Source organism: Helicoverpa armigera, chromosome 10 (genome assembly GCF_030705265.1).
Source record: "Helicoverpa armigera isolate CAAS_96S chromosome 10, ASM3070526v1, whole genome shotgun sequence".
In the NCBI taxonomy this organism is placed as follows: Eukaryota; Metazoa; Arthropoda; class Insecta; order Lepidoptera; family Noctuidae; genus Helicoverpa; species Helicoverpa armigera.
This window is the reverse complement of record NC_087129.1, coordinates 5,703,904-5,775,992: the sequence shown is the minus strand read 5'-3', so window position 1 is coordinate 5,775,992 and position 72,089 is coordinate 5,703,904. Positions and strand designations below refer to the sequence as shown.

The 72,089-nt window shown below is 34.9% G+C and overlaps 1 protein-coding gene and 2 long non-coding RNA genes across 8 annotated transcripts; 2 read left to right on the top strand and 1 right to left on the bottom strand.

Moving 5' to 3' along the window:
* The first annotated feature begins 34,804 nt into the window (after positions 1 to 34,804).
* On the top strand, positions 34,805 to 35,591 carry LOC135117362 (uncharacterized). The gene is made up of 3 exons (XR_010276847.1): positions 34,805 to 34,990; positions 35,339 to 35,404; positions 35,515 to 35,591. It is a non-coding gene; the product is annotated as an uncharacterized LOC135117362 (long non-coding RNA).
* Positions 35,592 to 36,023: 432 nt separating this feature from the next.
* LOC135117363 (uncharacterized) lies at positions 36,024 to 37,326 on the top strand. Its single transcript, XR_010276848.1, has 3 exons — positions 36,024 to 36,190; positions 36,971 to 37,036; positions 37,235 to 37,326. It is a non-coding gene; the product is annotated as an uncharacterized LOC135117363 (long non-coding RNA).
* Positions 37,327 to 40,566: 3,240 nt separating this feature from the next.
* On the bottom strand, positions 40,567 to 70,190 carry LOC110383235 (vascular endothelial growth factor receptor 1). Of its 6 annotated transcripts, XM_049841214.2 has the most exons (25): positions 69,547 to 70,190; positions 56,637 to 56,987; positions 56,446 to 56,558; positions 55,861 to 56,023; positions 54,505 to 54,650; positions 53,835 to 53,997; positions 53,229 to 53,343; positions 52,821 to 53,002; positions 52,323 to 52,462; positions 51,946 to 52,231; positions 51,719 to 51,868; positions 51,502 to 51,626; positions 51,236 to 51,425; positions 50,874 to 51,122; positions 50,523 to 50,747; positions 49,939 to 50,095; positions 49,677 to 49,765; positions 49,119 to 49,151; positions 47,346 to 47,497; positions 46,833 to 46,955; positions 44,757 to 44,926; positions 44,307 to 44,451; positions 43,421 to 43,589; positions 42,570 to 42,616; positions 42,102 to 42,238 (listed from the first exon to the last, which is right to left on the bottom strand). In XM_049841214.2, the coding sequence occupies exons 1-24, from the start codon at positions 69,635 to 69,637 to the stop codon at positions 42,591 to 42,593; spliced, it is 3,753 nt and encodes a 1,250-aa protein (XP_049697171.2). In that variant the 5' UTR covers positions 69,638 to 70,190; the 3' UTR covers positions 42,102 to 42,238; positions 42,570 to 42,590. The 6 variants fall into 6 exon arrangements, with proteins under 6 accessions (XP_049697169.2, XP_049697170.2, XP_021199676.3 ...); XM_049841212.2 differs by lacking the exon at positions 42,570 to 42,616 and having other exon boundaries at positions 40,567 to 42,238; positions 69,547 to 70,189; XM_049841213.2 differs by lacking the exons at positions 42,570 to 42,616; positions 55,861 to 56,023 and adding an exon at positions 55,434 to 55,572 and having other exon boundaries at positions 40,567 to 42,238; positions 69,547 to 70,189.
* Between the last annotated feature and the right edge of the window lie 1,899 nt (positions 70,191 to 72,089).

Below are 72,089 nucleotides of genomic sequence, written 5' to 3'. Positions count from 1 at the left end.
TAATTTCAATGTTTTTCCAATTAGAAAAACGTAAACATTCAATTTATTTGTATCTATACTATTTACTTAAATATAGTTTCTATGTAGCGAAAACATGTTAAATTAAAAAATTAATTAGCCGTTTAAGCATCTCTTCGAACGAGATAAACGTACTTACGTCCCAGTTTATGTGCTGAATGGGTATTAAACACAGTCTTTAATTTTAGTAACTCGTATTTTATGAAAGCGTATAAACGTTTTACGAGAAGCACTAGACGTGAGTTGCTTAAATATCAATACGGTCCGTTCATTAACTATTTCTTGCGAAAACTGCGATTCTCGTCTGCCATGAACACGAATTGCTTGATAAAATACACATAAAAATAGTTTACGAGCAACTAACAATTATCTAAGACACATTCTATATTAGTGTTTCAGAATGTATCCGTTAGAATTAGAAAACGGATCACTCGGCTTATAAGTTCGTGTTCCTAAAGTTTCTTACCAATTATTGTTTTCAACGTTTCATCAGTTAAGTTCGAACAAAGTTGAATTCGATAATAATGGGCGTTTATTTTTGTTTGAAAGTTTCAAATTCAATAACAAAAGAATACTTGGATTGTTTCCACAATGAAACACGCTAAGTTTCACTTTTTGCCCCATTTACTTTGGCCTGTAATAAAAACGTAATATATACCTGGGCTGTGATGGCGTGTGTGTGTGGCATCTCCGTGACAGTTAACATCTCTGGTATGCGTGATAATACTTTGATAATCTACCTCGGGAGGCACATTAACATGATGCGGCGGCTGCGAGTAGCGATCTGTGAACGAGCCGCCGCGCCGTGACCGGACTGAATACAATTACTGGAATAGTGTAATTAAATTGCAAAGTTAGAGCTTCATAGCTGCATATTAAGAGGTATAAAAAGCATCCCGCTATGAAGTTTTAATGATATTACTTTTGCATACATGGTTTGAGTGTTTATTTTAATTCTAAATCTAAATTGCAAAAGCCCGTCGCCTCTAATTATCAAAAGTTGTTCTCAACTTCCAATTATTATGAACAAAAACTTTTAAAAGCCGTTTATCATTGTCAATCATGCACCTGTCTTTCGCTCAGATGTTGGTTCTCATAAATTATTGGCGGAGTCTGTGAAGAGCTTTTACATTTATTAGATCATGAAATAATTTATCCGTGACAACTGTACAGAACTTGTACACTCAGAAAGCTGCCGACTGCCATAAATAACCCACAACTGCGAGTAGTCAGAGCCGAAGTTTGTTTAACACATGTGTATGTAATATCGGTTTAGTTGGAACATCAACAAATAGGATAAACAAAGCCCAAGTAAGTACCTATCGTTGTTTTATGTATGTGCAAAAGACGGTAACGTGAAATAGGGATATTGAATTCTAAGCGCGTCTCCGACGAGCGAGCGTACGTGCCGCGCGACCAACTGTTCCACAGCCTCGGCAAAAAGTCCAAATAGATGTGTCCCCGCAAACAGGATAAGAAAGGAACCATTGTGCCCGATGCACTACAGACCTGCTGCAAATCTCAAAACATCTCCAAAGGACATAACGAGAAAAGTTGTGTGCGTTCGCACCGTCGTCGCGTTGGTCGCCACCACCGCCAGTGCCGTGCCCGGTCCCGCTCAGATTCTATTATTATTTATTGCTCAATAACCATCCAACAATTTTTATTGCTTGTAAACATCTGTCTCTCAGCAGGAATATCCTTTTCTACAGTTTCTTTGCATTTTATTATGAAGTGGTTCAGGTCGGAGCAATATATCTGATTGTTAGCATAGTCAAGTTTACATAGGAGCAAGAGATACCTTTCATGCTAACATGATATCAAACACAGTTATGAAACCGTGTTCTTTTTGCAGTAGTTATAGAAAGTGTTGAAGCTGATATGATTGGTGTAATATATGGTATTTCAGTCTATAATCATTGTTATACATTTCAAAAGAAGGTAAACAAGATACCTGTAGAGAGAAAGGTAAATAGTAGAGTAGGGAAAGCTAGAGGGTTCTCGGGCTGTTTGCTTGCACGCGGTCGGCGGCCTCGCTCGGCGAGCTGCCCTCACGGAATCCACATTGTGTACTGCACTCCCTCCTACCAACGAATGTATGGCATGTGGATACACTGCCACAAATTAAATTCTAAAACACAACATTATGACACAGACAGATATTCTCACCACAAGGTCAACTAGATGAGTTTACACTGCGAATTTGGGAGATGAATAGATTCATAATTGTTAGTAGGGGTGCAATTGTAACCTGAATGTACGCTATCATTACAATCTTACAGATCTCAACGATTGATTGTTTTCTACACTATAGTTAAAAAGTCTAAATAAGAAAGGGTCGATATTTTAGTATATTAAAATATGAGACTACAGTATATACTCTACAAAGCGAAATACTAAGGTGGAAATCACGCAGAAACTGTCACAACAGTTCATACGAATACATGGAAGCAACATTGCGAAGATATATCATAATGGTATGGCACTTAAGCTAATCAAATCTATTAGATACTCGGTAATATTCTCGCAGTGCCGCCGCTTCGTAATTAAGATAGTTCGGTACGTATTAAATATAGTTTTTATCAGTTGTTAATATTCTATCGCCGTGGTACGACTGCAATGACTGTACTTTATGAAACAGTGCCAGTTACTTCCTACACTTGTGAGCAATGAATACTGGTCTGCAGAAAATGTTTAATAATATCTTCGCATCTTTTAATGCTGGTTTGTTAGAATAACTGATAAAAGCAATCATTTGTTTAGAGTTTCGCATGGGATCACTAGATCAATTAAATTATAAATAAATAGCCGCGCTATAAAGTGTTTATGACTTAGACATTATAATGCTAAAGTGCTAATAAAATATTTATTGTACATAATTTTAATTTCTACCAAAACAATAGTAACAGCTTCTTTGTTCTAGAAATCTTCTTTAACTGCACTAGCACGAACTGCTGACCCGAATTTAATTCTTGCAAGTGTAGTTGAATTAACAAATTGTAAAGCACTTTTACAGTTTTTCCGATTCAAAATGTACGAGAATTCGAAATTCCTCGGGGTTAGCCAGGAACAAAAGCGGAGGCCATCAATTCCACTTATCTATACAATTATTCAACTACCATCATAATGTGGGTTTCCTTCGAACCTTTGTCTGTAATCGAAACACTAAGCCGAAGTGATTTAAGATTATGGTGTGGGATAATGGCGTTCATTTTCGTTTCTACGAAGCACAGGTGCGATACCAAATTTTTCTTAAAATCGTGAAATTTATGTCCGCTGTAATTTCGTTTTGGGGAATTACTCTATTAAAGTAGCGACGGGGTACTTGGTTTAGCTAGTTCTCTTCACGTCAAAGTGGCCACTGTTCAACTGAAGTGTTTATTCACCCCACAAAATAGCAGGGCTGTTCGAGGGATAATGATAAAGCCACACGCAAAAGTTTCTCATTTACATAGAGGTAATTTCCTGTTGTGTACATCTCAAAATTATTCCATACATACGCAGGAGGTATATTCGTGTTGCCGAGCTCTCAAGAAGCCCCCTGACCCAGTAAAGCAAAACTTTGCGCATTATTGTGGGTATATTCAACAACACAAGTGAGCTCTGTAAAATTTCACACTTTCACATATAATAAAGTTTGCAGGAAATATTGCATGTGACGTTTCTATATTTATGCTGCATGAGAATATGCGTTTGATTTTCTGCAAACAAACCTGGTGGCTGTATTTTATTTTCGTTTTGCCGTAGACTGTACTTAATCAAATCAAAAATATTTATTTGTCAGAATATGGTACAATAGATGGTACAAATTTCTGGTTCCAACATATCCTGCCATACTATGGCGTACAAAATATTTATAATGAAATTGAAATTACATTATATTATTATTGTAATTATATTATTATTGTAATTATGTCATTTTTGAATATTATATAGTATGTACAGTCAAATATATTTATTTATTATGTCACTAGCGATTCATCCTCCAAGTATTCTTTGATACTGTAGTAATTTTTTTCTAATAACAGTCTAAATAGCACTCTTTTAAATAATAACAATGGTAAATCTTGGATATTATTTGGTAAGTGGTTATATATAGTTATTGCCATGCAGTAAATATTTCTTTTATATAATATTAATTTTACTTGGGGTAATTTCAATTTGTCTTTGTGTCGTACTCTACTATTTGTTTTGGAGTGTTTTTTTTCAAATAGATCATAATTGTTTTTAACAAACATGCATGTTTCAAATATATAAAGACATGGTAAAGACAATATTTTAAGTTTTTGGAATAGAGGTTTACAGCTATCCAAGAAGTGAGCTCCACACAATGCCCGAATACATTTTTTTTGTCCTTTGAAAGCTCTTTCCACGTCTACTGAGTTACCCCAAATTATGAGACCGTATCTCAGTAAAGATGCTACATAAGCATGATAAGCAATCAATGCGGTATTTAAGTTAACCGTTTGTCTTAATCTTTTCAGGACATCTTATCTATAAGGTTCTCAACAAACATAAGGTTGTCACCCAACCCGGACCGTTATTAAGTTCTGGGTCTCACTATCCTGTATCCCAATGAAATCATCAGAAGGAAAATTTACATCCTTATGGGCAAACCGTGGTTGTATGTCATTCATAACTGTTGTTCAAACTAACATTAATAGGAGTGTAAATATTCTATCAAAGTTTGATAATATGTTTCTCTACGATATTTATCAAGGAACCCATATTCAGAATTCAGATTTTCTTGAAGATTGATTATGTGGCTTTAATAGAATACTTGAATCATCTGGAAACCCTACATCGGATTACGTCACTCATGTAAAAGATAAACAACATTTCGATTTAGCGTGCTCATGAGGAAAAGTATACTTTGAAATACGGGTTGAGAAAAAAGCGTCGAGGAAAATTTATTCGATAAAGATAAAATAGAGGAGTCCAGCACCTGCCCCGCACATTTCTCATCGGGAGATTGGGATTGCTATATCCAGCGATTCGAATAAGCCGTGAATGACAAGTGAGTGATCATCGAGGCAGTCCCGCGGGCACAGATTATCGTCATCGCTCGTCCGGCGCCGGACGCCGGACGTCGGACGTCGACCGTGAGGGTTCGGCACGCATCATTGCCGTATCATTGCTCCATCAATGCATTCTCGCGTTTCTCATTTTTTGTAATGTATATTTTTTGTTACTGATGATCACACAATTGTGACAAGCATAATATGCTTATACACAGTGGGTATCATGCGGTGATAGCAATAGAATCTGCTCTATACATACCATATCCATAAATTACCTTGCAACAACGACACAGATACTAATTATCCAAATAAGTTTAAACGTCAACTTTGGATAATTCATAATTATGCTTTTAAAACTATTTGAATCAGTCATTACTTAGCGGACCATTGAATAAATTACCTACTAGAGTGCTTTGCAGCAACGACTGTAGGATGTAGCAAATTAATTTCGTGGCCCACTGCATGCCATACGACCTTTTAAACTGATTGTTATTCATTTGCAAGTTGAAAAAATAAATCCAATTATATTGGAGTGTTGTGCCAAAAATAAAACGAGACAGCCTTTTACACTGAATCTTTTTTGTTTTGTATAAAACGATGTTTTAAAACTAAATTTCGGGTAGTAAGGACATTGTCAGCGTGGATTCTAGGAACATGCTTCCCACGGGAATGTTAGGCTTTTACTAAATATTACACAAAAACTTGTGGAGAAGTTTGCGCCTTTCAAGTTGTTAGTCGCTGTACGGCCTCTCCTATAAACTAAAGCAGTATGCGCCCTTGCCCACTACGATCTTAATTTGGAAACTTTAGAAGCGCTTAACTATGAGACCTTATGTATGTACGTGATACAGATCTTCGTTAACTAGTCTCGTATACCTGATTATCAAAATAGAAGCAACGGAGCATAAATTATCCTTGAGATGTTCCTTGGAAAAACCTTAGTTTTTCTGTTGAAAAGTAAATCTTTTGAAATGCGAAACTAATGAGAAGAAGGTACTTAATTAGTGTAAAGAACAGTATGACGAAAACTTGAGATTTTAACATAATTTTGTATTTAATATATAAAGTTTTACGGTTTAATGTGTTTATTTGCTGAAATATAATGTGATAATTACTACATACAAAGACGAAAGTTCAATACATAATTATGTATGCTAAACCTCTGACTGACGCAAACACAGGCTACGGATACAAACTCTTAAAACCGCTTCAAACTTGTCAAATTGTAAGAGATTTAAACCACACGAAGTCAGCGTATAGAACGTGGATACGTAGGTAACATGGTGTATAGGTGCATGTAAGTGTTGTCGTCGCCAGGCGCTATCGGATCGCCACTGAATTGCATGTGCAATATGTTCCTTTGGTGACCTATCTCTGCGGCCCACTGTACCTTATCGCTTCCTCATTGACGCATGACCAGACGGCCGATGAAACATGAATGATTATTGGTGAACAGATGAACTCAATCACTGTGTCGCTTCGACGATCTCACACCCTGCCACTATTTATGACTGTGGAGCTGGATTTAAATGCATGCTGCTTATTCCAGCGTAAAAGTCAAATGAGTGAGATTGATGGCCTCGTATTGATGGATTGCCTACGCAATAGTTTTAGGATTACATGCTATTGTTAGCGCATCAGTTGCAATATTTATTTAGTTGTTCAGCAGTTGTTTTAATTGTGCAATTTGGAGCCCCATCATAAATAAAAGCTTGAATGATTTTGAATGCCACCCACTTTCTCAAGACGCGGACTCGGAAAGGTTGCGAAGTAATTCGAAGAGTTGAGAATAAAATATTAAAATATATGAGTATGACATTTTTATCGTGTAATTGAGACGTTGACGTAAGCTGCAAACTGTGAGCGAGTTTGTTCCGTGGGTGAAACTGAAAAGTACTTGACCTTCCTCTATGGATCCTACTCAGCCTTCCTTTTAATTTATGCGATTATGAAATTTTATTAATTAATTTAAATAGATCTTCGTGTCACAAACAATAAAAATAAAACTAAACCAAAGATAAGTTATGAAATGTGACGTAACTCTTAATTTTAACTAAACTTAATTAAAATCCTACCGAAGTTTGCGCTAATCTCTGTTCTTCCTAAATAAAGCACCGTAGTTGGACTTTCGTGGAAAGTTTTAAAGATCGGTTTTGGACTCTGCCTACGTCTAAAATTCATGAAGTGGTCTATTTAGTGAAAATATTATGAAAGGGAGTAATAATGACATAAAAGATATTGTGGCATAATTTTTACAGCCTCCAAAATTGGCGAGGTGTAGTCGGGTTCAGTGCGTTTATGTGGCCATGAATAATACAGCCAAATACATAAAGAGGCGTAATATAAAGCTTATTATATGATGGCACTTCGGGTGCAGCAGTCAACAGCTGTAAAGAATACATCTCTATATTAATACCGCGTTTATGAAACAGGCAAAGAGAATCACTTTTATAAAGCTCATGGGAAAATATAAATTGAATTAAGTGTACTGCAATACATATTAACACAGTTATAATAGCTTTGGCTTTTATAATCAGTTTGAGCAAATTGTTTCAACAAAGATGACATTCACTAGCTGTTGTTTACTAGGTATAATTCAATTTTCGTAGAAATTATATTAATTACAATACGTTTCTCGTACCATGTAGGTAAATAATAATTTTGTTTACATCACGAATATTTTAAACAGAATCAATTTGATACTTAATTTTCTAGAATGAAAAGAATTGAATGAATTTTCAGATATGTAAATATCTACCTATTCTAACAAGCTTGACATACTCTGTTTTGTGTGGCCATTTACCTTTGGTTATTTTACTTTCTCCTGTAATTATACAAATATATTAGGTAATTAATTATTGTTAATTGCTTTGAATTAGTAGTTACCTGCCTGTATTGAAAACAGATCGGGACATTCTGTGCCCTATGTCGGTGGCCACCAATTTTTTATATTTTTAAACGTATTTTTTTATGTTTATATTGAATATTTAAAAATGTAATCAATATGTATCAATATAAGTGAATAAATGATAAAAAAAACATATGCAGAAAAATATACTTGAGCAATATTTATAGAGGTACAGATTTGAATTATTTGCACGTATTCGTATGAAAATGCATCGTAACTATAAACCGTCGTAGAACTGCAGTTGAGCAGTAAACTAATAACAATATGACTACATTCGTACTAATTGGAGCTGCATTTGACTAGATACATCCCACCCGTTAGTGGTGACGGGTTATTATGAAGGTACGTATGAGTACCTACGTGTGTTTATGGAGGTAGTCTAAATGTCTAATTAAATCTGGGGCCTCGTCTACCTTTCATTATAAGTAGACTACATTTATTGTGAAAAGAATGGTAAGTTGCTTATGTGCCTTTTTACAGGGCTGCCAAGAAAGGTTATGATTTTTCCTGTATATTTACTTGAGACAAAGAGGTAAGGTTGTCAATTTTAAAGTGATAGGTAAATGTACACCCAAAAAAGTCGTGGTGGCCTAGTGGGTAAAGAACCAACCTCTCGAGTATGGGGGTGTGGGTTCGATTCCAGTTCAGGCAAATACCAATGCAGCTTTTCTAAGTTTGTATGTACTTTCTAAGTATATCTTGGACACCAAAGGCTGATAAAAAGGTGAAGGAAAACATCTTGAGGAAACCTGGACTATTTAGTCTAAAATCACCAACCCGCATTGAGCAAGCGTGGTGATTAATGCTCAATCCTTCTCCGTGTGAGAGGAGGCCTATGTCCAGCAGTAGGAATATAAAAAGACAGTAAATGAACACCTAGAAATAGTGAATACATTACATATGATAAAGAAAACTAAAAGATGAGAGGGTCTCCTAGTTATTTAAGCAAGTGTGCCATAGATCAGTCGACAGTTCGACTCTTTTTAGCTTCAGCTACGATTTTTCAGGCAGGCAGTTGTTTTGTAATATATTTTAGATAAATATTTACAATAATGTCGACTATACAAATGTGTTATCATAACACGTTCATAACTCAAGTTACTCGGGTTACATTTTAATGAGTTATAATGAAAATGTTTTCATTACTTAACAAGGCACACCAAGTTTCCGGAACATCGCAATCATTTGTCGATAAAGTTATCTCCCATAATGAAGTACTTACTAACAAGCATTGGCCTTAACTTACTTTTTCATAACTTCCATATATTCATACTTACGTAGCGATACACACATGTGTCAGATAAAATAAGCTTAGAGAAAAATGAAAATAAAGTAAATAGATCTGGATAAAATAATTGTTTTTTTTTTTTATCTGGATCTGTTATTATCGACTAATATGCGGAACGAAACCAAATTACCGAATGCTCAGAGATCTGCTTATCTTCTTGGTTTCATAGTTTTCCACGATCAATTTTCATTAAGTTTATTTTTAAGTATTTCCCAGTAGTTCTTTTTAGCTTGCATGTTTGAAAGGTTCATTAAAGAGCTTCTTTAAATGAGTCCTTCATTAATTAATTTTATGACTTCATAGTTAATTATTTGACCAATATAAGTATTCTATTTACGACAGATAATTTTTTAGTTAGCAGCACAACTAAATTCAATATACGTATACTAAGTATTCTAACTATATAAGTTGAGCTATGTTAGTACAGATCTCAGCCACATTCGGCTCAGGAATTACATCGGTCAACATTTAGAATCATATTGCGGTGTTGAATTGTAGTGGTCGGTGTTGGTATGCAACGGGCTAACAATACAAATGACGGCTGCTATTCGCCTATAAATACATTTATGATATTTCCACATTTACCCTTTCCATTGTAGTTCTGAATAGAGATGACAGTTATCTTCTCCTACGGTTATTCTAACGAAAATATGTTATGAGAGTAGTTTGCTTATTTCTAAGTTACCAGAATGTTATTTTTAGGAAAATAATGTTTATTTAAGTAATCTAACTGTTTTATCATTCGACGTAGGGATAACGGATCGATCGGTTTGGGTCTACATTGTGACCGAACCTGTTTCTAGTTTTGACGTAACGCGCCTATGTAAACTAATATAAAACAAGACGTAGGTATCGCACGGTTGAAAAGTCAACGCAATCTTGGCAAAGGGTCCCGTGTGACTCTCACCAAAGAAATTACCCGAGATTTGCATAAAGGAGACTCAAGGGATCGTCTTTGAAACTCGCCCTAAGTTTGTGGACATCCCAACATGCTTTATATTAAGTTACGCTTTGCTTTGTTCTAAGTAGTGTACTTCGGCACTAAATAACGGGGATACGTGTGAAGATAACAGGTTGTATCTATATTTCGTGCCCTTTGTCGGGTGATAACCGCCTTAGTCGCAAACCATAAGCAATACGAGGGCAACCGGAGACTCCTGTAACTTAACAATTATATGCCGCTAGTGTTCCCGCCTCACCACATTTAATTACGGTCGCGTTAGTTCGTTATCATTCAAAATTGACACGCCGGTAATTGTAATAAGTTACATTATGCTTTAATTAATGATGTACACCTATTCGTAAATGTCAATTAGCGTTCCACGCACAATATCGGCATACTGTTATTTAACGCAAATATTTCAGTACAGTGCACATTTAGCGTGACGCAACAATTGAGTGTGCGGATAGTAATTTAAGATTATCTCTCGGGCTAATGGCGGCAGTTAGACTGACTATCTGGCACACGTTGGACAGCACATTTGTCCACACGACAGGTACAATTACCGGGAACCGGTCTCATTCGTTCAAATACCTAACCGATTTACCTTTATCTGGCTCTCGCACATGATTATTGTATTGTGTTGCAGCACTCAGTGGTACATTTTCACAATATGGTTTAACAAATCGCACGAATACTTTTGCAGATAGTTGACTGGATTAATGAAATTCTTGATCATCAAAACTCTAAACAAAGACGTCCTAAAAGTTAGAGAGTACATACGCACAAAGCTCGTAATTTCCCCGGAGATGTCTAAGGCCCCTAGTTAAATTAGCTTGGCTAAACATTCCTTAATGAGCTATATTTTTCAACTGTAGACGCTTCTTGAATGTTTTCTCGTCTTCATATTTTTTTCCTCTATAGACTTCATTTCGCGGGATGTTTATTTATTCAGTTATTAAAATTTAAATATGGGCTATTTGACGCAGTAACTTTTTAAAGTAGCTTTAGTGTAGTATACAGAGTTAAGTCGAATAAATCAACGACACAAAAGAGCAAAGCTGCCACCGTTACACGGATTTAGGCATAGCATATATTTTTTAGGTTTCCTTTGTATTTTTTCGTAAATAAGTTTCCAAGTACCTTAGTACTGTGTAAATCTCGCTTTATAGAAGCTTTATTGTGTCGATACCTTAGTACTCAGATAAATGTGGTGTTAAATCGTATCTTAGATTACAACAGGATAGTTTGCAGATCATGGTAAGCTCTTATTGTTGTTGATAGGTTTACCTCTATGAGATAAAATAAATCTTTCGTACACACAAATGTGCTAATTGTAAGCGGTAAGTGCTTTACATGCTGACGTCAGTACTCGTAATTATATGAACAATACAATGTTCACGTACTCCAATATATTTCTTACAAGAATATGTACCTTTACTACCTCTAGTAATATTTTTTTATATATTGCCTTTAGAATTATTTCAGAAACTTATTAAAAGTTAAATGCGGAGTATTCGATAACTATCTTCATAATATTTTCTCAGAAGCCTGTACATGGTCGTGTCATATAATGGCGCGAAAGCAAACGGCTTCAACTATCTGCTCGTGAATCCAAGCACTGGGTCAAGGATCTGATCTCGCATCGTGAGGATGGTTAAACAACACAAGTAAAATTATATTGCATGATTTTCAACAAGAGTATATGGAACTCGGGAAACGCCTATATAACTTTAGGTTCTGCGATATTACGGGAAATGGGTTTAATTATTAATACTGTTATATTAGGCGGAAATAATACCAGTAGGTACAGAGGTGTAACACGAGAGAGTAATGTGCAAATGGCGTATGTGTGCCACGTTAACCGAGGGCGATGTGATGTGGGCACATTAACGTGCCGGCGATCGAACACGCGGGCGTGTCACCGCTGCCTCCGACATGGATGCACGAACGTAATTTCTTCAAAGATGAGGGTCGCGATAACAAGAAACCTGACAGATGTCCAACGTACCATCGACGAATCAGATTGACATCTGTCGCAGACCAGCTATTACTCACGTAGCTTTTAGCTGATTGTAAAGCCATTTTTGTAACCTGATCCCTAACGCGACATCTGATTTTTTTCGTGTCCTATAAATATTGAATCCATTCACTGCTATCCAGCACTCGTAAATAAATGTTATTTGAACATTTTAGTCCACGTATTGCCAATTAAAGTAGTTAATTAGCTAATCGTTTAGACTTATTTCATGTAAATGAGGTTAATGCAACCATGTTAAAATATCGATAGTGCGTAATCGTATTAGCTAAATTAGGTGCTTAGTTGATCAGTCTATAATCATTATATTGTATCCGTATTACGTACCTACTCGTATGTATTTCACTAGGTATATATTCACTAAATCCTATATAATGTAACATTTATTCTAAAAGCCCAAAGCGTCTATAAGAACTGCTCACTCCGTCAAAGAAACTCTATGTATGAGTGCATGAAATCTCACAAAAGAAGTGCTAGCAGTTTTTTCATATCAACAAATATGATTTTCTTTATGTATTACCATAGAAATGTGTAATAAGATCACACATAAGTAAAAAATATTCCAAATAATAAGAAAAATAACCTGGTGCTGGAGTTGTGTCACATCACATCGGTGCTAAAGGAAAATAAAGAGCGTTTGTATATTTCTTTGTGAGTACTTTTCCTCTAAAACTTTTTACTATTCCCACTTTTTTATTCAACAACTGTCAAAATGTCTATGGAGTGCGCGCACTATTTTGTGTCACAATAGGGTATTCCCGGGGCGTGGGCCGCACTTGTGGAATTTAGTTAAGAACTTAAGGAATTTACTTGTTCGATCTCTCCAAGGTAAAAAATATGTATATTATCGGCTTTATATTTACTGAAGTGAATAGAGAGGTTCTGATTTCTATCGGCAAATATTTTTAATATTGAACAATTTTATGAAACTTCTAAAAGCTACAGTTTTTAGAAGGTTCTTATTCGTACAATGTTATTATCTAACAATGTGATGTATTACAACATTGTAAGCGGCTTGAACGAGAATGTTTCGCCTGTGTCACAGCTCCAGACATAGCCCATCTATTGATTGAAGTGAAATCTTTATCAGAATAATTTATCATTTTCAGGCTGAAATACCTCCAGCTTTTACTCGATCTCCGAGCAATTCTTTGTGCAAAGAAAATCTAATTTTATATCCAGAACTTACCTATCTGTTCCATTTTAGATTTTTACCGCTTACATAAATCATTCGTCATTGACATTTAAATATTATTTTCTAATGAATCATAATCCTGAATATTATCGGACAGCCCCGGGTAATAATTTAAGCCGATCATTTATTCCCCACAGTATATAATTACAAAGTAAATGTACAAAATACTTGGAGCTTATCAGAAAGGCCTCATCTACATTTCATCGTTGGTTGGTCGCGAGATAAATGAATGAAGGATGGAGGTTTGATTACTATTCATAAAGTGGCGAGTTGTGCGCAAACAAAATTGTTAGGTGGAGTAAGAGCGCACAGCGGAGCTCGGCGGGTGCTCCGGTCCCCGAGCCTGCCTCCACGCTGGCCGACTGTTGCTGCAAATCAAAAGGGCACAACACCAAACTTATTTTCCGGTTCCACGGTCTCATATTTACATAACAGATTTCGACGCCTCGCTAAAATGAAGCGCGGCATTTTAAGTACAAATTTCAAAAATGTTCCAATCTGCCACGTTCTTTGTACGTTATTACAGATTTTTGTGAACGCCGCGGCACATTTTAATAATCTAAATTAAATGGCTTGATTAGGCAGATGTCGTCAGTTGGTGGTATTCAGTTATCCAAAGATTTCGAAGGAAATCATATCAATGTATTAACTCTAAGAAAGTATTAGGTATTTCAGATTAAAGTTTTAATAACAACCTTTTCATTCCATTGCACATCATTAGATTAAGTGGAAGCTTGATTTGATATTGTGTTCCATGCCGTCAATGGCTTGTTATTTGAGTCAATAGACAAGTTGTCTTTGCCTTGCGCAGCTAATTTAATGAAGGATAGCATTGCTCATTTGCAGTTGCGTTGAATTAGCGCTTCAAAGAGCCCAGAGCACCTGTATGCACCTCGTTATGCAAATTGCTGTGTGATTTCTCCGAGTTACTTGGGTGTCAGTAGCTCTACACAAATTTTCGAGTGTGACACGGCTTAGTGGAAAGTTCAGTCAAGTCAGCGCATACTGCTCGTTACACTACACATTTTAAGCAATTAACTTGACATATAACGTCCAACTACATATTTTTGTGTACAAAGTTATACTATGCGCAATTGTTTTTTTTTAAGTTACTGTTTTGTATAAACTGTTGATTGACTGAATGTAGTAAATAATGGTAATTATTATCCCTGTTAACTCGGATATATCGTACATGTTTAATCTGATTGGTTGTAATAAGCTTAAAGACTAGTCATTAGTAGATAGTAAGTACCTAATTATTATTATTATCGACATATTTGGATCTAACAGTTGGAATACTAATGGAATATAACAGGGTTGCGAGGTCAGATAGGCAGTCGCCACTTGGAAAACACTAGTACTCAGCTGGACCCAGTTAGAATGGAAGCCGACCCCAAGGCTAGGCTTGTGGAATTCCTACAACATGAGAGGATTTATTCCTCTTATAAAATTGATAAAAAGTAAATATGTAAGTATGAAACAGCATTCATTACATAATTATAAACATGGTACAATTTCATCTCAAGTTAATGCAAGCAATATCTACGCTTGTCGCCTTACCACGTGTACTTAAACAAGTCTCGTGAACTAAATTAATAAGTACGACTTCGTTATTTCCTATAATAAGTCCTGTTAATATATTCAGAACACGTATTTAATAATTTAACAAGGACTCGAGAAAAGATTTATAAGTATATTCCAGAATTACTTTAACCTAATTGTAGGAGAGAGTTTTAAATGTTAAAATTCTTCGTATCTACTTAAAATTCGATATAAGTATAAGTTGTGAAATTACTTGAGTTTATAAATATTTTATTAACTTATTATACTTAATCAGGGTCTAAAGGAATAATTTATTTTACTTACTAAATCCTCTGAAGATTTTTCGAATCATAATGTGTGATTTATATTCATGCTTAGTATGTGAGAAAATGGTTCTTTGTTTTGCACTACTGCACTACGCATCTCTATTTGTCTAGCTCCTGAAGATGTTAATGATAGCAAGCAATGATGGCAAACAACTAGGGCCTTACTACAAAAACTTTAAACCCTGTTTTACACTTGTCTAATAAAATTTTGGCTGCAAAATGAACCATATGTCAACGTCATAATTTGTCATTTTTTTAGACAAGGCATAAACTGACGTTTAAAAGTTTTTGTGGTAAGACGGTAGGTGTTTATTTTTCAGTCGTGTTGTTCATATTACCGTGTTTTGAAAGTTATAACTATCCAAAGGATGGACTATGGAATGGATAGTTTAATACTTAAAACTTTGCTGCAGTAGATTTTACGACAATCACTTGATTAAATACAATTTGTTTAACAATGAACCGACAAAACATTTACACGCCGAAGATTGTTCCAAGTTACAGAAATAAATAAAGAAACTGGCAATCTGGCAATGAAAGAAAAACAAAGTTTATCAGGTGCCCCTGATCCCACGCAAATTATAAGTCAACGAGGGGAACGGGTGCAATGGCCCCGCGGCCAAAAAGCTGGAGCAGTCGTAATAGATTGTGTACATTCTCCGTATAATTGAGCGATGAATGTCAAGGATCACCTTGAGTATAATTATGTGTGCACAGGAGCCATGTTTGCTAACAAAACATTCATTTCCAGCCACGAGAATGTCGGCTCTCAGTCTAACCAGGAATGTGGGTATTTTATGCTGAGCCACTGCCGTTTGAATTCCTCCATCCCTGGAGATTATCGATACGGTGGCGTTTTTCCTTAGAGCGTAATATTCGCTTAACCCTTTTCTATGTTAAAATGCCTAGAACGAGAGCACGCCGTCGGGTATCGCACGTAATCTGTTTGTTGTCACCTCCTGCTAAAGCTTGCATATTTACGAAGGTTTTTAAATTATTACAGTGCTCTTTTTTCTTTTGTATTGAAAAATATGAAAGAAATCTTCTGGATTTGAGAAATAATATAAATAGTAATGCTGTTTTTAGGCAGTTTCAATAAAAAATAGCTATTAATATAATTAGTAGCAAAATTTGCTTTTTGTATACTTACACTTTTTTCGTTTATCTGTTGTGGCAGTTATGACCTACCTCCGTTCGTAACCATGCATAGATAATAATTTTAAACTGGGTTAGTTTACCTCCTAGTAGCAGCTTATATTAAATCGAGCAAATCATTTACTTTCATCGTTTCAGAAAGGTAAGCCGATCTTTTAGAGTGCATCTCAGTTCCTGAGCAAACATTTATGAATATCAAAGGTTAGCTGAATATAAAGGCTGCAGAAAATTAGATACCTCCAAGCTATAAAACATTCTCATAACATAAACTTCGAATAACGTATCCATGTATGATAATGCTATTTAATTAACATACATATATGAATGCTAATATTATAAAGATATTTTTTTTTGTATGTTTGTACCCCTAACAGCTCCGAAATTACTAAACGTGGGTGAAACATTAGTAAATATAAACTATTTGGGCCTTACTACAAAAACTTTAAACCCTGTTTTACACTTGTCTAATAAAATTTTGGCTGCAAAATGAACCATATGTCAACGTCATAATTTGACATTTTTTTAGACAAGGCATAAACTGACGTTTAAAAGTTTTTGTGGTAAGACGGTTTATATTTAACACATACGTTCTATCCTTCCTTTAAATTTTATAGTTCTCGTTCTTCTCCATTGAGACTTTATACACTGATTATACGAGTACATACCTAATACTGAAACACCAAAGCTCAAAATAGTAGAGGCTGCTTCAATATTCCGAACGACTCGACTGCTAGGAGGAAAATGATGTCACCTACGAGGCGCTGGCTACGTAGTCCACATGACACGACCGATGATTAATTACTTGCATCTGCTACAAATAGCGGCAAATACCCAACACTTTGTTTGCTTTGTACACAAACTACAAAATCCAATAGCATACACTATTTGTAACCAGGTATGAAACTGTGATCAAATCAGCTTAACTAGTGTTTGCGCTAAAGTTAGCCTAGCCAACGGACAAGATACTAACTTAGTTCTTCATACTGGGTTTGTGGAAGGACAACTTAGACAATAGTCGACAAAGGACTTGATTTGTTGCAAAGTTTAAAGTAAAAATATTTATTTTAAAGTGGACTTGGCATCCTGTTTCAATTGTTCAAAGTTGAAAACAACACAAAATTATGAAAGAAATTTCAAAATCCATGTTCATATCCTTCTGCATTTACGCTGTCAAAACGTATCCCACAAATACCCGTACAATGGGTGTATTCATCAGGCGTGTGAACACGCGCGAAAATTGATAGGTTTTCTTTCTTTTCATAGTGAAAGAATTGTGTGAGTGGCGCATCGGGTGCGATAACGAGGTTTCCGCACAAATAGCAACACGTGTGTAGTGGCTAATGGAGCGGCCGGCGCGCTGTCGGCCGCAGCCGTCCGACGGCGCCGACGCCGCCCTGCCCACCGCATGTCGGCTCATAACAAATATTACCAACAATTCACCTGATATTTGATTTATAATTTGCTAAATTGTTGCAGCATTGGATGAAATGGTCAGTTTTGGCAAATGGTTTTGCAGTAAAGCGAATTAAAAGCGCTATTACAAAACCATGGACTCGGCCCGATTTGATATTCGTCTGTTAGTCTCTAATACGGATGCGACTATTCTATCTATGACAAAAGCGGTTTTGTTTGATCCTATTGTAAGTTCAGTGCCCCTATTCCTATGTAAGAGAGTGGGGTGTAAGCTTTAGAAAATAAACAGAGGCCAAAAAAATATATTGTTTGGTGTTTTACTAGCGTACGAAATCCGTAATATCTAATGTAGATTGATCCAGTAACTAGAGAAATCGGAAAACTCAATAAAAACCAATGGCTACTTATCATCGTTCACGAGTTGTAAAAACCAAACGTAAACGAGTCATTGGCATGATTGCTTGCGCTCGTTCAAATATTAGAGGTATATTTCATTAACCTTTAAATATTTTATCGTTATTTTATGTTAGTTATAACCGATAGACGGGCGATTGATCGAAACAGCATAGAACCTGTTCAATATGTTCTAGAGACAAGTTAATGCGATGCGGGGATCATGGCTCGTTGTCTGCCAAACGGGAAGATGTTCCCCCACGCCATCCGTTTTGAGAAAAGCCTAATTTCCTGTGGGTGCTCATTATACTTAATAGCTATTTTAGTAGATATTTTATGAATAGTCTCGTGGTTTCTTTAAAATACGTAAGTTTAATTTAAAACATGTCTACCTAGTTACACAGTAAAACCCCAGTTATTAAATTGATTAGGTCATATACATAAAAAGCCATGTGTAAAAGAAAGTGGAAATAGAATCTAGCTGAAACGTGCCTTATACACTTTATGTGGGCGATGGCGATGGAATAAACCTGTCATAAACTTTTTTTTATTTTTGACACTTATTACGAATTACGAGCCTCTAAAGTGGTTCGTAATGTTTCCCCTTCCTTAACGTAATTTTCCATCCCAAAAACTGAAAATAAAAGTATAGAAATAAAATTTAGTTGGACGTAAATTACGAGCACTTAAAGTTGTTCAACTTTGGATGATAATGCGCAGTTCCAGTTTCTGAGTGAAAAATATTGTATTTACATACAAGAGATTTGTTACGGTCAACTAAGCAGCTCGGAGATACGTAATTTGTCACGAGATATGCAATAACAGTAACAGTCGTCCAGCATCCGTTCATGTTCGCGGTCAATTATAAAGGCGGACAATAACAATTTGGCACTGAGCGTACTGTTGAAATACGTAGCAAGTACGTGGCGCATAGATGTTTGCGTGTGTTGTATGGTGTAGTGTGCGGGAACAGGGCGCGTGCGACCGCACGACAGCCGCAAACATGTCGCATGTCGCGTGTCGCGGTCCTGTCCTGCCCTGTCGACCACTTAGCATACCCGACCCCTTTTACGTAAAATATCGTATATCGAAAACGGTTACAGAACCGGCTTAACCTTCGAGAGTTGAACTGTTTAGCACTCTGCTCATTTACGTGTTAAAACTCCATTTATATTTCATGAGAAACTACACAAGTTTGTTTGTTAACCCTTTCGTAGTGTCCTTCACAGTAATTAAGATTTAGGTATCTACTTAATTAATTTTGTCTGGAATACGTAATGTGGATTGCTGATGTTGTTGTGAAGTGCGGTTATATTTTGTCTGGAAATATAAAATATGTTTTTTGGGCATTTGGTAACATATCAAAACCCATGACAAAAGGATGTCACCCGTATAATAGCAGGTTTGATGTTAAACATAACTTGACAAAGGCGTTGGAACCCGATATTTTTACCATGACCACTCTCGTCGCGAATACACAAACAGTATTTGTATTGTTATACAAATTTAATCTATAGCTTTATCTCGTGTTTTTCAGAATAAAAGCCGGTGAATATGCATACGAACGTTTTAAGCTGGTCATGAACTATGTCTATTGTCTGTATCAGATTCCAAAAGTTATGGAGCCATTTGGATGCAGCAAACAATCCAGCTTTATTTTAATATCGTGCGAGGTGAACCAATACGAAAACCGTGCACCAATTTATAGATTCACATTAGAAAATGACTATATTGATCTTTAGGGTGTAGTTGTGTGAGATTGTCCATATGCAATGTATCCACAGAGATATCTTTATGTCATCATCTTGTAATTACATATCGTGTTCGATAACATTTACGTTAACGATATTGGAAGCAAACATTCACAGTTCGGCTAGAATGTCGGTAATTGTGCTAGGATTTATGTAGGTTTGACGACGCGTGGCGCCCGCGGCGAGCTGCCGTCCACCGCAGCATCGCCTGCGCCGCCACGACGCCTTTGATTAACGGAGCCATTGGACGTACTCCGCCGCCAATAAACATTACTATAATACGTCTGTACCATCGCTAGTAGCGTTTGTATAGCCATTGGGAGCCAAGTAACAGCTACACCGCCACTACCGCCAACCGAGCGGCAAAGGACAATAAATTTATCTTAATAGCTAGGGTGTGGCTTTTAGCGTCCGACAGCCCGGAACGATCACTACACGTTAGACTCGTACCGGTGCAATTTAGCAGATCATCAAAACTTTATTTATGATACAGGCGAATGATCTTTATTTGAGATATCAGGTAACATATCGGTTCTACTCCTCCAACTTTTAATCCGCGAGAGATTTCCGAGAAAACAAGTATATTAGTTGGAGAATATGAGACACGCTTAGGAAAAATGTTTGCTTGAAAAACTTCAAAGTGAAGATGTGATAGTAAATTAAAGGTATTTATGCGTAATTCTTTTCCGATTTCCATAGGTTTAGAGAGTGGAAGGCTAATTAAATTGGAAGCTAGTTGAGAACAAAGTGACTCGTTAATGTGATAGTGTCGTTGCTGCCGTACCTGACCCAAAACTTTGTCTTACACCTCAAAGGAAACACTCACCGAACCCACATTATGAGAATTGTTTGACAAGTTTTTTACATTTTCTAAAATTGTTTCGCTAAACACAAAGCTTACTTACTTTTACATAAGTCAAACAGACGTGAAAATTTTAAGTTTTTTTTTTATTTTTTTATCACTGGCATTTATATTTACGGCAATGCACAACCTTAAATAAATCCTACTATAGTCCGAGTAAATAAAAAAAATAAGCATAAAAAATCATCCAATAGCTGTCAGGGAGGATCATGCCGACTGGTTGCATATTTATCCTTTTCCAAAGCTTTTGGTAGATTTTGTCAATATGACTTTAGTAAAAGTCCAAACAGGAGTTTTGTAAAGTACCTACGATGAGTTAATTTTTTTGTAGCCGGTTACCGATTCATCATCATGATCATCATCAGCCTATCGCAGTCCACTGCAGGACATAGGCCTCTCCAAGTGCACGCCACTGGCTACCGATTATGACTTCTATAATGAAACTCGTATGTAAAATAATGTGTCCATTTAAACTTTTATGTTTCAATATGTAAATATTTTCTATTTGTTTCAGTAGGCACTGAAGCTTTAGACATGTAGTCACAGTTAGTCGCAGTTAGGGCTGCCATCTCGAATTTCGCCAAACCCGGACAAACATTAAAAAAACCCGGACATTTAGCGTAAATCGCATTTTTTCCCCGAACGAGTACGGTTTTTTTAAACAAAATAATAAGACCTAATTTGTAATCTAAATGGATTAACTATTAACATGTACCTAAATTCAATGAGGTGCTTCCTTACATGAAAAGAGTCCGGGTTTTCCCCTGACACTTCTTGAAACCCCGTCCGGACGGCCCGCGGACGGCCTCCAAACGAGGACAAATCCGGGGAAACCCGGACGGATGGCAGCCCTAGTCGCAGTTAGTCTTTCACACTTTCAATTGTTTTTTTTAGAAATCATTGTAGTTTCCTTTGCCATAGAAATAATTGGTTGGCGTTGGCGAAAAGTTCAACAACAACAGGGCTAGGTAGGTATTCAATCAACACTACCGTTCCAGATACCTAAATCTGTATATGGTATAACTACACATAACAACACGTAATTACCTATATGTTATAGAAATTTTACAAAAAAATCTTCTCCATTTGTTGGAATAATAAGTCTATAATATTTAATAGGGATGTGCAACTGAAACCTGTTTTTTTTTTCATAACCAATTTAAAGAAATCATTTTATATTTTTAAAGTTTATTAACATTAAAACTTTTTTGTGGGCAAACGAAGCCATTGTTGTAGGTTCCGATAAAGGTTTTTTCCCTTTTTTTCGATTGGTTCCCATTTTGTACCGATGAGGGTGTATATACGGATTTTACTGTACGCCTTTGAAACTAACTGAAAATGAATAGATGTCAGATACTGTGTTCAAAATAGGACGAATATACATAAATATGTTGAATATAATATATACGTAATCATCGCTTTTCAATGATCATAGAATATAAGCGTATTGAAAATGCATGTAGTAAATTTACAGAACAGTGAGTGGGTACAGACTATTCATGGTACATTTTGAATATTTGCCAATGTACTTTGAGGGACTGCTATTAATTATTATAAACTGTATCAAATACAATATCTCGAAATAAGAAATATTAAACTATCGTAATAAGAAGTAGGTGTGTCGCATTTCTCCTTTAAACATTGTAATTAACAAAGTGCTCCTGAATACCCAGTTCCCACAAAACTAACTGAACATATAAGGCCAAAACAAAAGTAAATACTTACTTAAAGGAGTCGTAATAAATAGTTCAGAGTAACATGTTTTGTCCTTTGAAGTAAATCCAAGACGAGACAAAATAAAATACAATAAGGTTTGTGATTGAACACCGGGCGTCGGTTACCTTCGCAAGAAAGTGGCTTTTATACTTTACGATTTTCAAGGCTTTTCCTTTCTAGAAATGTATGATATCGAAAAGGAAACCTCACCGCGATTTCAGTATCTTCTAACAGCCTGATTAAAACAGGTGGCGATGCTAAGGTCAATGACACACGTCCTTCCATTAATTAGGACTATTCAGTTTGGTTCATTAATACATATACATAATTAAGTTAAAACTGCAAATTTTAACGCAATTCGCTTTTTGCTTTCGCTTTTGTAAATTATTTTTGCTAGCGACAATATTCTCTATATATCTTAATATTTTAGTTATATGATAAAGTTGTTTATTGTTTATTCCACTACATTAAGTTTTATTGTTTTTCCTTAGAAGTAAATTATTTTTGTATCCGGAGGTCAGTTAATGAGGTTAAGGATAATTAAATGTTTATCGTGCCACATCCTCATTGAAGTACGATATTCTTGTACAATCTTGATATTTTTGATATCTGAAAGGACTAAAGTAAAACATGCATTTTAAAACGATAGATAGTAAGTGTATAGGAAATGTTGTTAGATATCATAAAATTACGAAAACTATTGTGTACACAGAAATAGAAAAACAACTCGTATGTAAATACACATGACCCAATTAAGTAAAAATTTCCCTTTGTTCGCTTGAGCTCGAACAAAAAATAACAATATTAAATTAGTTCAAAAACCTGTGCGAGTATTGTTGCAGTGACCATTCCATTGCGTCCCATGGGAGGGGATGTCTGCTCGTTTTTTGTTTTTATACTTGCAATCCGATGCAGCCTGTATGAGTCAACTGGGGGAAAATGCTCGTTTCGGTATTCGCGAGAACTAATCAGATACTATTACGAACTTACGTACTGGTCATATGTTTTAGGTTTTTTAGTACGGTGTGCATTGTACTTCGTATAAGATGTTCTGGACTCTGCAAAATTTAGCAATTGTGGGTAACTATTATGATGATACTGTGATTATGATGAAAATATACTTATACTTTTAGGGAAACAGAATATTCCTAAGATTAGTAATTGTTTTACCGATAGGTACTCATATAATATTTACATGATCTCACATGCATTTCTTTTTTTATATTCGTTTAATGACTTATTCAACAATAGCCGACCATTCAAGTACTTACACTTCTCTTACATAAAAATGGCATGAACGTCGTAACTTTATAACAAAGTGACTTTCGTAACAAACTTGTAAATAAAGTAGTGTAGTGTAAAAGTCTTGCTTGGCACCTGGAGTCAGGCGCGCTCGGCACTGCCTCAGCGGTTGCGGACCCAGTCCCGCACCCAACTCTTAATTCTTATTGCCCACAACCTGATCCGTGCTCTTCATTTTTATTGTTTCTATCATTAACTTCCTTTGTCATCGAAACTTTATATTTATTTTATGAGGATACAACTACAACTTTTTCTCGATACGAACTGAAATATTGTTTGAAAACTAGAGGCTTATTGTTGTCTATTTTATAGATGTTGGTTATTGGACGTTTTTGCATTCGGTTACAGCGAGCAACGGCTGTACCTACACAAACGTCAAATAAAGACTACAGTTAACAGCCCCATCTAATTGGAGCTGCGCCCATGGTGGTCTAAACCTTCTTTATTGTAAAAGCATTCTGGAATAAATTGAAAATTAACGTTAATCCCCTTAACAAATTCTCCTCTCCTCGGCTGGTATTCTCTCGAAAGCATAAACGAAGAACTACACTTTCTTTCACATTTTGTTTTTAAACTGTCTAAGCAAGCCATTCTTCCTGTCTATTAACATTACTCTTTCCAAACTCAATATTAAAACAAATAACAACCCTTTCAAAGTCAATAATCACGTTAAACAAAGTCAATAAATTAAATAATCAATATCCGCATTGAAAGAACTGTAAAACATTTACTAAAACAATATGAGCGTTAACGAAAGAAAAAAGGTTGGATTGAAATTAAGTTAATAGTCAGCAGCAGCGGGTTGGACCGCAGTAGTGTGGGGATCGGCTATGAAATGAGCGAGTAGGCCGACACCTGGATGAAGGAGGTTTTAAGCAGGATTACACTGCCGTGCATGTGTATGGAACATATGAGACTGCTAACTACTGCCCCGTTTTCTGTGCTGTTCGGTGTTTGTTGCATTACGCATGTTTTATTGTGCTGGAAAAGCTGTCATTATATTCGTGCTGTATGTAGTTTACCGTGAGTTTGAAAACTAGTTCTGAAGTAGGAAAAGCTTTGATTCATAAACGTTTTATTTTCAAATAGCAAAAAAAGAATTGGTAGGCACCTTCAATACCAACTTTTAAAGCAAAGATGTGGTCGGAAAACTACTTTCAGGCCTAATTATTTCAAAGGATTTCGACGTTCACTACTTTACGAACTGCTTTAATTTTTATCGCTTAGTTAAACCCTATTAAACTAAGTACCTACTTTTTCAATTCAGCCTTTCCAGAATTCCTTCAAAGAGATCATAATAAAGTCTGACCGATTCTGAGAAAATTAATATTGTTTGTTTTGCTTCTATGACTGGACCATTTTAATTATTTCGGATTCCTGGTATAGGTATTTGGGTTCAAACATTTTTTGTACTAAATTCAGTAGAAGTTTTCACAAATGGATTTGTAATTATTACAGAATAGTGTACCTTTATTTGTTTAATGGTTTCATTAATATCTTTCTTCTTGTCATTTATCTATAAATAAAACCACCTCTTATTCTATTCAAAGGAAAACTGACATAACCTTGCCTACCATTTCTGAAATTGATTCAGCCACTCACAGAAAAATCGTGACCAATAAACCTAAACAGCTTCATCTCGCGACACATCCCTTGAATCGTGAATAAAACCAAAGAACCCAATTCATTCTGACAATTCCTCGGTCCCGTCCCGCCTATTTCATGGCTCATAACAAAGAATTAAATGTAGCGTCGGTTGGATCCGGGATCGCTGAGTTAGTGCCCCGGCGGTGGCCGGAAGCAGGTGCTGCCGCCCCACCCGCTCTTACAACTCACTAATTTTATATAAATGTACGAACATTACATACGGACGCTCGACGCGTGTGCTCCAGTGATTTGTCATGGAAAATTTAAGCACCTGAAATGAGTCATTTTCGAACCGATATGCTGTTCATTTGCAGCTCCAATTTGAGGTTTACTAGGCATTGTTTATTACAGTCAACGAACCATTTTGCTTTACTCGCTTTATTAACTTTGCTCTGCTTATGTGAACTACAGTCGAATATCATTAGTCACAAGCAAGTATAATTGTTTAGGTAAATATTCTGAATGTCATTCTTATTATTAGTCTAGTAATATTATGGTCTTAATGAAATTACTTGCCGTTTTTATGAACAAAAGCATGCAAGACGCTCTTTGGCCTTGCGTTATATGCAAGTGCGGTACATACATAAATTATCACCTGTCACCGCTCAAGGCATTATTCGCAAGTGCTGACGCGACAGCCACAGCGACCTCGTTTGATTTGTGTCCTGTCGGTTGACCCGTTTGATGAATACAAGACACACAGTACTAGCCTGCACAGAAGTCACACCCACAGACAATTAAAACAAATTAACCCTTAAAGGAAAACAATTAATCACGATAAAGTAGAGAGGAGTGGCTCTCTATTTTATCGTTCACCTCGCTCAGTCGAAAACGCAGTAAAACCAACGAGTATTGCAGCTGAAACACATTTCCAAATTGAATTTGACTTGTTACGTGCTCGTTCGGCTACACCTACACCTGTAATCGCGCCAATCGAATTGTAAATTGAAAAGATGCAAATGTTTATAACCTGTTCGGAGCATTAACTCAAACACCAAACAATCTGTGCAGCCATCAACAGACGGTGCAATGTATTTCAGAGCTGCGCTGTGTATATTTGCAGCGTGACACATTTTATATTTATAACGCATTTTAGACCATATGAACAAACACATTAATAACGATTATTTTCGCTTTTCGTAAAATAAAGTAACATTTTTGATATCATGAATTGAAAACGCGTTATATTTACTGTGGTGTATACAAACGCGTGCACTGGCGGATATTGATTTTTTATTTGTTTGAAGCTGTGGATAATGGACGCTTTTATGCAAATGCAGCATCCGCACTGCATCATATACCGAACGAGGTGAGCAAGAAAAACAAACAGGATGAGCCCGTTGTCCATTATAACCTCATAGCTAGGTACAGTGACGTGGCATAGCGGCGATCGCTAACTTTATTACGTGGAAAGCGGATGAGGTAACGTTTAACATAAACAAGATACCAGTAATTTATTAGTACATACGTTACAGCAGGTTCCTTAATAATGAAACGAAAAAAAAGAACTTTTCTGTAGAGTGGTAGTGTATGTGTAGTGTTTGATTCTCGCTTTACACAAATATTTTATGAGCTACAGATATTTGTTCGGAGTGTGTTTGTGCGTGTGATTTGTGAATCTAATAAAACCATGATATAGGGAACACATTCTACAGTGTGGCCAGGATGTACATCGTTTGTCTATTCAATAAAAAAAGATATTCAGTTTTATGACTTTTAGTTTTTAATTTTAATTCTCATCATAAATAATACTAAGTAACTGCTTATTATAAACGGTTTATATTAATAGATGTATAAAATATGTTTTTATTGAATTTGATTTATTTTTATGTCTTTACTTATAAAATATTTAAAAAGGATGTATTCCTACTTTATACCGATATTATTAACATCATACATATCTCGAATCAGTACTTTTTAATTAAATGGAAGTTGAGCCAGTCTCCGAAACAAAAAAAAAACCCGCAAGATACGACAAAATCTTTTGAGACGTTTGACAATGAGGAATTAAAAGAGAAATGTACAAGTTTGACGAAGATGGTAAGCACTCCTATTATTAAAAACATTCGGAACAATATCGCGAGGACAAGAGGGGAGGGAGAATATTACTTACTGCACTATAGAACACTACTAGTTCGACAATAAGTAAAAAAAAAGACTAGATATTATAACACAGATGACTTCTTTTCCCATGTTTCGCGTTTAAATGAAAAACAATGAAAACAAGTTTTGAGGCGACGAGTTTTCCGGAGCTACATGTACCTATATTGAATATTTTACTTTATACCCCGAAAAGGATTTTTTCAATATTGCAAAAACGGTTCGGATTTACAGTGAAATGCAATATACATTTTATTAATTTTTAACAAGAGATTTAATTATATTCGGGTTTTGTAGATTTATGTATAACGTTCGTAGCTTATCTACTCTGACTTGAGAGGTTTACTCATACCAAGAAATGTCGCAATAGGTACAGTAAATGTCCACTGTAGGTACATAGTAATCTCTCTCAACGCAAAACAGCTGACATTTCCTAAGATAGTCGCATGAGCTGCCTAGAAAGGTATTCCAATCTCTATCCCTGCAAGCGCACTAGCTAAGACGTCATACTGGTATTAGAACACAGCTAATAGATTTTCCTAATCCATTTGCCTCCAGTTCCTGCAATGCTCCTGGAGAGACGGTGAACTACATTTCTAAGCAACGTCAAACAACAACCCAGGTTAATCAATAATAATTCCGTAATAATCACATGCCAACGACGTAACAATATAACACTTACCGCGAACTCTGAAGTGAAATTACAGTCTTTGAACAATACTCCTAATGAAGTTTAACCGCCGCCCAAACCTCAGCGGTTCAAAATTTATTTAAAGGTAAGTTACTGAACAATTTAAAAGCTACAGATAACATTTGGTTTCGAAGAAAAGATGTTTGTAAGGAATTGGCTCGACAATAAGTTGTTTGATCTCAGAGACTTTGATATGACTTCAAATGAGTAGCGGCTCATGCTGATCATTAGATAAATACGTCACATCAATATTAAATAATGGAAAAATATTATGTAATATCGTGTGTGAGACATTTTTCTTTTTCCGTCTTCTTTACATTATGGGTGGGACAAAGGAGACAGCGACAAACCTAAATTAGATTACATTTTCCTACATTCATTTTTTCTGACTAAATAGCTTTTGGAAATAAATGTTTAAGACATTATCTTATATGAAAACGGAATACCCGATATTTGTGACTTTGTAAATTACTGAAAGAACATGTTGTCTAATGCAAATACACAGGTACGTGTTTGACTCGATGTATGAAAATACGGAACTGAGTTAGTTTTTTACTCATAAAGCTTAAATAGGTTGCTATCAGTTCGATTTAATATAATATAACATCGAAAAGGAGCATTAGTTGCCTAGCAACAAACGTGGACAGTGAACTATTTTACCTTAGGTGTGTTCATTGTCCACAGGCCACCCAGAACGAACGATATAATTATTTTGAGTGGCCACGCGCACTATGATTTGAATTGGTGATTGCAGTAATTTCTACAGTACGCTTGGGCGAATTGGGATCTAAAGAGATCACGAATTAAACCATCAGACCTCGAGTAATTAAATTAGACTCATTTTAAACAGAATTTACGAGTTCAGCGACTGAGCAGTAAACGCAGTCGTCGTCTAGAATGATAAGCTTCGTTTGTTTACTATTTTTAACTTTGCTCAAGTATTCCGATGTAACCCTTTTTGTATTTGTTTCTTTTATCTGTTTTCCTTTCCTGTTTTGAAGCTTTGGGCTTTTTAGTTACTGAAATAAATTATTGCATTTTCTCATAGTAAAATAAGACGTTTTATGGTAAGTAAATAATTATAGGTTTTATCGGTACATCGATAATGTAAACTGGTAATTTTCGTGTAAAAGAGATAACACATATAAGCAGTGCCACCTGTTACTCGTGTAAAGACAAAAGACTACGCAGAATTAGCTCACAAGCAATCACCACACATTGTTGAAAGCCTCTTACTACCTTGTACAAAGAAAACGAAAAGGTTTCTTATTTAGAAGATGTTTTATTTCATTATACGTGTCTGAGGTCGACTTATTGTCAGCATCAGACGCATTAAATACTACAGTTCTAAGTAAACGTCCTTTGATATAAATTAGGTTGGAACGGGACTGGATGTCATTGTTTAAACGAACAAAGAGTAAAAATGTTTACCTACTTTTATTGTAACTCATGTACGAGTATGTACCTATTTGCTGTTCCATAAAAAACGTGTAAATGTTTCGACAAACGGGATACAAGTTCAATTTGCAGTATAATATAATAAAATATGCTTTATTTTTAATAAGGGTTTTGTAATCTTTATCAAAGTAGGGGGGAATTAACAATACTCCCAATGATCATGCATCACCCAAATATCATGCATAGATTGTTGACTTTGCGGTCTTTATTGCGGGGCCATTTTTGTATGTTATCAAATTAAAATAATGCTTCTGCTAATGCTCTAATGGTATTTCTCATATTTTTACTTCTGGGTAATTTTTTGTACTGACCATTTACGCTACACAACTTATTTCAAGCCTATTAAAAAATTCTCAGAGGAAAAAGCCGGCAATACATTCTCAATATTTCACAACGTTATTGCCTATAGAAAGCCTTTGTGTGAGCCACTAGCGGCTAATAGCTTTTTCCGTAGAACTTATCTATCAAATATAATCACTATTCTGCGCTAAGGCAACTGTATTCTCACACGATAGCACTCCCCGCCGAGCGAATTTTCAGCTCACTTTAAAATCGAACCCGAAACTCTTTCGTATTCTAAAGAAAGGACGTACAAGAAAAATACTATTGATTTCTGGAATGTCGTTTCTAGAACTGGATAAGAACAATTTATTTATATAGCATTAAGTCGGCCGCAAGCAGGTACGACGCCCAAGTAGATCAACTGCCAAAACCAGAGGCAGGGCCGCGGATATTACCGCGAGACATTTAATTTTCTACGTGAAAGGATAAGGCAAGGAGAATTTCCTGGAGCATCCTGGGCTGCTCAAACTGTGTTACGAGTTTACGTCCCGCCTTAAATAGGCGCGGGTTACAGGGTAAGCATGACTAGCGCTTGTTGTACTCGCCTGTATTCGATTCAATTTATACCGTTCCGTCAATAGAACATCTATAAAAAGTACGACTATCGATTTCGAGTTCCGATTGTTGTTCCATTAACAAAGAAGGTCTTCTCGATAGGTAGTCACTTTCAAGATAAACAAATTGGGAAACTTAACAGACAACAGTAACCCATCATGTTCAAAACTCCTTTTATTGTATAATCAGGTGTTGCTGTCTTTTATCATAAGCGTCGATTTAGTAATAAGGTAATTCCCGTGTAAATATGAGTAAGCATAGCTCGCGCTCCGGTTGTGAATCCGGATGCGAGTTGAGCAAGGCGCGTCGGGATACACCCACCACATTTCCGTATTTAAATTGCGTGGATCTTGCTAAGCATATTTAAGTCAAGTGAGCTAGCCCCTGACTTGTGATTAAGCTACAACGCTACAAACAATACATAATACTAGTATGCTCTAAAACATTTCAGAGGAACTCCAGCACTATTTTCTGAATAGTTCACTGAGTAATGACTGGTATTTTAATCTTAAGCACGTTTCATAAAATAAAACTGAAAAAGCAGTTCGACTCGCTATTTTTCTTTAAGAGTTCGTACCGGTAACCTTTCTATTAATGGACTCTTATCGTCTTAATGTTGGAAGTATAACCAACCACTTATCAGGTTTTCAGTGAGCGCTGAAGGGGTACCTACAATAAAATTCAATATCGCGGTTTAACTTTTGACTCGGCGGAACGAAAAAAACGTTAAAAGCCATTTCGCTGCAGTTTTTCGCCGAAACGGTTGATAATTCTATTTTGCTGCCATCCGAGAGAGAGTGCTGTGAGGTAAAATTATAAAGTACTATCTCTTGATAAAAAGTGAGGTTTTCATGTTGTTTATTGGTGCTGTACCTACTGGATTTTCGGAAGTTTTTCATGACATTTTTATTGTAGCTGCTGTGGATTTAGAATTGATTGTTAGTCAAAAAAGACGCAATACAAGCTGATTTAAACTCTCATAATGAAGTTCTCTTCATAGTAGTGCACTATGACAGAGTGGTCGATCGAATCTTGCGCTACTGTTAGCCGTTGCAATGCTATGTACTTAGTTGTCAAAATTAAATTATATTATTTTAAACGTAACACTAAATAGATACAGTTACATTAGGCAAATACAGAGAAATACTGTCATGAATATACGCTAAAACATACATTGCTCAACGTCAAAGCTTATAATATATACCTAGAATTTATTTATCATATAAAATATGGTTCCAGCTAAACTTTAATTTCCTGCACGCTTGCATTACTTAGCTTTATTAACAAATATCGGTGTGCTTACTTGCTTGCATCAAAGAGCTTGGCCAAATTACCGACGGAATGCATACTGGAGAATGTTTGCTCGACACACATGTGAAAAGCTTCTATAAACCCTTTGGCGAAATATTTTGTTTTGCTTCTATTAATACTTTTATGGTTTAAATAATTGGACTAGATAGAAACTATGAAATAGTCAGGCGTGTCAATGGACCCAGATGTCATCTAAAACAAGTTTTCCGAAATGGTGAGTCATAACCCAAATTTCACAATATTTTTTTGTACCAAGGATACTCAAAAGATATACTCTACCCCTCATGAAGAAAAAACTATTTTTGTGTTTCTAAGTAGAAATAAATCGAATACACCCCACACCTAGGCCACAACACTAGTGAAGCAAGGGATTAAGATCGAGACAAATGACTAAGTCGCTTTAGTTCGCGTCTCCACGGACTACCTGAGCCACCTTCAAACTCTGTTAGTTACACAGCACTAGTTTGGGCATTCTTTATTCTGTGTGTATCCACGTCCTAGTGATTGCCTTTGTCCAACATGTCAGAACCACTCCGTACCTGCGACATTCGTTACGCTTTATTATTCAATGAAATGGAGTTTTCTTATGTCAACCTTCGGTTGGAGTGTTGTATTCTGATGTTAATTTGGCTTTCCATGTAATTCGCAATGAAAATACTCGCTGCTTGTAAAATTTTGCTGTCGATGTCTTGACAAGATCTGTCATGTCATATCGGTTTTAATAAATACGTGTAACCCCATTGATTACCTGTATACTTACACAGTTCAAATCAAAGATGGTTTTCGCTAATAGCTTCATATTATTCTCACTCCTGAAGATTTATAGCTATAACGTCATGGTTCAGCAAAATGAAGCTTTTCGAAAACTCCAGAAAAATACATTTTCAGCCGTAATCTCTCAATTTCGACCAAAGAAAGCTTTAACGGTGTAGAATGGCGTAGGTAGAGATTTCAATGGACATACCCACATAATGTATTTGTATGTAGTGAAGTGCCGTCAATTCAGGCTAAAAAAGGTCAATGGCTACTTGAGTACGTACTCAGTTCGAGAGCTGAACCGTTTCCGTTTATCGATTAAATTTTACACAAACCCTTTAAAGTCACTCATTTTATCTGGAACGGGATGTTATAAAATTCGTTGACTTTTCGCTTAAATAAATAATGTCGGTTATAAAAGAATTTCCATCAAAAATCTGAATTCAGAATTGAAAGTTACAAAAATGATTTCTTTTAAAAATAAATGAACTGTTATATTTTAAATGATACTCTATATGAAAGAAATATTTGACCCATTTCGAACAACTAATACAAAGTATCTGCCATTTCATTAATCAACCCACTATGTAGATTCACGATGTTTTTCCGAGAGCTAATCGGACCGATCTTAATACTTCGTGGAGCGACTCGGCAAAACCGTTTTCAGGTAATTATTTGACGACAATTCGCTTTTAAAGGGCTATTAATCTTGTTGCCGCCGTAGTTGCGTAGTGTTAATAACGTTAGCAATTCTGTTTACATTGCATTATAAAATGGGTTTCAATTCGGGGATAGAAAAAGAGATACCTAAATATTATGAAATAATACTCGTGCATATACCTATGGTTAAAGAAGCTTAAAGCTTCGTTTTTATTATTTTTGTGTTGGTAAATCACCTTCTATTTGGAGACACGAGAATAAATTAAAACATTCAGTGAGCAAGCGGTGCGATCAATCTTCTGTCTCGGAAGAGCTCGGAGCTCGGTAATATGAACGCAGACATGTTTTTATTTAAATTTCATAATGTTATATTTAGATACAGATTCATGTACATTGTACATACATAAATGTAAAGATTGTGTAAGGACATGACATGACATGGTTAAAATAGAGGTTCATTAAGACTACACAGCTGAGAAAGGTAGAAAAAAGGTAAAAGACATGTCGTGCTAATCCCAAATAATTTGGACAAAAGAAGGCAGGACGTAATTGCTAACTTTTCCAACAAAGCTAATAGGTACTTAAGTGTAATAAGTACCTATCAAAACTTACTCCTCCAGGTTTTCATGATATGAAATATAGTATCGCATTTCAAAGCAGCGGTTGCACAAGTTAGCGCAATTCTCTTACAACCGCATTAAGCATGCCAATCATAATTTGAAATAGCAGTATGTCGTCATTTGTTTAAAATGCTCCTGAACGTGGAGCAAATGTTTTGAATGATGTAGGTGTAGCCTGAGGGACAAGGTAGCGTCCTCGTAACGACGAGGTGGCACACAATGTTCTTTTGTGTTGACTCTTCCTGCATTCTGTATGCGCGCATCTGCCATTTCATTTGTATAATAATATTGCACGCCGGTTCTGTTGTTTTTTTAATTGACGTTATGTTACTTGTGAATCTACAGTTCCGTAGAATTATTTTTTTGTTGAATTTTCGGTTCATGTTGTATAAATACTGGATGAAAAGATTTTGCAATATTCAACTTCATCGAAAATTTGTCTCTACTCGCTGTATCAGGTATAATACCTACATGTTTAGCTACTTACAAAGTATTAAGATTCAGTAATTATCGACGAAACTCCAAACATTCTGTTTACAACACTTTAAGTTGATTTAACAAGTACTAAATACACAATAGGATCAAACTTGACCCAATAATAAGCCCTAGACTCGTGTCTTGAACCACTTACACAGCACTTACTGAATATTCATTACAGCAAACTTTAAAGTGTTTACATTCAAAGTGATGCCTTGAAAAATTTCACGCTATGCAACTAAGATTATCTCTGTTTACTGAAATAAGTCGCGGTTGTCAACTAATCGTACATATATAAGGTTCGTGAGGAAACTTTTTAGGACAGTAGTGAGCAAGTATGGCAGTAATGTGCATTAAAGTGTTTCTTGTGGTGGTGTTTCTAGTTGGTGTTGGTTATTGTCAAGAGAATGCTACCAACGCCACTGCAGCACCAACTCCTACTACCGCATCTGCATTAGCAACAGTAACCACTTCTCTATCGCCAGTGTCTTCAGCTACATTATCAGTAAGCGTTATATACAGTTCAAGGATTCCAATGTATCCCTTTTTTTAACTAACACACGCACTAATCGTCTAATCGACGGCCTTATGTCATTGTAGGGATCCAGCAGAATACAAGTGTCAGGTATTCTACCTGACACATGCTGAGCTGGACTCCCATTCGGTGCAAACTTTAGACACAATGCACCGCGCCGTTCATTTCTGTTTGAATTTTATGTTTTTCTGTTTATCCTCTTTTTGTTGTTTTTTTTTCTAATGGTGTATATTTATTGTGTCTTTTTCTTTGTCCTGAATAAATGTTTTATCTATCTATCTATCTAAACAAATAAAATTATTTTTGTTTATATTTCAGGCATTCCAAAACTTCAACGCTATTGTGGTTTCAATCCCCTTGGGCATCGTACAGGCATTAAAATATGTGAGTATTTCAATACGTTTGTCTATGTTATAAAGAATCTATGTACATACTACGTAAACCTTGATTTGATTCTAAATCTATTCTAATACTTTTTAATCTCTTTTTTGCAGGGAGCGAAAACTATGGACAGTGTCGTCAGAGCATTTTTCGCTCATAAAAAGTTTTATTAAAAAAGATTTTTGGCAAACTAACCTGTTTTATTTACTGTAGCGTTATGTTAGCACCTCCACTCGCTTCAAAAATACATTGACAAAAGTTATATTTTTAGTGAAATCAATTCCTACTACAGCTTTAATATAAAGAATGTACTTGAGAAACAAAAATACGATAGACATGAATTGATAGTATAACAAATCAATTATTTTACTATAGGTAACAATATCGATAAAATCATTAAGTTTTACTCAATTTCCAAGTCAGCGAACAAATTCAGTATTTTGCTCTAGACTAGTTTTGAATCACCAACAAAACACATACTGAATATTCATTAGAGCAAAATGCGGAGTGGCCTTACAGCGATGGCATGAAAAATTTTCAATTATATACTTAAGTGTATCTTCAGACGTCAGAATATAAGTATATAAGGATATGTGTGAAGATTTGAGTGTACAGGTGTATAATAATATGGCGTCTGTACAGATTGTGTTTCTTGTGTTAGTTTTTCTGGTGGGGGTGGGTTTGTGTCAAAATAATGCGACAGTCGCCCCTCCAGCAACTACTGCGGCCACTGCATCATCGTCTTCCTCTTCATCCATATCGACGTCTTCTACTACAACTACGCAATCGGTAAGTTTTATTCTAATCTAACTGTGCCTGTCTGCAGTTAAGCTTTTGACTCCCTGAGCATTCTTGATGAGAAGATTTAATTAATGGTCAGTGGGTCGTCATAGGGGCGAAAATTGATATTCACTCCATAAGTATTAGTCAGAAAATATTAAGAACTATTGCGTATGTCAAATGGCTAACTTTAGAAAAAGTCAGTGCGTCTTTATTAATTTGAATGAAACTGTTAAACGAATGGGGTAGATTACTGAGATACATAAGACGAGAGTAGCTAAAACTTCCAGAAACAATTGGTTTTAAATGTTTACATATAGTAAAGATACTTTACATGTAAGAATCCCTACAGTGAGTGTAGCTGAGTGTGTAGAATAAGCTTGTACACGCATGTAGTATTTATAAAAGCCTGTCTTGTGATGAATAGAAAATTAATTTAGCTTTACAGCGAGCAGGAATTAATTGCCAGTTCATACACATATTATTACGCACTTAGCAAATAATTAAGGCTAGGTTAAATCCTTACTCATTTATCTTTAATATTGAAAATTAAAGATAACTCGTGTTTATTTATTCGTGAAATATGGCTGCTTTTGTACACGTGGCGTAAACCAATCTTTAGATCGTGTATTAGATATTTATGTTATCTTATAGAAAAACTACAAAACAACATCTATTTTTTGCAGCTATGTAAGTTCATATTATATGTATGTATAGCTGACATTTTAGGATAAAATAAACAAACGTTATGATTTTGGCCCTTGTTTAAGTTATTGATGTGTTTTTCAGATGTTTCAAAATTTTAACTCGATGCTAACTGCAGTTCCGAAGGGCTTCATGGAAGCTTGTGAATATGTAAGTTTTGAATCCTCTGAGTTTTATTTTCGACTTCAATAATAATATATATTTTTTTAAAGATTCTCAAGTACTTAAAACCAAAAACAAAATGAAGTAGCTAGACTGCTATCTTATACGAAAAAATTTTGTCCTACAACTGACCATTGTGGAACCGTTCCTTGGAAACTAACTATGCTTAATTTTCTTCTGTCACAGGGAAAGAAAGCCGTGGTAAATGTATTGGAATCAATACTTGCCCAGAAACAAAAGTTTTTATCACAATTATAATACGTTTTACTTAAATGAAATCTGTTTTATTGGACTATACGTCCCTTTATCAAATTAAACAATTTGTCATAGAACCACATAGAAAGAACAAAAGAAATTAACATTTCATTGGCTCCAACAATAAACAAGCTACTATAATTTATAGTACAACATTTTAAACTTGTTACATACTAGCAAAATTTAATACCAGAAAGAAACAACATTTTATTCGCGGACTCACAACACATTTTCGTGAAACGACACTAATTTACAACTAAATTAAAAAGGACGTAACACCAATTATAAAATATGCAAATTCTGGTGAAAATACAAGTGTACGTTACGTGTGATGTATCGCAGCTTGGAAATGAGCCCATCCACTGACGAAGGAATATGTAATCAGTTTGATACAAGTACCTACTCACTAGGAAGAACGGAAAATACAAGCTTTTTAGATTTTTCAGAATAGTGTTGCAGTATAACCGACAGTATTTAGGAGAAGCGGCAGGGCCCTCTACTTAATGTAATGAATATTTATCTGCAAGATTTGTCGACCAACAGTGGACAAATGGCTTGACGTGATGATGAAAACAAAGAGCCTTTACATTGGAAACGTGCGAAAAAATAATACTATCTAAAAGTATTTATTTATAAAAACAGATTAACTTTCAGCATAGTTGGAGCTTTGCCGATGCTGAACTAATTTCACATAGAATGTTTAAATTGAAATTGCATCGATTGTTGCTGGCAGCACTTTAACTTGAAGGAATACTTATAGAAGGGTCAGCAGTTGTTTGTTCATTCAATACGTACTTTAAACTTATAAGGGCTAGAGTTTATTAATTAAGAAGTCACTCTCTGTTGAGAACGTTTTTCAAACTTCTAAAGCTTTGTTATACACAAACCACTCCAAAATTCATCGAATAACACTCGAATATACCATCTTTGGAGTTAATACTTATTGATATCTCAATAACATGCATGTCCAGTACGAATAGTATGGACACATCCCATTAGCTTGGGGCGGCTTTTGTCCAGCAATGGACGATTTTTTGGTTGGGGACATGGATACCTGAATACTATTGATGTCTCAGAACCGTAGCCCGACTGCGTGTCTTCCTTATTAACAAGAGAACGAGTGGTGATGTCAAGCTATTGTCTCATATCTGAGTAGGTGAACGTAATCAGAACTACTTTAGTTTGCGTCTCGAGACACGGTTCTCCGTTCACCGTATTCAGAACTTTCTCGCAACTTCAATTTGGATGTTGAAACGTTTAGACACTGGAGATGCTACGAAATGCTTTTGTCGTGTGCGTCTGTGAACTATTATTATGCCCGTGTGCTAATTAGATTCGACGTGGCGTACTAGCTTAAACATAAACAATACATACATGGCCTTTAATGCTTTACACACATTTACATCTCATTTGTTACTTCGCATATTACGTATGCGCGCCCGCGAAAACATGTCAATGCCTAAGTAACGAAGAAGCACAATAGGTAAGTAGTTTAGATACATGTTGGTGGAGTAGTGTAGGGTTAAATAAGCGAGACAAGCCTTAATGGAAAAGGATTAAGTCTATATATAGCACTGACGTCTAGTGAGGGGTTTCAAAGCGAGCTTGTGGGTATGAGACCGATGTTCTTTTGTTTTTTAGCTTCTTACCCATAATAATACGTACCAAATTAGATTACATAGGGTTGTGTGAGGTCAATGTGAGACCGTTTCGTTATTCGAGCCCGCAGTTGCCAAAACCCCCATATACAACGAGACGGAGGCACCTGGTGTGAGTAATTTGTAAAATGTACGCGATGCGATGAATTGGCAATAAGTAAGTGTGAAATTGATACCTCCGGTGGCGAAAATCATGTTCTCTTTTTTAATATAGGTAAGCGAAAATGTTTCTAAAAAATATGGGCCATTACACGACTCGATATCGGAATAATGCTTGTTCTCAATCGTATTTCATAAGTACATCAATTTGGTGGATAACATTTTAGGCTTCCTTCTCGATCTTAACAAGTTAGAATACAAAATATCTACACATAGCTGATGTTTATATTCTCTTCCTCTGCCTATTTTCATGAAGTTATTATATCGATATTATTTTAGTTCTCGTTATAGAAATTTCGTTTGTTCCTATATAGTAGTTACGAGCTATAATTAAGAGCAGAGTTTTCCCTGTATTGATTTCTAATAGCAGGAAGTTAACAGCCAACACATTCAATACACGCCATATCTTTCTTTAATTTCCGGCAAAATAAGCAAAAAATGCTGAGAGAAGAAAAATGTAGCACGTTGTATTAATAGTTGATTGACACACTACATACAACATCTATTGATCTTTGTAGTAAAATCCAAAATCAATGTCGAATATTATTCTAACAAGAATTTCCGACTTATTAACTGATCACAAGAAACTAGCTGAAAAAATTTTGACCATATTGTTATCGCCTGTATTTATGAGAATTTTAGATAGGGACCTTAGTCTTAGAGAAGCTTTTAAGCTTTAAAAAATCAATCATAACTTGGTATCAAATTAACAGTTACCTACTGATACAAGCTTTAAGAGCAACAAGCATCTCCATATTTTTTTACAAGTGTGTATTTTGAATACCTTTGTATACCTACAGCTACTTGTACGTTTTCATTGTAAACTCATATCATGCCTGCATCTTGAAATCTGTCACGAAATCCATCTCCTCATATTGCATACAGTATGAGACTATGCGTCCGTATAATATGACACGTAGCATTGTGTGCTCACAATTAAGGTGAATATATTCCAAGTTTCATTTCGCTTCTCAGTATTATATTTGTGCTAATATTATGTCTGAAAACTTCAAGTTCTGGAGCTCTTTGCTAAGTTACAGCTTCTTAGGTCTTAAGGTTAAGCAACGCTTTGCGGTCGGTTCGTAGATGGTTGATCATAATCATCATCATGTTTATACCATGATTTTTGCACGTTGCAATGGTGGATCCTCGCTGTCATTTGAAAACTTTTGGCATTCTTTATGGATGCATGACCATGCAAAATCCAATACCAGAAAATTAAGTCAGAAAATTGATAGGTCAGACTCACGATAACACTGGTTTCTAGTATTTAACACAAAAAGTTATAAAACATATACATTTTCAGATATCAGATTAAGAGATCTCAAAATGTTCATTATATCTTTAAGGGATAGAGCATTTTTGCCTCAAGGCATCTCGAAATTAATAGACCACGTATAAATATTAATTAGAAATAAGAAGGTGAAAGAAATAAAACGAACATAATAAAATTATATTAATATCACATTGATATATTTTTCATTATTATTTTACTGAGTTTTTATATATGGCATCTACATAATTTGTACAACAAAAATATATTTTGATCAAAAACAACAGTTTTCTACTTAGCCTTCAAAAGATATTTACGTTTTCATACACAAGGATTACAGCAAAGTATTCAAAGTAGACAAAAATATAATCTTAGCAGGTATGGTCTTAAGAAAATTAATTTCATACCAAATAAGTCTTTATACATTTAACAGTAAACTTTGAATATAATTTGATGCAATACATTTTGAGTAACAAAAACATCTAATATTTGAAGAATACATATTATTTCTAACATTAGGTACTTGAAAATATACACGTTATGCAAAGTAAACATTAATTGCATTAAAATCTTACATTAAGGCTACCTACATAGAATTACTTGCTTTAATATGTACTTAATAAATCAAAGCAATCTAAACGACGTGAACTAGAGCAGTCAATCGACGCCACAATCATTAAACATTCATATATTAATTCATAAATATAGCATTTGGTGGAAGTTCCCAATCAATATATCCTACAACTCACATAGAATAATAAAACAGTAACAAGTATAATGCAAAATAAATCATAAGACTGTTTCTATTCGAAAAAAAATACAAAATAGGAATGTTTTCTGTACAAATAAGAATATATAAAACATATTCACAATTATATGTAACTGGTGGGTTTCGCAGAACATAAATACTGACTACATTCATACAATACGTAGAGTCCAATTACAATGTCCTATAACAAAATATCACATCATACATCTCCTCGTTCACTACACACGCGCGGTGTAACCGGGTCACCGACACCAGCTATTATTTGTTGTTTTAATTTGTCCAAAACTGACAATCAGAAAAAACTTCACAACTTGTAAAGTTTAAAATATTCATTGCAGTGGCAACATCGCGCTAACTGCAAGCTTTTAATCCACCTGAGCCAATCAGTCTACACAAAAAGTCAACATTTCTGTACACACAATACACCTAGGATACAAACCTATTAACATGAATGAAGATACAACAAATAAGCTCACTAGATGAAATAAACAATTACGGAAAGAAAGAAAAGAAAAGACAATCACATAAAAGAAAATTAAAACGGAAATACATCTTTCATCAGGAGTAAGTAAAGAGATCAAAATTAACAGTAATAAATTTTTACATTCATGCAGATTATAAGAACAGTAGACACTATGTAAATAATGAGATTAGCTTATTCTGTAACACAAAATGAAATTATTTGACTAGACCGTTCGGTATGTTAATATAAGAATTAATAATATCTTTCGGCTTCTTCTCGTCGCCGATATCTAACGAGATGTACGTGGGGTTTGTGACCGCCGTGTTTAGCGCGTTCTTTTGGTTTGTTTCAAATACGTCATCAGTTTCTTCATCTATCCTAGGACACATATTGAGATAAGGCGAAGAGTTACCTTCGTGGTCGGATTCTGAGCCGCTTCTAGCTGGTAAGTTATTCAAGGTAAGCATCGGAGTTAACTCAGAACCACAGCTGCTTGCTTCGGATACCCTCGGATTGAATTTACGAGCGTCGAAGTCAAATTTGGGGTCCTGAGCTCGAGGATTGTAGCTGTTTTGCCGTGAAGCCGGACTCATCTGTAGATAGCCTTGCTCGTCTGAAATTGTGAATGGAAGTTAATAAATTGCAAGTATTGTATAAAGCGAGGAAAGAACACCATGCCACACACAGAAATATCTTCTAACTAATAGTAGGTTAGGGTTAAGTCACACCAGCAAACATGGTTAGAAGCATTTTTTTTCTCTTAGCTAAAACTGCTTCTATTGTCGATACGGTGTGCAGTGTGACTTGACCACAAATCAGCCAATAAGGTATGCCACACGAGTTTTAATTGTTTGTTTGTTAGTTGTCGGTGTAGAGTGTACGAGTGCAATGAAAGGACCAACACAATTCAATGTTAGTCACGACAAATTCATGCTTTGATTTACCGTTCGAGTGTTTTTGTGTAGTCAGAATATAGGGTTATCCGATCCGTCTGATGAAAGGAAATAAAATAAGTGTTTGAAAACAAAAAACTCTTTGTTGCTGTTCTTTATGGACTTAATTTATCTGGACATACAAAGGCCGTTCGTAGATAATACTTTACCTTTATTTACAACCTCAGCAGCTTGAAAATTAAATAGGATTTTTAAATATCAATTATGAATTCTAAAACCTCTGCTATGTTCTGTCAAAAGTAAAGTCTTGGTGCTAATAAATATTTCTAACTTCCATAGAATTTGTATTGTACTGTGATCATACATATTTAAATCGATAGATACGAACATAGAAATTCGCACAGTGGGAATCATTGCGCAATTCTGTTTCCAATTCTCAATCCCGCGTATTGTTGTTGCCGAAGACAATTATCATACCATTTCAAAATCGACTCTGTTGTTCGAAATCAGAAAGTTCTATTTGTCAGTCAGTAATATAGGATAGTATGTAACTTTATATTGAAACTCATCCTGACTTATGAATGATACAAATAGTTGTGTAAACCGCTTTTACGGTGAAGTAGCAAAACCGAGTATTTGAATGAACCATAATAAATGCACAGAGAATATATTTTTTTAAATAATGTAAAGTTTGTATTTGCAAATGGGCCGATTGTTGTAAGTACTGTATATCATAATAGGTTCCTAACTATGCTAACGCCTGTAAATTACTCAATCAACACAATAAAGATTACTTTACTTTTATATGAACGAAGCCTATCTCTCAAGATCTAACAAAACTGGAAACTGTTAGTACTTAACCGAAATAAAAAAAATAATGATAGGTATGGCTTATGTCTTACCTATTTGTGTAGGCGTGTTAGGGAAGAAGTTTCTGTCGTTCGCGTACTCATGACGCGGGCTGGGTGTCGTCAGGTTGTTATAATCTGGAGCCATCACCATCGCGAGGTAGTCCTCGCCTCCAGGGTTCGGGTTCATATTTGTGTATGCCGTATTTAGATCCACGTAGTGCTGTAATAGAAGAAGAAACTCGAATAAATAAGTATCTCATAAAATGTTGCGTATCTAATGCAAATGTAAAGCAATGTTAACGACTGGAGAACAGTACGCAGTTTAAAAGAATGTATTAAAAGACTTGGAATTGACATCGTGACTTCCTTTGGAGATCGACTACTAAACTATGTTATTCTCTCACAAACTCACTAAGTTCTGTTGCGAGTTTTTATCTGACTTTAAAATACTTTGTAAACGCAAAATTATCATTGATTCTGGAAGCTATGTTTCAAGTGCAATAATTAGGAATTACAATAAACTAAACAGTTAATTTTAATGACTGGACATCGTATTTAAGGAATTCTACAATCACCACTGGATATATAAAATTACCATTAAAACAATAAGCCAGTACCCAAAACAAAATTCCCTAGCCCGGTATATTTCAGTACGTATACGCCATGGTTCAGACAAGCAACGCCATCTGCGAAATCGTGTAAGAACTACAAACGAGCTTAGTTGGAGCATTGGCCATTTGCTTCATCGGGTAGCCGCTACGTCACAAAAAAAAATACAAAAGTTCGAATTGAGAACCCGCTCCTTTTTGGGATGTCGATTCAAAAGGGATTTGAATTTAAAATAAGAACAGTATTCATACTTTTTCCTGTACGTACTAAAATAATAATCGACCCTTTTTCTTGTGATTTTGACATATCGGTACAGCAGTATACTTACGTTTCGCACATTATCTTCTAAAAAGCCGCCAAGAATTTCCTGCAGTTCGCTGAAGCTAGGCCTGTTGGTTGGCTTCTGATCCCAACACCTGAGCATCACGTCATGTAGCCGCTGATCTGCGTATGTTGGCCTGGCTAGGCGATTTCTGCAATATTCAGAAAGTTGTCAATGTAGAAAATATAAATATAATATAACGTTTGGTTACTTCAACCCAAATGTTTTACTGAGAATCCTACTCTTCTTATCTGGGACTCTAAAATGTGGTCATCAATTTACGGAAATGAGGATTACCTACCTATATGAAATTAATTCAATTCAATTTTGGTGTCGTTAATACCTTGCAATGATTCGAATAAATCCAATTCTCTTACATTGAAATCTGTGGTTTGAAAACACAGGTTTTCCTTAAGTCTCCAAATAAAATAAGTGATTTATGGTTATAATATATACCCTGAGGATAGCCAGGACAGCAGATCGGCAGGTCCCATGTTCGGGTATGGGGTCTTAGCAAGGGAGAAGAGTTCCCATAAGACGATACCGAAAGACCAGACGTCTGACTGTGTTGAGAATATGCGAGACTCCATACACTCTATTGCCAGCCATTTGAAGGGCAGAGGACACTGGAAATTAAATAAAATATCATTAAAATAAATCAGGTCAAAATTGTAGTCTCAAATCTGCAAAAAGTCATGCAGAGAGTGTCAACAGGTAAATAGGCAAAAAAAAATGATAGTTATTTCTAAAAGGAGCATTAAAAGGAAAAAAATACAACTACTTTATACATACGTCATTATTATGAAATCTCGTCGCAATATATGTACAATGCGTTGATACTTAAGTTCAAAGTAACAATTTATTTTTTCCGTAGGGTAAAGGCGGGATAGATGCCGCAGTGGGATAGATGCCCCATTTTTAAAAAAACCTAACTTCCCATGGTCGCGATTAAGAAACAACCGTTTAACTAGAAGACACAAGCACCCCGCGCCTAAATTAGCCACGCGCCATCGAGGGGTGAGGTCGCGTTTCGCTCGTGTGTGAATTCATCTCCGCGGCGAACTTACAGCGAGCGTAAAATTTTTAAAGGTGAGTATTTGCTGTTGTTTAACTTTATACGTAGATATTAATTCCATCAATTTTTTTATTACGTGTGTATATTGTTTCATGAAGTATACATTTTGAAGTAAATAGTTGCTCTATTGTATTTATTTATTTTAAAAAATACTAGGGCATCTAACCCTGTCAAAAAGGATAGTTGCCCTGATTTTTTACGGTATAGGTGTCCCTAGGGGCATCTATCCCTCCATACACCACGTGTACCCTGAATGAATTATAAGTGCTTTGAATATATATTTTTTATATTTTTCATGTTTATGTATAGGTATTTACACTTTTATTGATTACGAATGGTTTACAGTTCAAACAGTGAAGATGAAGACAATTCACCCAAGAACAAAGTTAAGGAATAGAAAACTAAAGGTTTGCCGGTGAAGAAGACTAATAGAGATGGACAGGATGAGCCTTAAGATACAAATAAAAATAACTGCATAGAATGCTTTGAAAACTATGAACAAACAAAGTCTAAATCCGACTGGATTCAATGTGTAATGTGTCAGTGCTGGTTACATGAAACCTGTACACTTTTCAGAATTTTTTGCTCGAGATGTAGAAAACTTAGAGCACTGTCCGGTTAAATATTATGATGCTAAGTATATTGTGTTATTTTAGTTTTTAAGAAATAATGATTTTTATGATTTTGCATGTTGAAACTAAATAATTAATATTTTATAATAAGGGTTTAAAATATAAAATACATTATTTTTGTTGAACAAATACTTTTAGAAATTTTATTGTGTTTATTTTAATTAATCTGATAATGAATACAAAAAGATTTTAAAAACTGCAAAATACTTTTCATTTCAAATAAATTAAAGTAAAAAAATATATAAATATTATTCATATAATATACTTAAACAGTATGAAGGGCATCTATCCCGCACCGGAGGCATCTATCCTCGCTAGTATTTTCAAGGTGGGGCAACTATCCATAGGGGTAGGCATCTTTCCCCAAAAATTGAGGTCTACAAAAAGCTAAAATCTGCAAAACGTGTAGTATATAGGTCCAAAAAGACAAATCACAAATAAACATAAAGGATTAAACTAGTTACATTCATAGGTGTTATTAATGTAGAACCAATATTTATTAAATTATAAGCATATTTCAAAAAGTGGGGCATCTATCCCGCCTTTACCCTAAATAAACAAATAGCCTTAAAGAGCCACTCTGATAAGGAATATGTAGGTACAACTTAGGTACATTTATTTATGGTAACCTCAATATAAATAATAAACCTATTTAAAATATAGTGAAGGATAAAAGGTAGGTAATTATCAAGAAATATGTGTCACTCACGTACTTGTGAGATGAGGGCAGATAGAAGAGTATGGAAGAGGAAAACATGCTGCGCCGACCCCAAATGAAATTGGGATGAGGGCAGGAGGATGATGATGATGATGATGTTTACTCACGTTTTCCTTCTGTTGATATTCATCGCTCTTGTAAACGCTCGTGGCGAGACCGAAGTCACAAATCTTCACGATATTGTCTTCGGCTAACAACACGTTTCTGGCTGCCAAATCTCCGTGTCGAACCTGAAACGTAAGATTTAAGACCGGTGAATAGGTATAATTTAGGTAGCATTTGATCATTTCATTGATTTAATCTATACTAATATAATAAAGAGGAATCATTTTGTTGTTTTGTGTTTGAACCGTAAACTCAACGGAACCACTGAACCGATATGGACGACTTTTTCGCTGTTGGGAAGCTAAGCATACTTATACTATCCGGGAGAAACTTCCTCTTCCGACGCGGGTGAAACCTAGAGAAACAGCTAGTCTAATATTTTTGTCTCCCAGACCACTGATAGGTACTTGTAACAGATACTAGGTTTCGCGATGGTTCAACCTCCACCCTATTAGAAACATCTCTATCAGGTAATTGTTATTTCCTTATCTTTAAAAGTAGATATACCTACTAACCTTTCTACTAGCAAGGTACTCCATGCCCCTCGCGATTTGGAAGGCCCACACGAGCAGGTCACGAGAGGTCAGCGGTCGCGGATTACGACCGTCAAAGCAATAGTCGCTTTCGTAGTTCGATCGCCATTCCGGTTGCACGTAGCTTTCTGATGCTGAAATAATTAATTAAATAATTATTAATAAATGTTAGTCAATAGAAAATTAAATGAATAGAACAATCCGAACGAATTTGGTATTTTAGTCCACTGACAAAAAGGACCAAAATCATTTACTGACTTAAAAAGTAGATATCAGCTCGTTATTGCTTACGCTCAATGTTGTAAATGTCCGCATAAGGACAGCTAATATGGTTTTCTCGACATTACTTACAAAATATTCCTGGATTATGTTCACTAATCATAAGTTAATATAAGCTTTGTTTGTATTGCCTAGTGTCACGATAAACAAATAATATATTGACTGTATTCAGTACTCGATGACCTTATTTTGAGACGCGCGTAAGAAGTGATTTTGTAAACAGCAGAGAAAAGTATTTAAGGAAAATGGAGTACAAATCTATACCTACAATTCATTGACCCTTGCACACACCACTCTGATGTAAAAAAAATGCGATGACAAGCCTTTTGCAAAAAAAAAATATGACATGTTTGAATATCTCCCACGTCCAGACTAACATACTGTAGATAGATAGGTACCCAGAAAAAAGTTTTGATCAACAACCTCTTGACGTACATGCCTCTGAACCTATTTATAAATCTATGGATATAGAAGAGGTCGCGCTCAAGTGACGTAGGCTCGCATTTTAACCACGAGCTTAGAAAACTAACCAGGATACTCAATGAAATAGATGCATGTTTAACTTACCTATTCCAGGATATGTAATTATAAATTATTTACCTACGTCACGGGTAGAATTCTACCTGATAATAGAATTATGATTAATTGGTCATGCACCATTATCCTCCTATGCCATTCAAGAATACAATAACGTAAATGACTGTCGCATCTGAATATAACTGACGTAATTAGAACTTTACCTGTATTGGGGATGAATTTAATTTGAGTCTGTTTCGTTTATGTTAACTTTAGTACAAAAGCAACAACAAGTAATGACTAAATCTTTGTCAATATAAAGCATAATAACTTTATACAGCATTTAATAATCAGAACTAAGAACAGAACAGAACATACACAGAAAAAACGGCCTGTTTTCAAAAAACGAGACTCATCCTTAAACCGTTTGATCCTAGAACATGTTCGTATCCTTGACACATTGTGAAGAAATGCAACGAAAATAACAAAGGTAACTTAAACCTTCAATATCTTAGTATGATGATTGAAACTAAAACATAAATAAATCAACACACGTGCAGCTAATAGCGTGTACATTATCCTTATAAGTAGCGATAACAATATTTGTTTAATAGACAACAACTTACATATAACGCAAGGCAAACATAATATAATAGAGTGAACGGAAAACATTATTAAGTAGCTTTTAGTCTCGGTTCAAAGTCCAATCACATAAATAGCGACAATCGATTATGAGCCGAAATAAAGAGTTCTTAAAGTCTAAGGTAAGGTTAAGGTTTGTTAAATGCCGTCCGGAAAGTCACCTTTATTTATTAATATAATTACAGAATTATTTCAAACAATTAAAGTGATTGAAACGTCAGGCAAATGCGGACAACAGAGTTACAACTAATGTGCATAGGTATTTTACAGGAGCTAGGTCCACGCTTTGTACAAGCTTTGCTGAGCCACAAAACATACCTTCAAGTAATTCCACTTGGTGTGTAGGATTGTCTGGTAAAATAAGGATAAAAATGTGAACAACTACCAGAATAAATTATATAGGTAAATACTTCTAACATTCCACAGGTTGCTCAAAAAAAATGATGCAAAACAAACATATTTCTTATATTTGAAAAAGAAATAGTTATGACGAGGAAAATAACAAATTGGAAATTGGTGACTACCTAGCTTTTCGCTTCTTCTAAACAAAAAAATATATGTTAGCACGTTCAGGTACGTCAGTTTACGTAAGTAAATGTAAATAATAAAAAATATAAATAAGAAAATTGTTTTGAAGCAGATGATATCCACTTAGAAATTGGTAACTACGTAGGTGTTCACTTCTAACCAAAAAAAATGTTAGTACTTTGAATTACGTACGGTAGTTTACGTCAATAAATGCAAATATAACCAAATATAAATAGGAAGATGGTTTTACTAATTGCTTATCTACTCGTGGCTTTAAATCGTAAAAATAAAAGTTATATCGTCACCGCGTGATTGACAAGTATCGATATATAAATTGGAATAACTTACCATTTCTAGTAGATCTATTGGTATTAGCAGTGTTGACGAATGTGTGGTCGGTGTCTTGTGTACTTGAGCCGAAATAATCTGACTGCGCCCTGGAAATTACGAACATAATTATGACGATTGCATATCAAAAACATCAAAGACACAACACGCAAAGTTAAATAGAGGATTTTTACTTGTGTCATTGACATTTGAAGTCCCGTAAGGGCTAATCATTTTATTTTGTAAGACTGAAGTTCTTTTATTGTTCTTGATAATTTCTTACCCAGTACTGCCACTGCTGCAAGAGAATCCTCTGTTAACTCTCCCTAGATTCTTTTCCTTATTATCAGTAAGTTGATCTATGAAAACCTCCCGATGCCTCAGCATATAATTGTGGATATTACCAAACTTGCAATATTCAACAATTACGGCCAACTCCCCTGGAAACATAAACAACCTTCAATTAGTAAAATTAACACATAATTGATTGTAAACTCACATCGACCAGTTATAACAACAGCCCTTTGTAAATTAATTGAACAAAACCTTGAATACAAAACTGTGAATTAGCAAAAGTCGTTTAACAGAACTTTACGAAAAAACACCGTACAGATAATATTACTTTTCGTTTTAATGTTAACTACTCTGAGCTACTAACTAGGTATCTCATTAAATTCCATAAAGTAAATTACGATGACGGTGGCGAAATAATTTGTTAACCACAAAATTGATGTATTACCAATGCCAAAATTAACAAGAAAGCTGGTAAAACAAATATCGACAAAATACAAGTGCCAGGCCAATTTTAAACCAGCCAAACACTTGAAAGAAACATTTACAAAATAAATAGCGAAAACATCGTCTTACGTTTCCCAACATTTTTCGTGCACGCTCCGAGCAAGTTCACAATGTTTATGTGTTTCCCCAAGTGCACCATTATTTTTAGTTCTGAGGCCAACGCTTTGATATACATATTGTCTGCTGTTTTCTTCACCATTTTCACGGCCACCTCGGTTGTTTCTTCAGCGTTAACGATGCCACGTGCCTCTGCCTTGTAAACCACGCCGAATGCACCCGCACCGAGCTGAATGCCTTCAAATAAATTGCGAGTTATATTTAGAAGTTGGAATTTACATAAAAAATATGTTACACAACTATTTCTATTACTTTAAGTTTGCCCTAAAAACTACATAGGTATTTGTTAAATTATTATCTTACCTAGTTTTAATTTTTCGATGGGAAATTCAAACTTTTCGTTATATGGCAATAATTCAGCCTGTTCATCAATCCCTAATTCTGGATTAAGAGATTTAGTAACTCCTTCTTTGAAATACAGAAGTCCTGCTGCTGCCAATTCTTTCCTGAATCGCTTTTCCTTTCGTACTTTCCACGTTAAATACATAACCGCGAGGATTAGAATTAAGATCACTGCTAAAATCCCGCTTAGGTACACAGCGTATGATGGCTCTGTTGAAAGTTACAAAGAATAATTACCATATTATATAACATTTTCAAATGGAAATGTCATTATTTATGTAACTATTTTCTTTACAAATTAAGTACGACATAACAAAACAGACCTTTCAATGTAATAGTATAAGTTCGACTTGCAATTGGATATCCATCGCCAGTGCTGGTGGCTACACATTGGTAGACACCCTTGTTTGCGTCAATGATTCGATCTATCGAAATTGTTGAGTTTACAACAGTACGACTAATATCGTTCCTAATAATTTTTGCATTCGTATCGTTGCTCATTAAAACGTCATCCTGCAAAAAAATAATAATTTATAACGACTCTAATCACATGTGACCTATAAGCGTCTGTTTAAAACTTAAATTTTACCTTATACCACTCTAATTTGGGTGGAGGCACGCCTTCGGCTTGACAATTCAAATCAACTTGTTGGAAAAGTACCACCTCCACATTTTCATCAGCTGCGGGATTGTTTATTATTGGCGGCTGAAGTGCTATGAATAGACAGAAATGTGGAAAACATTAGGACCATGGACATCCATCTCTGATTTAAATTACATCTGGTTAATCAAAAGAGGTAACTTACAAGCAACTGTGATGTTAATCAGTTCAGTTTCGAAGACACCGTTTAGCCTCTGGCCGCGACAAATATACGGTCCACTCTGGTTGATAGAGATTTGAGGAAACCTCAATTTTGCAATGTATGAGAATGTATTCGTTGTGTATTCTACTGCTGCTGTTAATAAAAAACAATATTTATAAGTCATTATTTCAAAAAATGGACTGTAGATAGATTTTCGTCTCTTTACTAACCAGTTCCGTTTAAGTCTTCTTCATCAGATCCTATCCAAGTTACGCTGCGAAAGTCATATTTGGACGCAATGCATGTTATAGTTACATCTTGGTTTTGGTAAAACCAGGTTTTTGACGTATCCTCGATTCCGAAGCCATTTGGCATTTCGTAAACCAGTAGCCTTCTTGTTTGTATAGCTGTTTGCTTGTTCGTCGCTTGACATGAAATGTTTACAGACGCGTGGACAGGAACGTTTAGGATTGCTGTTTCTTTATAGACTGATTCCGTTTCTATAGAAGAGCTTTTCTGAAATAAAAAAATGTAAGTTATTATTGCAATATATGTAGGTATAAAAAAAAATAGTAACACTTCACAATTGAATAGGCATATAGTTTACCATGGTCTGATTAACCCCGTTCGAGAATATCCACGTGACATCAGGCAAGGGATACCCTGTTACAACACATTTTAGGGAAGCCGTTGTACCCTTCATATATTTCTTATCAGCATCGGGACCGAAGTCGACAGTTGGTGGGGCTGTGGAACAAAGATAGCATTCAGTCAAAAAATTACATACTTAATGCATCATTGTTTTTAGACATAAGACAGTCGAAACGTATTTTTATTCACCCTAAATAATTTTTATTCACTTCTTTAGCCAATTATCAGTACCTAGTTGATTAATCATAATAAAAATATGCCCAAGGCCGATTTCAGCCACGGTGGCTGTTCTCATATAAGGAGATCAGGCAGCTGCGCTCACACATTATAGTGCAGTGTGCACACGTGCACTCACTTTTCCTTCTCATATGCTACGAGTACCACGACCTACGAGAGCTAATTCCATTAGAAGTATCGAGTACATCGTGAGAAAACTATATAAAATACTACTTACCTATGACTCGAATATCATACGTGTGACTTTTAGTCAGGTATGAGTTGGAGGCAACAATAGTATAGTTTGCGGAGTCCGTAACAGTTGAATTGAATATGGTCAGGATAATATCTCCAGTTCGTTCATGTCTAGTTACATTGTATTTAGACGGGTTTTTGGGTAAAGGCTTTCCATTCCGCAAGCTGAAATAAAAAAGATATTCTTGTTATTCAGTTTTTTGGAAATGTATCGTTATTCGTTTATCTGGATAGTATTTCTAACTGCTCAGTTTATTCTTAAGGTATTGATACACCATACAAGAACATCGTTGTATTGATAGTATGTATATAAATCTTGATATATAAATCTAAACATTTTAGTACCTATTGGTATTTTAGATAAAGATAATCAAACATCAACAATACTTACGCGTGATAGGAAGCACGTGGGTAATCTTTCAACCTAATCATCTGCTTTATCGTCCTTTGTTTGTGCTCAGACCGATTATCGTCAGAATCCGGGATCAGATCAAGTAAAGGCTCAGCTAAAATTTACATAAAATCAAATTGTAGTTATCTTTAGAACCAGGGGTAAGTTGCACTATTTAACAATGACGATAAACAAACCATATCCAGCCGTGTAATTACCGCCCATTGGTCAAAACAGTGATTTGACAAATGAAAATGGTTCAGTTATCGTTAAAGTTAAATGTTGCAACTCGCCAAAGGGATGTGAAAATTGAATCTTGAGACGTAATGGGATGACATTTAGATAATATGAACTTCTGCAATTGGTTTAATTGTTGTTGTATGTGGACAACATTATAAGCTATAATTTTAATTTAATCAGAATTTTCGTCCTTATAATCAACAAGTTCGATAGTTACATATTGTTCATTAAAAGTATTATTTTCTATATATACTCTTCTATATATGGTCTATATATATAGTCTTTGAATAGGTTTATTATCTATCTTAAATATCTCCCATAAGTCTTTCACAAAAGTAGTGCCTAATTAAGGAAATTGAATTTTACCTAAATATATCATATTGGAGGAATTTTCTTTTTCCCCACAATTATTACTGGCGACGCACGTATATTTCCCATTGTGCACGTCCGTTGCATTTACAACTGTTATATGTTTGTACAAGATTTTTCCAGCCACTAGAAATTCATTCGAAGACTCTATTATGGATTCCTATAATAAAAAATGAAATTTAAAGCCAATTTGTAACTTGAATAATCATAGAAAAAGGCATAATTATTATAAAAAAAAAAAACAAAAAGGACTGATTCCACTCGAAAGAGATTGATTTTGTCTTTACTTTCAAAAAAAGAACCACGAAGTATGGAATTTATGGACAATAGAAACCAAATGCATTGCAGACGAGCTTTTTTTAAATTTGGAACATTACTCCACTCCAGCAGTGTTATGTGCAAACGCTTGCTGGGGTTATTAAATACTCCTTGAATGGATCTTTTTATCGTTCTTGGCTAAAGCGTACCATTAGACGGTCAATTAAAACAATATTACGATGTTGTGTTTCACGGCCTTTAGTATTTTGAAATAATTATTTTGGTTGTTTTAGCGTCAATATTTTTGAAGTGAGAATTTCTTTATTTCGATTAGGTACAAGTTGTGACTATTATTGAAACAAAGTTTTACAGTGCCAAAATAATTATTTGATTCAATTTAAAGCCTTACCTTCGCAACATTCGGAGGATACTTCCAATGTAAATATACGACAGAATCAGGCTTATAATCAACAGTACAATTGATGCTAAATGATTCGCCCTTTAAAAAAAACTTTTTCAGAGGTTCTATCCTTGGCTCTGGTGGTACCCTAACGTCTGAAAAAAATACAATATATTCATTACTGATGTGATCATGATTACTCCATACTGTAACTATCTCTAAGATATATAATAGCTTCTTAAGGAATTATAAATAATTCTCTCAAATTAGATTTCTCTAGATTTAAATTACATTTAGATTTTTGAAAAATGTTATACTTCTACAAACTACACCTAAACAAGAACAACAAACAATGCAAACAAAATTGGTAAACTATAAATAATAATTGCTGCATTTCAAAAAGAACTAAAAAACAAAATCAATCAAACGAATCAATTAATAAGTTAATTCATATTATAATTTTAATTAATTCATTAATGTCATTCTAAATAGTATTCAATCACTAAAAATTAAGCAGCATTAATTAACTTTAAATATTTAGTACGATCCAAAATTCTTTAGTGCTGTGACTGTGACGAACCATAACTTTCATAGCAGGCAAATAATGATTCACAACAACCCAATGAAAAAAAAAGAAAAATGATATTTCAATCAACCCACCGTGAAAACATTAGATTATAAGTGCAACATAACATCAAGACCTACATTAAATTAGATTAATACAGTGTTAGTAGATTTTATCAAACGTGTACATGCATACAGGAGTTACGCAGAGCAACACACCAAAGAAGTAGGAAAAGAAAGTGTAGTAAGCTTGAAGCCGTACACAAAACATCAAGTATCTCATCTAGCAGAACGTGAGTATCAGTATACTCAGTGAATGAAACCATCACACCACGCTACCTTGTTAGGTGACATCAAGGAGTAGCACTACTTACTACGTATATTTTTCGTTTCAGTTTTGCTTTCGTTTCCGCGTCGTCCTTCGCATTTGTAAGCAGACCTACTACACGTTCTCATTAAAAACCCAATCTTTGGAGAATACTTTATTTGTTCTGGTGTCCTGTTTTTCTGCGACTATTGTAGTATTTCCAAATAAATAATGGTTAGTATGTGTATAGGATATAAAAGTTATGTTTTTCAATTTATAATGTATTTTTTATTAAAATAACATGTTTTAAAATTTTATTCAATTGAAAAACACAACAAGCCACATTCAGAAAAAGTTATGAACTACGACTGTTATTGTAATAACTTGAAGTAATATTTCGCAATGAGCCCGGCAAACGACACACCCTTTCTCGTGAATGTGGTATAAATTGTATAATAAAAATGTTAAAACGCACACATCTGCTATTCACCTACGTTGGAAAACAACTTGTTTCTCTATCCGATCAGGTCCCTGAGTAAATTCACAGATGCGATACATCAAAATCGATCCGAGAGGATCCGAGAGCATGTCGCTATCGATGACGAACCCGATTTTGGGACTATATTGCTGATAAAGTGTGTCTGCAATGTCCTGAATCTGGATATTAAGAATGTTATTAAGAAACAAATTTATTTAAATCTGTCATGCTTTAGTATCAGCTTTGTCTTAGCAATAAGCATTAGTTATTTGAAGCTTTAGGTGTGACAACGACATTTGTGAATTTTATTATTACAGTAACAGACAATCTCTATTTCCTACAACAGTCGGTTAAGTAGCCAGCATAATTAACTTTGCTATCAGGCCACAAGGACAACATATTTTAGGATATTACTTTTTGTGAATTAATTTCATGCAGTTGCGAAAGCGGTTGTTTAGCACTAGCGCATATTTCAGTTATTATTAATTTAACTGATGTTTTTAATTGACAATCCTATATGTATAAACTGAATCTATTATAGATTTAATTGGCATATACGTAATTAGAATATCGTTGACATTAACTTTTATGTAATACGTACCGAAATCAGGGTAACTTCAATGTCTGGTGTCGTTGGTCTACATTCGATTACAACTTTACATTGTTGTCTTGGAACAATCACTTCTCTCATGGGCGCAAACAAGCTACCCGAGCCTAAAAGTTTTATCAATCATGAGATACAGACACAAACGTTAACCAAATTATTGAATTTCAGTATGAAAGCAATCTCACCATTAACGTAAATATAAATAAAAGTTATATGTTCAGTGTTATTTGGTTCTTCAACAAGGTTATTTAGTATATCGGTACCGTTGACCGTGTCGTCGAAACAGGCGTAATAGCCAATCGCATACTGATCGACGTTAAACAGATCTAGAATTGTTCCGAACTTGTATTCATCGACCAGACCAGACATATTTCTCTGTACCATACGAAAGTCTCCGATTACTTCTTCGGGTACTTCTTGTTGTTTAATCTGTACAGGTGTTTTTCCTTTACACGTTAGCGTATAGTTTTGTCCCTTCTGCAATATTATTTCTTTTTGACATGGACTTATAATCGGGCCAATCGGTCGTAGATCATCTGAAAGCGACAATGCATTTTATACGAAAAGATTTTTCTAATTAACTGTGTGAATATGTAGTTCGATAAACCAGTAAAGTAATTCACATTATACACCAACTAATTGTTACCATTAGTTGACCAGTTATACTTTTAAACATTCAGACGATTGATTAACCTAGTTTGTTGCGAAACGTATTGTCAATTTATCATCGTCGACAAGACATGACACTTATTAATTTTCACGCATAAGCAAGTATCGATGGCTCTACAAGGGTGAGTTTAGAATTTCAAGGAACGAGCCAGTCGAAGGGTAATATATCATGGAGCAGGTAAGTGAGTGACGACAGTGAGGCTGAAGCAACTTGACGAGCTTATCATCATACTAATGGCGTTTGTAACGTGAGCCGCGGCATCGACACGGCGGAGCGGCGCGCTCCTACAGCACACCTATCGAAAACACTATTAATTAGTAGTGTTCACGTCCAGGGCGTGACGCAGGTGTGGTCAACATTCGGAAAATTAATCCTACCAGTAGGATAGCAAATGAACCACAACGTCATGTCCCTCGCCGATAACAATTGATCGTATTAAACCCTGGAAACAGCGGCCAATTAAGTGATTAGGACCCCGTCGCTAACTTATCAATATATTAATGGTCATCTCATCACGCTAAGTGAAAGTGATGACAACTTTCCGCCAATATCATGTACCTATTACTGGAAGTAAATTAATAACACTAATTGTTTCTAGAAGTTACGGTAGCTACAAAAATACTAAGAACCATCCCATGAGGATGAAAAGTGTACGCTAAAATCATATTATGTTTCATTGTCAGACATCTCACTAATTGTTAGTCCCGGGACACAAAACTGCATTCGCATTAAACTGGAGTTTCGTTAATATAATATACTCGTCATATGAATGCTGTAAAAATTGCAGCTGTAATTTAAAATATTCATATAATATATTGGGATTCTGCAAGGTAATATTCTAGGGCCAATGTCTTTTGAATTAAAAACATATATATAACTCGTAACAATATAAGACAGTAAATAAGTATTCTTCTATAAACATGCTTCTATATATTCGTAATCATACTGTGAGTAGTATTAAGGGAAACTCAATCTTAAGTATTATTAACATTATCAGGTTTTCAGAAATCGGGCAAATCAAATTGGTGTGTTCTCCTCGAATTTGATTTTTGTATGTCGATGAAAGCTTTTAAGCAAAATATTGATATAGTTCCAACTAAAAAAATATATAAGACATTATATTCCAAGAATTTAATTCGTCATACTTTAAGATGAATGTGCCCATGTTACTACATTCGTAGTCAAGGTTCCTAACTAACACGTGCGTTACCATTCTGAGAGTGAATAACAGTGTGAACTACTGTTTGTGTCAATAATGCTGAATTATTATTCATTTTCTGCATTATCGTGCTTGCGTGCATTTTGTCGAGATAAAGGAAAACACCTCGTTTTCCTTTTAGATATAAGTTAGCCTTCATGTATTTTAACACCTATTTATTTATTTCTTTCACCAAACGAAATAACGAGACTGGTATTTTAAATAGAAATTAAATAAAATATAATAGCAAAATCGAAATTTAGACTATTTCTAAAAAGTACCTAATTATTCATCAAATGAGTAAAGGTCATTTGCGTTACTTACGCTTTAATGAAACCCTAGAATAACAAACGCTGTAACGATTCTATATTCGTAAATCAGTAGGCATAGCAAATGATTACAATACTTGCGTTTCAATTTTTTTTAGTGTTACAGTAAAACACAACTTTCATAAAAACTTTTCTATTTATTTATTTACATGTAGTATTACGTTATTTCTTGATAAGTTTATTAATCATTTCCTTTCGGGACTTAACACTAGGGTCTTTGTGTCCAGGATGCAATATGGCACCCGTGATGCACGTGGCATGGACCACGTAATACTTTGATAAACTTATTGCATTCATAAATACGATGAGTTGCAACTTTATTGTATACTTTAGACCTATCTAAAATTAAGGTACTTTTAAAGATTCTAACGAAGACTTTTAGGAACATTTAAATAAGTTTTAAGTACATGCTGTCCCCACTGTAAAAGCATAACAAAGGTAATCAGCGTAAGTTTATAAATAACCACAATCAGCGGTGCCTGCATCGGTCTAATAATGTTTATTTATTATATTTATTTAATAATAAACGTGCACCAGTTGTCGTCCGGTCAAACAGTAGGTAAAACAGTCCGTACAGTAAACTTACACAGGAAGTCTGCGTTAAGATATCAGAATGTGCATCCTGTCGCTAAAATTATTGTAAAACAAGATACTTCCTTTTGTTTCATAATGAGTTAAGTGTTTGGAGCCGCGAAGACATTTTAGACAATATAACAAAGTTGCTTTGTACGTGAGGACTTTGTTACAAAGGTTCACTGTTTGAGTTGCGATTCGCTTTGTCAAATTGGTTCACCGTGCATGTTTGTTTACTAATACCAAACATCGATGCCGTCTAGTCACGCGATTCGATTCAGAATTAGGTAAAGCAAATCGGCATCGGCCCACGTGGAGTTACGATCCCCACTAAAAGACGACACCCGTTGTTATTATGATTTATGGATCGCGATCTTATCTATGAAATTGTATTTCGTAGTACTTATTTGCAGTGCCAATTGGAAGGGGCTTTGATACAGTTCTGACCACTTGATTCATTCAATAACAGATCTTGTATTGTACGTGCTCTATCTACTCTTATAAAAACTTATTAATCATGATAAATTAATGCAGTATAGATAATTCTTAGAACAATTAGGTATAAGGAATAGTCATCAACCTTCCTGTTTATCATGGTTATGAGTAAGGACAATACAGAAATGCTTTCAAGTGTTTCCAGATTGGATCGTTGAAAATTTTAGCATAAAATCGCTGGTATCGATTTAAAATATACTCTATAATTTATTTTACAAGAATGCTACTATTAGTTTAATCGTAATTCCATATTGTATCCGCTAGTAATATTGTATTTGAATAATATAAAACCAATAAAATTATTATGTTATCAATCGCATGGCGCCACTCTAGCAGATTATCATGAGAAAAAATATTTTAACTATTATTTTTATTAACTACATGTATGTTGCAGCTTTTATAATACAATTACCTACCATTTTAAAGAGAAATACTAAATCCCCATCTTGAACTGTTTATGTCTTCTTTATGATTTAGGGTGGATCTTAATATGTGTACCTAAGCAATAAATTGTAGCGTTCGCACTATTCATCAATAGACATTGCATACTAAAAATTAATGCAAATTACTGTTTACTGTCGCAATTAAATACCCCACTGACGCATCTGGTTTTTTTCGTTCACAAATCTTCACCAGCGACAGGTAAAAGATGAATAGACCATTAATTTGTATTGGCGTTTGTTGGTCTTTCTTTAGGACAGTAATGGACGCAATAAGCACGGAATGACATCATTTAGACAATAGTCTTCGCAATCATTTAATTTATTGCTAGACCATCAAATTTTAATGATGCTTTGGCTCCAGAAGCCTACTAAAATACGTTAATGGTTTCATTCATCAGGTCGTGAACAACGGCCCAGCATACTAAAATATTGTTCTCGGGTTACACAATACAACATAATGTTTGAACGCAAGTATGGAGTGAGATTACGCGCTCGGTCACGCGTAGCGCGTAACCGATTTGGTAATTCATAACCCGACGACGTTCAAGGGCCATTGGAGAACATAAATGGTTAAATCTAGCATTGTTCGGTCCTGATCTGTTCTTTAAGGAGGACATTCTGTTACATATAAATCATAGCGTGGTCAATTCGATTAACAGATCTATCGTTTTCTCTAATCGTTTTCTTCACATGATCAGCTGCTTTCTAGGATTTTAATAAATAAACTCTCTATACATAGTTTTCCATATTTCATTTGAACATGTACTGTTAATGTTATGTACTCAAATATGATAATGGCGTCCTAGGCGATTGTCAGCCACGACATTTGGTCTCATATAAGGAGATCAGATATAATATAGTGCCCAAGCATTCCCTATTCCTTCTTTCAGATAGGTAATGGGTCGGAAATCCGACACAACCGGAGAGAGATCAGGCGCAGGACCGACAGTAAATACTGAAATATATCTAAATGAGTAAAGATAAGAATATATACCTAACACAGTTGATCCATGAGTAATTGCCATTATGTTTTAATGCGCCGAGTGGTATATCATCGCTGTATCACTAGATACTAAAGTTACTAATTCAACGATAATAAAAACCCATGTGTGATACATATGGGTTGACAGGATACGGTTTTTTGTATAGTAGGTATTTCATGCGCATGATTTGAAGAGTTTTTGACATATGGATTTATAATGAACTGCTATGAATCTTGAAACTCTCAAGAATTGGGATGAGTTAGTTTCTGGGAACAATATTTTAGTACGTGTCCTAAAATATTGTAAGTACGATATTTTATGGATTTGGATCTTTGTTAATCACGCTTTAACGAACTGAGTTTTGGTACATTTAGATTATTATAGATACATAATATATGTAGGTATCCCATTTATTCAGGCGTGGGAAGGACTTGCCATCGGGCAGCAGTTGAAAGTGCGGAAGTCTCAAACATACATGAAACTAAGATTTTTATATGATACCCATTATCATAAACGCGTGCCAACAATAATAAATTCACTGATAATATAATAAGCTTGATAAGTGCCCATTTACGACATCTGCAGGTTTCGTCCATTGATTTTTCGTAATAAAAGTGACGACAATCAATTTTATTAGCCATTAGCGAACGTAATTTTGTCCTCGGTCAACGGGGAATTGTTTATTTTCCCTTCCCAGGGGTAGTTTTGTTAAGAACTCCAAGAGAGTTGATTAATTAATGTTAGTGTTATAGAACCATACCATTAATAATTTATATCTGTTTTCGCAGAAAATATATTTTTTATTACTTTTTGCATTTTTTGTTAATTGTTTTATATAATTTCTGTTTAAATTAAGGTTGTAAATATACATATAATGTTACTGAAAATATTGAATAAATTATAAAGTGACTTGCATTAGTTTGTGTTTTCGTATCAGTAAAGTACTGTACACTTTCCTTAAAATTATTTCGTAACAACACGAATTATTATTTTTAAAATAGGTCCTTTATTTTCCTGGAGTCATAACCGTCAAAATAACGTACCTATCTTTGAACATTTGCGCAAGGTAGGTAATATATGAGGATATGAAAACATACTTATGTATCCAGTACAGCGAAAAGTTTTGGGGTGACACTTTTTCAGGTTTTGTTATATAAACTCATCATCCTCCGAACCTTTTTTCCCAATCATGTTGGGGTCGGCTTCCAGTCTAACCGGATTCAGCTGAGTACCAGTGCTTTACAAGAAGCGACTGCCTATCTGACCTCCTCAACCCAGTTACCCGGGCAACCCGATACCCCCTTGGTTAGACTGGTGTACTTATATAAACTAAAGGTCATAAATACATATCACACACATCTATTAATCTTCAATTAGTGACATAAGTTCATTGCCCCCTCGTGTATATCTCAGCCAAAACGTTTATATTTTTTCCAGCAACTGCTAATTGTAATTAGCAATTACATGAAGTAGTGGCTTCCACCGTCACACATTTACTGGGTTATCTACTCCCACATTGGCCTAATAATGTCATCTACTACACCATATTATTATTATAAATGGTAACACCTACGCCAGTTCTGGTATGACGCAAGGATTCCCATTAGTCCTGAAATCTATAAACGTTAATACACGCGTGGTGCATTTACGAGTAAAGGTACACTTGCAGTACTTTATGAGTCAACCTTGGCTGGAATTATGCAGTTAGCTGCGTCGTCAGCTAATTTAGGTAATACATTCATTAAACAATGCAAGTAGTAATATAACAGGAATCGGAACAAAAATGTTTTCTCTGAATACGTGAAGTTTGAAATCGTTTTAGCAAAGTAAAATTTATGTTTATCCCTCTTGAAATTTGAGGATTCCAAAGTTTGGCTTATGATAAATAAAAATGAAAATGATTGAAAATATTAACCGACAACACGGACAAGTTATTTCAGAAAGAAGATATACAACTGATTGTTTTTTTTTAATTTGAAAATTAAAATAAAACTTTCTCGTGTAACGTTGAAGGAAAAAACTAGAATAGACTAAATCTAGTCTTACTAAGGATACAAATAGGAGGTGAATCAGCGCTTGCAGCTCATTAAACATGCGTCACTTAGGTTTACAATTTAATAAAACAAATGGCTAAGCAGCCACACATCCACTTAATGCATTCAGCAGACAACAAATAAACTTGACTCAGGATTTGTCTAACTTTATTTGCAGTGAAAGACTGCTTTTGGATTTGGTTATTTAAAGGATGCGTCATATTATTTCGGTAAGATACTTGCATACCTAAATCTATTTATTAATCCTAACATACCTTCTTCAGAGATACGCATATTTTCCCAATCATACTTAGGGACACAGACCTACTACAAAATAAAAGTCCTGATCTAGTACCCCAACCGACGTTTACCCTTTGTTTTCGGAAATATATCCGAAATATTAGTAGCACTTATGTATTTAGATAGAGACAATAGACGTGATATTAGTGCAATCTCAAATAGATATAGATTTACGATAAGACATAACACGAGGTGATAAAACTGTCCATACAGATTTTATGATATAGGTATTATAAATAAACGGCAGTGATTTCATTGCTACGATTATATTATATGTAACATTGATGCGTGTGTCACAGAAATCCTATATCTGAGATTCGCTGTAAGAAACTTTAACTTATTGTTGAGGATTATGCACGTTTTTATGATTCAGTTCAACAGGTATAAGTAATAATATTATCTCTACAACTACCTAATTATATCATTATATAATCAGCATGGAATTTCTTTTATCTGCTGAAAAAAATTCTCTTTAACGAGGGGCGTTTCCGAAATCAAAAATAATTTTGAAATATTCAAAAACTCAGGTGGTAAATAAATCTGTCTATGGCTTAATTAGAACATACTTGCGTACTTCAGTGGTTATTATAAATGGCATAATGATATAATAATACTCAAATTAATAAATAGCCCAGCTAATTAGTCTTATAAAATGAAAGCGTTATACTTTATTAGGTATGTCTACGTGGTATTTATTGTCAACAATCATAAATAACTACTAGAAATATCAGTGTAAATTAATGCCAAGAGAATTGCAAGTAATAACTAACTACTTCAAATACAATGCGGTTTTCTGAGCACAAGTGAATGAAAATATTTGTGAACGGGACATTGACAAATTATAGGCTTACACAAACCTTAGGTTGTACCTACATATTTACCGCGACCCGACACCTGAATGATAATCTCTTTGCCACTTATCTTACACAATAACTCCTTTTATACATATACATCTGTTCAAAACGTGCGATTTTTGCGAGGTAAATAAACATAAAAAAATGTGTAGTACTTAAATACTATCCTTGGTTTTACAATGTTATTTCCTCGATTTCTTTGCATCGAATTTTCCTTATTGACAACCTTAAACTACGTTGGACGCTAAGCAAAGAATATGATTATCATTTCAATTTATGATCACTTTAATTAATTTGGCATAATATATTCAAATTGTCTAAACACAAATGATGATTCAAAATTTATTTATGAGTTCATTCAAAAGCGTGTCTTAATGCATCTTTAATAATAGAGGTACATAAATCTTCATCATCAGTTTGGGCACATGACCAATTGTAATGGAACAGTATGCAAAGTTTATGGTAAGCCAAAATTCCATTGGACTTTAAAGGAACTAGGATCTGTGCCCGTGATAATTATATTAAATGCTTCAGGGTTTGTCTAAATAAGTTACAGTTACTAATAACAAAAATGTGTTAGCAAGTGGCAGTCATTATGTCTAGTATAACGTCATTTGTGTCTGATTCCCTCAAAAATTCGTCTTCCTTACGAATGGTGGTTTCTATTTCACCAAGCGTTTATGACTGAAAGCTCGTTTACCTGCGTTTTTAGACATGATCCATGAAAATTGGATCTGTGGTCCTAAAGTTTTTGTAGACAGCGGGAGGTATCTCAGTACACCGATATCAGATATACCGTCTAGCGAATCGCGTTTTATTTGTATAACTCAAGTAATAACGCTATCAGACCTTTCCCATTACACTGGAGGTAATATAACTACGATGTTATCGCAACATTTTTATGTAAGACCAACGCTGTGTAATTACGATTACTATGCATCATTTGACTGTGTCTCTATGTATATAGCTAAATATAGAACAGTTCGAGACGACCTTGATGGATGTTTAAGGTCAGATAGCAAAAATTACAAGCGGCGCAATTGAAGGTAAGGCTGGCAAATAAAGTATTCTAACTCTTCTCGTGTTGCTTGTTTACTATTTTCTTATTAGCAGATTTTTTACTATTCAATTGATAACTTATTATGTTTTGAAGACAGATTCTATCATGATTGCCTTGAGTTGAACCGGTTTAGCCAAACTTAGGATCGTCTTTACCAGGGCGTTGGTCTGTGGACCACTGTTGTTAATACATTATTATTTATTTATTATATTCACAGACGTATTTTATCAATGACATCGCTCAATTCTTTATAAATTCAATTTCGTAAATAATAGATTTTTGTAATAATTGCAATAAGGTACCTTTATCAATTTCTAGCAGTTAGATTCCTCTGAGTTGAGAGTAATAGAAAATGCCCATTTAAGTGTGATTATATGATGTCAGTCTTATATTTAGACATACATGTGTTTGCACGTTATCTTATCAAAGACTGTGTGTAAAATGTGATAGCTTTATCATTGCTTTTTGTACATCTTTTGATGTTTAATAAATAGTGTGAAAATAAGTTTTTGATTTTCTCAAAAAATAAATCCCTTGAATTTTATATGTTATGGTTACAAATGAGTGCCAATATCTGAAGGGCATAATGACCTATTAAATTAAAATCTTTTACATCGGGCAGATGAATCAGAATCACAATTAGGTATTTCAATACAATATAAACTTGTGCTTATTTATTACAAACAGGAACGGATATTGCCACTTAAACGAGCCATATCCTACTCCTTCCATTTATGAATGACTATAAGAGGAATGCCTACTACGATAATTATAAAAAATAACTGAGATGAAATATCAATGGCATGATTAATTCTTTAGGTACAGACAGAGAATGAGTCACTGCACACGTTTCTCGTAAAATATCGTGAATTCATCCGAGACGCCATTGATGACCTGTGAGTCACGAGAAGTATGGATGGTTGCCCCTTAAGGGAGAACACCATATATTTTAATCTATGGTATGGTATGATGTAGTGATTACTTGTCCCATATAGGGATAGTGTATTTTACTATACGCAAATCCATTGATCGATTTTCCTGCCTATTGATTTTCCTGTTGAAAAAATCCGTTTCCTCTTTGTTTGTATAGGTGAACCAGGTGATTTACGTACGTCTTTACACGATAAAAATAGGAATGACGTTCATAAACTTAAAATACTTCTAGAAAAAAATGATTGCACCATACATTTTACTATAACATAGAAAGTGTATAAAAATATTTCGGTAATTTTAATTAATATCATCTTCCAAAGTAAATATCCATTCATATAAGTCGATTAAGCTAAGACGTCCAACTTTAGTGTCTTTGTTGTGATAACCCTAGTAAGACATCCCCCTCAAACAGTTATTTGCTAACAGACAAATACGGAACAACGTCTGGGGACCATTTATACTGTGATCCGTTCTGACTCAGCTTCATTGTTTCAGTATATCATAGGTATTTACCTCAAAACACATCAAATGTATTTTCATCATCCTTCCAATTACAGTAAGTCACATTACATGTCTAGGTAGAAAGTAGAAAATGTTGAAATATTAGGAAATTCTTAATCACGTCTTCACCCATGTAACTTGTAATCCCTGTTGTCGGCCCTGAGCCAAATCCGTCTGATTGTCGTCCCTTCATTTAGACGAATGAAGGAAAAGGGCACCTGTTTTTGTGAACACACTTGTGTACAATAAATCTCTTCAAAGTATTAGCTATATTTCGTAAGAGTAGCTAGCACTGGCCTCTACAATATTTTGGGTCAATTGCTCCAAATTTTACAGATGAGCCACTTCATAATGTTGATCTTCCATACTCTGATACTTCAAGCTATCAATTTGATCATCATTCAATATAAATTTGGCGCAATTACAGCGGATGTTGATATTACCGCCACCTGATCAGCACTGTATTCCATAGAATCTCTTTATTTACCTCATCAAGATGAATTGAGTTATTTATAACTTTCCGCCAACAGAACTACTCCACGAGCCAGATATTCATATGAGGGCGATAACGCCCGCATTGGATTTCAACATATGCAGTACCTAGAGCTCAAAGTATCAACCGACCTTTTTTCCCTGCAGGCCGGAAAATGTATGGTGGTAAATAAATAAGTAGGTGTAAAATGTTTGAAAGTGAGAAGTTTTGGGATCATTATTATAGAAAATGGGGACATAAAACGGTCGAGTCATTAAAATAGGAAGTTGAGAAATTCTAATAATAGGTACTTATAGCTGAAAGTTATTGTGCAGTTTACTTATTAATCAAACTAGATCTAATTGTATTGGTAACGCTACTAATTGCTTTAACAAACTCAGGATGCAAATGCGTAAATAACTTCGATGTTATTATAATAATATTGATACAATTGAGATGATGCACCTTGGTAATTGGCAGAATGCCAAACCGTCTACACTATCACTGGGTGCATAAGCGCCATTAAAGTTGGTGTGCATTTACAAGTTTCTTGGCCCTTAAGAACATGGCATAAGGTTGAAAATTCCATAGCAAGTGATGTTCCCGGTATAAAGGTCAAATAAGGTGTCACGCCGCGTGTGTTTTCATTTTGTATATCAACATGAACTTCAATCACTAACGATAAACACTATTAAGAGGTTGATTCATTCGATTGAATGAAAATATTGCGTTGGACAATATCTATCGATGTCGTGCTCGTTGCTTTTTGTTCACTCACTTAGCCTTCTTGGTGATTTAGTAATTGGACCTAGGTTGTGTATGCAAAATATGTTGCTTATCATGATCAAATCATTGCGTGGGCTGCTAATTTCCAGTTTGTGACACCATTGTGTTCGAATCAGTAGCTACAAAAAATATATTTTTGTCCTCTTATTAGTGGACACCTATTGCATATCAAAATATTTATTAGACTTGAATAAATTTAAATAATATTATCACTGGTTTATCTTGATACAAAAAACTTGTTGTTATTATTTAAGATACGAGTCCATTGTTATTTGGGATTGTTCTTTCTGGTATTGCTAATTTTAATCGCGCTTGCTTAGGTAATCACATAATTTTAAATGATGACTATCAATTTTAATTGATGTTCCTAACTATCTGCCTCATTAAAATCAATTGTACCAGTATTGCTGCATATAGGTAGATACCTAATAAACAAAAAATGTACTCGTAGACGTCTTAAAATTGATTACGATGTATCAATATAATGTGATTTTTTGGATAGTGCACCAATCTTTAATTTAACTTTAAGGAACGCTAATTTAAAGATGAAATAATACGAACGCCTTTGTTGTAATAAAAAGCGTCCGATTCACAATAGTGTCGGGTGTATGGTTTCGGTATTAGTGACTGGTTTAATATTAATAACAACATCTGGTTTAACAAGTGCGCGTATTGTTAGCACTGCCGGTATCCACGCGGCCTCCACAAAGCTTCATACTTTATCCACTATTTCTATACATACCCTTGCAAAGCTATCTTCTATATACATCCAGCAGTCCTCAATTGAGCTATTGTTATCAGTAGCAAGCCTTAGTTACAAATTAGTGACCATAACGAAACAGTTTCAATATGCCAGTATTAGGTTCGCGGAAAAGTGACAAAGTAGGTAACACAATGCGGTTAGATCGTTCTTATAATAATTAGCTTTCTATATAGTCAGTGGTTGCTGCCTCGCAGAAGCCTGCTCCAACTTGTGGTAAATTTTTGCAAAATATAACATAAAATATTAAACTTGTCTATGTAAATGTGTATGTCAAATCAATACGGGAAACTTCACAAAAAATATAAATTCTAAATTTAAAAGAAAACAAACTTATCTTCTTAATTTCGGGGCTAGTGGTATTTAAAGAATCTCATTAGAGGGTATGTAGGTAATTAGACATTTTATCAGTTTGGAATCCACTAGTTGGAGAAGGCTCTGACCACTGAGATAAGGAAACAGTGCAAAAGAGTTTTATGTTCGTGTATTGAAAAGTATTTTATAATTCGTAGAACATCATGCGTTACAATCTTCAGTCCGATAAGTATGAAATGAGTTAACTCAATAAGTTGTAAACGTGACCAGAGGGCCACTGTTAATTGTGCAAGTTTATCATAACCTGATAGTTAATCATTCAACGCCATTAACAGCTGTTTGTGTCAGAAAGAAGATCCACTTGGTGTCCAAATAAAATAATGATCTAACCTGAGCAGCCGCTACCTGCGTTCATACCCGACATCATGCACATTACCGTGACCACGGCAGTACACAGCCGACATCTCCAGCTGTATGACATATTGCTCACGATTCACACTGTAACTTATAACAATTACACGCGAACAAAGTCTCCCATAATACTAAACTATCTGATCTAATACATGGGATCTTAGAAAAGTTCTATTTTTATGCTCCGTATCTGGTTTGAACAGATCTATGGGCGCACATTCCACTGGTTAGCAGTTTGGAACACTATAGCTGCAAACACTTCAAATTTTAAAAACACTGAGTCATTTTGATTTGTAACATAGGTACGCGTTGTAATTGTGTATGGAGTTAAATATTTCCATTATTATCACATAGTGAAATTCAGTAACCACTGTTGTTATGCAAACTTTCTTGGTAGACAGGAACTGTGCAGCGGGCGCACGGTTAGGTTACGACGAAAGTTGACAAACTATTTGTATTACGTGAAACGGTATAAGGTTTTAAAACACGGTGTATGACGCGGCCGTTTCGCGCCATCTACTCCGACGGAATGTACAAATCAGGCATAGAGTAGGCGAGTGAGCGCGCGCTCGCTCCGTCCCACCGCAGCCAAGATAAAACACCATGTGCGAAGGAGACCCGCATAGCCGGCAAGCACACCATCAGTACAAACTACTGATTAACAATTCGTAGTAGTTTCTGATTATGAAGTAGTCATGGAATTCTAAATTAAAACTGACAAGTTCTTGGGTAATAAAGAAACGACAAGTCAACAATATTATTAGGAACCCATTTTTTGTGAACGATGTATTGTTGAGTGTATTTTGTAATTGAAACTGTTTGTAATTCATTATTAATCTAGATAGGCAATTGTTTTTATAGTGACAACAATCGGCCACATGCCCGCTGAGCGTGGCAATAACACATTTACTGTAACTTAAACGACACTCGGTCAATATTTTCCTTCTATTTACAATAGGTACACATGTATGTCACCTTTACATTCTTTTATTATCATAAGTTACTAACTCAAAGAAATTAACTTGTCATTTGAATTATTTAAAGTTAAACTAGTGAATACATACAATAAGTGATTAACACTACTGGATACTAAAAAAACGTTGATTCTGTTAAAAGTCTGCACTTTATTATTAAATAAGGTTATTAAAACAATAAGACCTATTGATTACGTTATTATGTAAGTATAATTTACGAAAAAGGTGATTCAACATTTTCGGTATAGTATAGGCACCTGCACTTTCATGACAATACTCAAATTAATTCATAGTTGCTTAGCATAATTTGAAATGTAAATAACGTATACAGCCGTAAATTTCCAGACGATTCACCCTTTCTGTCGATTACAAGTGCTACTGTTTCGTAACATTATTACTCATTATCTTTTAACAGTTCTGGAAATAAATATTGACATTCCAAACAATGCATTAAAGAAATGACATTGAAGGAAAACAAAATCGTAAAACTTTGTTATCAGAATCAAATAACCACCCTCATGAAATTGAAATATTTGCAATAGGCTAGTTTCCTAAAAAATAATAATTAGTCCGTCTTGTAGATTGTCCAAAATTAAGCGATACGTATTTTTCCTTTTTTAAATTGGATCAGAACTTGTTAAGATATAGCGTGTTAAAGTTGAGTGTGACGTCACAAGTTGCTACAATTTTCAGGACACTGTGACGTAAAAGACCCCCACTCCTAATTTTTGAAGCGTGTTATCTTTGTCATTTTATGTTTAATTAAAAAAAGAAAAAATACGTATCCAATATTTTTTGATTATCTAAAAAGCGGACTAAATATTATTTCATTATTTCGACCCTGGACACTACCCTATTTTTCTTCACTGCAAATGTATCGCACTTCAGTTAAAAACAAACCTTTTAAACTGTAAAGATAACAAGCCAATACCGGTGAACAGCAGGATAATGAAAATAAAAAAAGCTTTAAACAATGGCCGGTCTACTAGCAACAACGGGAAAAATATTTTTAATTTATTAAAGTGTTGCAATCTAATTAATTTACGAGGTCCCGAGAGAATGCTGAACCCCCATGGTGTGTGAATTATAGAGACAGCACAGGTGCTCTGGACATTCACGGTAATACCGCAGTAGCTGCTAAATGCATTAGGTACTGTTAATATGCATACTGAAAATGCTGTCTAGACACTGTCACGCTCCTTTGCCTTACTTAATTACACTCCTAATTTGATACGACATTTCATTCCCTATCCTATAAGTTTACGTTTAAAACTCAAGCAAGTGGAATCATTTATTTAACTATGTACCTACCTAACATTCGGGCGCATTTGAGGGCTTCAAAAGGATATCGCCAACGTCATTATAAAATATGGTAACAAATCAAAACTCGTGAAAGAAAAAATATTTTCAGCAGCTGAGCTTTATTCCCCATTTCTACCTTTCCTCTTTTGTCGCTTTGCCTAGGCAATACGTCTCAAATTCCAACGTTTTTTTTTTCACTGCATGCATCGCCCATTTTTGGATACTGCACTCTTAATGATCATTGCA

Coding starts and splice junctions, on each gene's coding strand:
- LOC110383235 (XM_049841212.2), bottom strand. CDS start 69,637: ATGTCATACAGCTGGAGATGTCGGCTGTGTACTGCCGTGGTCACGGTA. Junction 50,096..50,522: donor CACGAAAAATGTTGGGAAAC/GTAAGACGATGT, acceptor TTATGTTTCCAG/GGGAGTTGGCCGTAATTGTT. Junction 49,152..49,676: donor CAATAGATCTACTAGAAATG/GTAAGTTATTCC, acceptor TTATTTTACCAG/ACAATCCTACACACCAAGTG.